Source organism: Lithobates pipiens, unplaced genomic scaffold, assembly GCF_037356315.1.
Source record: "Lithobates pipiens isolate NorthernLeopardFrog02 unplaced genomic scaffold, aLitPip1_a1.2 Scaffold_22, whole genome shotgun sequence".
In the NCBI taxonomy this organism is placed as follows: Eukaryota; Metazoa; Chordata; class Amphibia; order Anura; family Ranidae; genus Lithobates; species Lithobates pipiens.
Genome location: NW_027507784.1, coordinates 319,585,097 through 319,657,185, shown reverse-complemented (window position 1 = coordinate 319,657,185; position 72,089 = coordinate 319,585,097). Strand labels below are relative to the sequence as shown.

General features: G+C 46.3%; 1 long non-coding RNA gene across 1 annotated transcript; it reads right to left on the bottom strand.

Moving 5' to 3' along the window:
• Positions 1-17,722: 17,722 nt before the first annotated feature.
• LOC143925536 (uncharacterized) lies at positions 17,723-50,664 on the bottom strand. The gene is made up of 3 exons (XR_013262034.1): positions 50,554-50,664; positions 23,408-23,515; positions 17,723-18,193 (listed from the first exon to the last, which is right to left on the bottom strand). It is a non-coding gene; the product is annotated as an uncharacterized LOC143925536 (long non-coding RNA).
• Between the last annotated feature and the right edge of the window lie 21,425 nt (positions 50,665-72,089).

Genomic DNA, 72,089 nt, shown 5'->3' with positions numbered 1-72,089 from the left:
ATAAGAGTAGATTGTCCAAGTAATGGTGCAATCGAATACCTTTGACCACGATAGCCAGTAAGAGCTTGGAAAACACCCGAGGCGATGTTGTAAGCCCGAATGGGAGACATGTAAACTGAAGGTGCGTTTGATCCACTGCAAAACAAAGATACTTCTGAAAATCCCTTGCGATAGGAACATGAAAGTAAGCATCTTTCAGGTCTATGGAAATAAGCCAGTCGCCTGGTTGGATCGTCTGGTGTATTGTTAGCAATGTCTCCAACTTTTCTTTCCTTATAAATGAGTTCAGGTGTGGCAAGTCGATGACCTGCCTCCAAGAACCATTCTTTTTGAGGACCATGAAAAGGGGGGAGTAAATCCCTTGGAACCTTTCCTCGGCTGGAACCCGAATGGCGGCCCCTTGGGCCAACAGGGATTCTGTATAAGACAGAAGAATTTGTCTCTTTTCTTGTGAGTGTGGCAGAATTGTTGGAACAAACCGGTGTATGGGCGGGCTGCTGAAGACCCAGGAATGACCCACTGACACTGTTTTGATCGTCCAATAGTCCTTGACCGAGGCTGCCCAGATGTGCTAAAAGGAGTAAACGAGCCCCAACTTGCTCCGCCTGGACAGGCTCTATATCAAAAGGACTTGGAAGGGTCCCGTCCCATGGATGAAGCTGACTTTGAGGACTAGGGATGGCCGAACAGTTCGCCCGGCGGTCGTTTCGCGGCGAATTTCGGCTGTTCGCGGTCCGCCAGTTCGGCGGACTATTGGCGCCGTTCGCCCAGCGGACTTCCGTGTTTTTACTGTGTAAAGGAACTTTGACCTGATGACACATCCATCATGGGGTACAGGACAGCCAATTGAGATATGACAGCACATGGACACTTGGACATTCCCCCTAACTTATAAATACACCCGATCCGGCGGCCATTTTACATTCTTTCTTCTGTCACTATAGGGAAAGGTTGCTGTTTGGAGCAGGGAGAGATAAACCACTAGCTATTTGGTACACAAAAGTTCTTTTCAGGACTGGTATAGGTGTTAGGTGTATATACAGTGGTGTGAAAAAGTGTTTGCCCCCTTCCTCATTTCCTGTTCCTTTGCATGTTTGTCACACTTAAGTGTTTCGGAACATCAAACCAATTTAAACAATAGTCAAGGACAACACAAGTAAACACAAAATGCAATTTGTAAATGAAGGTGTTTATTATTAAAGGTGAAAAAAAATCCAAACCATCATGGCCCTGTGTGAAAAAGTGATTGCCCCCTAAACCTAATAACTGGTTGGGCCACCCTTAGCAGCAACAACTGCAACCAAGCGTTTGCGATAACGTGCAATGAGGCTTTTACAGCGTCCTGGAGGAATTTTGGCCCACTCATCTTTGCAGAATTGTCCTAATTCAGTTACATTAGAGCAGGCATGTCCAAAGTCCGGCCCGCGGGCCAATTGCGGCCCGCGGTCCGGTTTTGAACGGCCCGCCTGGTTGTTTAAACATATATATCTTTTGTGGCCCCCGGCGATCTCCCAGCGCCGGGGCCACAAAAGATGTATAGTCCGGCTGCCTCGGAGGGAGGAGGCGGGACGAGTGCCGTGCACACAGGAGGAGAACTTCCTGTTTACACAGCAGCTGTAATAGGAAGTCCCGTCTCTGCCATTGGACGACTGTGCTGTCCATCAAAGGAGGCGGGACTTTCTCTTAAAGAGGCCATTGTGTAAACAGGAGATTCTCTTGTAAGATGTCTTTGGAACTCGTCCTGCCCTCCATGGCTGCACTGATGGTAACGGTGGCTGCATTCCTGGCAATTGCAATTGTGGAGCTGCATTCCTGGCAATGGTGAGTGAATTACTAGCAATGGTGGCTGCATTCCTGGCAATGGTGGCTGCATTCCTGGCAATGGTGGGTGAAATTCCTGGTAATGGTGAGTGAATTCCTGGCAATGGTGAGTGAATTCCTGGCAATGGTGAGTGAATTCCTAGCAATGGTGGGTGAAATTCCTGGCAATGGTGGGTGAAATTCCTGGCAATGGTGGCTGCATTCCTAGCAATGGTGGCTGCATTTCTGGCATTGGTGGATGCATTCCCGGCAATGGTGGCAGCATTCCCGGCAATGGTGGCAGCATTCCCGGCAATGGTGGCAGCATTCCCGGCAATGGTGAGTGAATTCCTGGCAATGGTGGGTGCATTCCTGGCAATGGTGGGTGCATTCCTATCAATGGTGGGTGCATTCCTGGCAATGGTGCCTGCATTCCTGGCAATGGTGGCTGCATTCCTGGCAATGGTGGCTGCATTCCTGGCAATGGTGGCTGCATTCCCGGCAATGGTGGCTGCATTCCCGGCAATGGTGATTGAATCCCTGGCAATGGTGGCTGCATTCCCGGCAATGGTGGCTGCATTCCCGGCAATGGTGGCTGCATTCCCGGCAATGGTGAGTGAATTCTCTGGCAATGGTGGCTGCATTCCTGGCAATGGTGGCTGCATTCCCGGCAATGGTGGCTGCATTCCCGGCAATGGTGAGTGAATCCCTGGCAATGGCGGGTGAATCCCTGGCAATGGTGGCTGAATTCCCGGCAATGGTGGCAGCATTCCCTGCAATGGTGAGTGAATTCCCGGCAATGGTGGGTGAATTCCCGGCAATGGTGGGTGAATTCCCGGCAATGGTGGGTGAATTCCCTGGCAATGGTGGGTGAATTCCCTGGCAATGGTGGGTGAATTCCCTGGCAATGGTGGGTGAATTCCCTGGCAATGGTGGGTGAATTCCCTGGCAATGGTGGGTGCATCCCTGGCAATGGTGGCCGCTGCATTCCTAGCAATGGTGAGCGTTGCATTCCTAGCAATTGTGGGTCTGCAGATAGACACTGATCCTTGTTTTGCTTCACAGTTCTTTATTTAAAATTTTAAGTTTTTTTTTCCTGAAGTTTTCTTAAAGTGAAGGTGCGTGTTATACGTCAATAAATATGGTGTATCCAAATAATACACTTGAGCTCATCTATTCACCACACACAGCTACAAAGGCAAGAGAATTCTTGTTGGGCCATGTATTAGTGCTCGGATGGACACACTTAGACCGAATTTTAATGGTTCAAAGAATGTCAGGCAAAATGGTCGGCCCTCGCGCATGTTCAGTTCATCAAATCTGGCCCTCTTTGAAAAAAGTTTGGACATCCCTGCATTAGAGGGTTTTCGAGCATGAACGGCCTTTTTAAGGTCATACCACAACATCTCAATAGGATTCAGGTCAGGACTTTGGCTAGGCCACTCCAAAGTCTTCATTTTGTTTTTCTTCAGCCATTCGGTGGTGGACTTGCTGGTGTGTTTAGGATCATTGTCCTGCTGCAGAACCCAAGTTCGTTTCAGCTTGAGTACACGAACAGATGGTCGGACATTCTCCTTCAGGATCTCTTGGTAGACAGCAGAATTCATAGTTCCTTTTATCACGGCAAGTCTTCCAGGTCCTGAAGCAGCAAAACAGCCCCAGACCATCACACTACCACCACCATATTTTACTGTTGGTATAATGTTCTTTTTCTGAAATGCAGTGTTCCTTCTACGCCAGATATACTTGGACACACACCTTCCAAAGAGTTCCACTTTTGTCTCATCGGTCCACAGAATGTTGTCCCAAAAGTCTTGGGGATCATCAAGATGTGTTGTGGAGAAATTGAGACGAGCTTTGATGTTCTTTTTGCTCAGCAGTGGTTTTCTCCTTGGAACTCTGCCATGCAGGCCATTTTTGCCCAGTCTTTTCCTGATGGTGGAGGCATGAACGCTGACCTTAACTGAGGCAAGTGAGGCCTGCAGTTCCTTGGACGTTGTTGTGGGGTCTTTTGTGACCTCTTGGATGAGTCGTCGCTGCGCTCTTGGGGTAATTTTGGGCGGCCGGCCACTCCTGGGAAGGTTCACCACTGTTCCATGTCTTCGCCATTTGTGGATAATGGCTCTCACTGTGGTTCGCTGGATTCCCAAAGCTTTGGAAATGGCTTTATAACCCTTTCCAGACTGATAGATCTCAATTACTTTCTTTCTCAATTGTTCCTGAATTTCTTTGGGTCTCGGCATGATGTGTAGCTTTTAAGGATCTTCTGGTGGACCTTACTGTGTCAAGCAGCTCCTATTTAAGTGATGCCTTGATTGTGAACAGGTGTGGCAATAATCAGGCCTGGGTGTGGCTAGAGAAATTGAACTCAGGTGTGGACAACCACAGTTATAGTATGTTTTAACAAGGGGGGCAATCACTTTTTCACACAGGGCCATGATGGATTGGATTTTTTTTCACCTTTAATAATAAACACCTTCATTTACAAATTGCATTTTGTGTTTACTTGTGTTGTCCTTGACTATTGTTTAAATTGGTTTGATGTTCCGAAACACTTAAGTGTGACAAACATGCAAAGGAACAGGAAATGAGGAAGGGGGCAAACACTTTTTCACACCACTGTAGGTTTGCTGTGCTACTGATTGTTGCAGCAGCCTGAGTGTCTTTTGTCAGTTTAGAGAAAGGGACAGAGCGTTGTGTCTGCTGCTATTTTAGGGACAGCCAGATTAGTCATCATCATTAGCTGTTACTATCAGGTCCACAAAAGTGCTATTCGAGTGACCAGTAATTGTTCCAGTCTCCTCTGCTTTCCAGTTTGTATAGGGACAGGAAGGAAGCAGTGTGTCAGGCAGTGAGGGTCAGTTTAAACAGTTGCTGTTACTATTAGTTCCACAAAGGTTCTTTTCAGGACTGGTATCAGTGGTACGGTAATAGGCTTGTACACGTATAATATTCTTTCTTCCAAATATAGAAAGAATATTATACTTGACTGCTGCCCTTCTGCTGCAGTCTGCTAATCATTCACAACTCACTTGTTCCACAAAGCTCTTTATCAGGACTGGTAACTTGGTCTGTCTAGGGTGCTACAGTACATAGGGTTGAGTGAGGTACAGTCTGCCGTTCTGTAAGGACTGGTATCGGTCCACAATAGATAGGGTTGAGGTGCACCACTGCTGACCGCTGCCCTATACTGCAGCAGTCCTTCATTGGTATAGGGGCTGACGTACAGTCTGCTAATCAGTCACACACAACCTACTTGGTCCACAAAGGTCCTTATAAGGACTGGTAACTTGGTGAAGGGTGCTACAGTACATAGGGTTGAGTGAGGTACAGTCTGCCGTTCTGTAAGGACTGGTATCAGTCCACAATAGATAGGGTTGAGGTGCACCACTGCTGACCGCTGCCCTATACTGCAGCAGTCCTTCATTGGTATAGGGACTGACGTACAGTCTGCTAATCAGTCACACACAACCTACTTGGTCCACAAAGGTCCTTATAAGGACTGGTAACTTGGTGAAGGGTGCTACAGTACATAGGGTTGAGTGAGGTACAGTCTGCTGTTCTGTAAGGACTGGTAACTTGGTGAAGGGTGCTACAGTACATAGGGTTGAGTGAGTACATAGGGTTGCCGTTCTGTAAGGACTGGTATCGGTCCACAATAGATAGGGTTGAGGTGCACCACTGCTGACCGCTGCCCTATACTGCAGTAGTCCTTCATTGGTATAGGGACTGACGTACAGTCTGCTAATCAGTCACACACAACCTACTTGGTCCACAAAGATCCTTATAAGGACTGGTAACTTGGTGAAGGGTGCTACAGTACATAGGGTTGAGTGAGGTACAGTCTGCTGTTCTGTAAGGACCGCTATCGGTCCACAATAGATAGGGTTGAGGTGCACCACTGCTGACCGCTGCCCTATACTGCAGCAGTCCTTCATTGGTATAGGGACTGACGTACAGTCTGCTAATCAGTCACACACAACCTACTTGGTCCACAAAGGTCCTTATAAGGACTGGTAACTTGGTGAAGGGTGCTACAGTACATAGGGTTGAGTGAGGTACAGTCTGCCGTTCTGTAAGGACTGGTATCGGTCCACAATAGATAGGGTTGAGGTGCACCACTGCTGACCGCTGCCCTATACTGCAGCAGTCCTTCATTGGTATAGGGACTGACGTATAGTCTGCTAATCAGTCACACACAACCTACTTGGTCCACAAAGGTCCTTATAAGGACTGGTAACTTGGTGAAGGGTGCTACAGTACATAGGGTTGAGTGAGGTACAGTCTGCCATTCTGTAAGGACTGGTATCGGTCCACAATAGATAGGGTTGAGGTGCACCACTGCTGACCGCTGCCCTATACTGCAGCAGTCCTTCATTGGTATAGGGACTGACGTACAGTCTGCTAATCAGTCACACACAACCTACTTGGTCCACAAAGGTCCTTATAAGGACTGGTAACTTGGTGAAGGGTGCTACAGTACATAGGGTTGAGTGAGGTACAGTCTGCCATTCTGTAAGGACTGGTATCGGTCCACAATAGATAGGGTTGAGGTGCACTACTGCTGACCGCTGCCCTATACTGCAGCAGTCCTTCATTGGTATAGGGACTGACGTACAGTCTGCTAATCAGTCACACACAACCTACTTGGTCCACAAAGGTCCTTATAAGGACTGGTAACTTGGTGAAGGGTGCTACAGTACATAGGGTTGAGTGAGGCACAGTCTGCTGTTCTGTAAGGACCGGTATCTGTCCACAATACATAGGGTTGAGGTGCACCACTGCTGACCGCTGCCCTATACTGCAGCAGTCCTTCATCGGTATAGGGACTAAGAGTTTTGTCACAGGGTCATTTAAAAAATGACAGGCAGAGGAAGAGGCAGGCCCTTCCGCAGGGGTGGTAGGGGTAGGGCAGGAGCAACAGCCTTGAGCCAAAGTGGGAAGTTGCAGAAGGTGCGTTCAATTACTTTAAAGGACGCACCAGACTTGGTTGAGTGGCTCACTCAGCCTTACTCTTCTGCACCCTCCTCATCCTCTCGATCTGCACCCTCTTCTTCACTCTCTGCTATGTGCACCCCCAAAGACACTACCACCAACAACACCACCACTACCACCACCACATACCTTCCGCTTGAGTCACAGGAATTATTTTCCGATCCATATCAAGAGGACATTTCTGATGCGCAGCCACTCTTGGTATTGGATCAGGAAGAGGAGGTAGCAACAACCGCTACTCAGCAGTCTGACGACAGTACCCAGATCAGCCCAAGGAGGAGGTTGGTCCCCGGTGTTGCTGCCTACTTCGAGATCTCTACTTATAGCGGTGGGGAAGGTGACGTTGATGATGACGTGTCTAGTGATGTCACGTGGGTGCCCACAAGAGAGGAAGAGGAGGGGAGTTCAGAGGGAGATATGGACCAGCAGATAGGGAGGAGAAGCAGGACTAACTTACATTGCACAGGAGGGACAAAGCAGACTGCAAATGTATCAGGAGCGAGTCATCGACCATGTACGGTCACATCTGGCGCTCCCAGGACACCGGCACATGGCTCCGCAGTGTGGGCTTTTTTTAACGTGTCCGCTGCTGACAATAGCGTTGCCATCTGCAATCATTGCAGTCAACGCATTAGTCGCGGTAAGCCCAACACTCACCTAGGGACGACCGCCTTAAGAAGGCACATGGGCAGCCATCACCGAGCCGAGTGGGAGCAACGGAACACACAAAGCCACACTGCAGGCTCTCACCGTCCAGCCTCGTCTTCTACTTCTCCTTCTCCTCTCTCCTCACAATTGTCCTCCACTCCACCTTCCATCACGCCAAGCTCACATTTTTCTGCAAAAAGGCAGGCTTCCGTGGGCCTAATGTTCGAGCGTAAAAAAATGATGACGCCGGATAACCCTCTTGCCCATCGATTGACGGCTGGCTTGTCAGAACTCATAGCCCGCCAACTACTGCCATATAAACTGGTGGACTCGGAGGCCTTTCGCAAATTTGTGGCCATTGGAACACCACAATGGAAGGTCCCAGGAAGGAAGTATTTCTCAGAGAAGGGCATCCCAGAGCTATATGGCCATGTTCAGCGGCAAGTGAATGTATCTCTGGCACACAGTGTCGGTGCCAAGATACATCTGACCACAGACACGTGGTCTAGCAAACACGGGCAGGGAAGGTATATCACTTTTACTGCCCACTGGGTGAACCTTCTGACGGCAGTCAAGCATGCAACCCGTGGCACCCGTGTAGATTTGGTTTTACCGCCACGGATTGCATGCAGGCCTGACTCTTCTTCTCCTCCTCCTCCTACTCCATCCTCCTCCCTCTCCTCCTCAGCTGCCTTCTCCTTTTCCGCTGCTAGCGTCTCTTCCGCTGCACCGCCCAAGCTCCCCAGAACCTATTCCACATGCCAGGTGAGACGTTGCTATGCCGTGCTGCGTCTGTTGTGCCTGGAAGTCAAGGCCACACTGGCCCGGCACTCCTTTCAGCTTTGCGTTCACAGGCAGATCAGTGGCTAACACCGCTCAATTTGACAGTTGGTAAAGTGGTGTGTGACAACGGTGCCAATCTGCTTAGCGCATTGAAACAGGGCAAAATCACGCACGTGCCATGCATGGCACACGTCTTAAACTTGGTCGTGCAGCGATTCGTTGTCAAATACCCTGGGGTCCAGGACATCTTGCGGCAGGCAAGGAAAATCTTGGCCCATTTCAGAAGATCTTACACGGCCATGGCTCGCCTTGCTGATATTCAGCGGCGACACAATCTGCCGGTCAGACGTCTTATTTGCGATTGCCCGACGCGATGGAACTCAACCTTCTATATGCTTGATAGGCTGCTCCAGCAGAAACGTGCAGTTAACGTCTACCTGTATGAACTCTGCGGCAGAAATGGTTCTGGGGAGCTGGGGTTTTTTTCACCGCGCCAGTGGCTGCTCATGCGCGACGCATGCAGACTTCTGTGGCCATTTGAGGAGATCACCAAACTGGTCAGTCGCAGCCATGGCGCCATCAGTGACATGGTACCTTATGCCTTCTTTATGGAGCGTGCATTGCGTCGTGTCATTGATCAGGCTGTGGAGGAGCAGGAGCGGGAAGATGAGGAAGTCGCAATGCTGGATGAATTCCCAGGGGGGGCTACTCTATCTGAGACAAGTCAACAACAGGAGTCTGAAGAGGAGTCAGAGGAGGATGGTGCCAGGGCGGATGAGGAGGAGCAAGAAGAGCATGCTTTAAACCTTTCTGGGATCCCTGTTGTGCGTGGATGGGGAGAGGAAAATGAAGAGGACGACATTATCCTGGATGATGAGCAGGAGCCAGGCCACCACACCGCTTCCACTTTAGTGCAAATGGGGGCCTTCATGCTCCAGTGTTTTAATAGGGACCCGCGTATAAAAAGCATAAGGGTCAAGGACCAGTACTGGGTGGCAACGTACTTAGACCCCCGGTACAAACACAAAATGGCGGAAATGTTACCGCCGTCGCAGAGGGCTGTCAGAATGCAGCACTTCCAGGCCTTGCTTCGAGAAATGCTGCATTCTGCTTTTGCGTGCGCTGGCAGAGGAGCAATTCCCACTCCCAGAGAAGGAGTTGCGGGTACCAATCCAACAGCGCCTGCAAGAAGAGGCCGGTTTGAAGATGTGTTGGTGACTTCGGATATGAGGTCATTCTTTCAGCCGACCCATCGACAGGTGTCATCCGGATCAAGCATCAGGGAACGCCTAGACCGTCAGGTGTTCGACTACATTGGGTTAACGGCCGATGTGGACGCTCTGAGGAGTGATGAACCCCTGGACTACTGGGTGGGCAGGCTTGACCTCTGGCCAGAGCTTGCCCAATTTGCAATCGAACTGTTGGCTTGCCCCTCACCCAGTGTCCTGTCCGAAAGGACGTTCAGCGCAGCAGGGGGGATCGTGACCGATAAGCGTACTCGCCTAGCTCACGACAGTGTTAACTACCTCACATTTCTAAAAATGAATGAGGCATGGATCTCGGAGGAATTCAACACATGTGACCAGTAGACCATGTATATGTCTATAAACAATTTTTTTAATCAAGCACACAGACCTTCTTTCTTCATTTGGCTCACTTCCTTGTCCCAAAAAAGCACACCATACTATATGCCCCTACCCTCCTCTTTGAAGAGGTTGAGCGGTGTCATATTTCTACTGGGGCTGCTTATAAGGGGATCACACCATCCCTGTGCTGTGCTGACTTCCTCCTGGGGGTTCTTATTATGAGGGGATCACACCATCCCTGTCCTGTGCTGATTTACTCCTGGGCCTGCTTATTATGAGGGGATCACACCATCCCTGTGCTGTGCTGAGTTTCTCCTGGGCCTGCTTATTATGAGGGGATCACACCATCCCTGTGCTGTGCTGAGTTTCTCCTGGGCCTGCTTATTATGAGGGGATCACACCATCCCTGTGCTGTGCTGATTTTCTCCTGGGCCTGCTTATTATGAGGGGATCACACCATCCCTGTGCTGTGCTGACTTACTCCTGGGGGTTCTTATTATGAGGGGATCACACCATCCCTGTGCTGTGCTGACTTCCTCCTGGGGCTGCTTACGGTGCTGCTGTCAGTGCTGTATATCACGGTGCTGGTGTGAGTGCTTAATGTCACGCTGCTGATGTCAGTGCTCTCTATCACGGTGCTGCTGTCAGTGCTGTATATCACGGTGCGGGTGTGAGTGCTTAATGTCACGCTGCTGATGTCAGTGCTCTTTATCATGGTGCTGCTGTCGGTGCTGTATATCACGGTGCTGCTGTCGGTGCTGTATATCACGGTGCTGGTGTGAGTGCTTAATGTCACGCTTCTGATGTCAGTGCTCTCTATCACGGTGCTGCTGTCAGTGCTGTATATCACAGTGCTGATGTCAGTGCTGTATGTCACGCTTCTGATGTCAGTGCTCTCTATCACGGTGCTGCTGTCCGTGCTGTATATCACGGTGCTGATGTCAGTGCTGTATGTCACGCTTCTGATGTCAGTGCTCTCTATCACGGTGCTGCTGTCAGTGCTGTATATCACAGTGCTGGTGTGAGTTATTTATGTCACGCAGCTGATGTCAGTGCTCTCTATCACGGTGCTGCTGTCAGTGCTGTATATCACGGTGCTGGTGTGAGTGATTTATGTCACGCTGCTGATGTCAGTGCTCTCTATCACGGTGTTGCTGTCAATGCTGTATGTCACGGTGCTGGTGTTAATGCTTTATGTCATGCTGCTGATGTCAGTGCTCTCTATCATGGTGCTGTTGTCAGATGACTCTATCACGGTGCAGGTGTCATTGCTGTATGTCACGCTGCTGGTGATCATCTCCTGCACCCTCTTCTTTGCCTACCCTGGTCCCTGACCTTCCGTCTCCTCCATTGCCTTCATGCGCTCCACAGTCCTGAATTGTCAGAACAATTTCCCATATAAAAAAAGAATGCTTGTAGTTATCGATCCCAAATTCACCTCATACATGTATTATGTCATTGGTCATGTGGTGGGACTATGTTTGCCCAGCTAACTATCGGCCGCGTTCACGGTCCGCGTTCGCGAAACGTCCCGTCGGAAGTTCGTCCATCACTATTGAGGACTTCTGGCCAGAGGGCTGATTTCTCCTCCAGTTTTTTCTAAATTCGTGTCCAGGTCTGTAGCGACTGGCATCTCTCGCGCGCTCTGGATCCTGTCTATGTTGAAATCTTCTCTGGCCCAGAAGACGGCGATCCTGAGGTAAGAACCCCGACTTTCCACCTGTAGCAGGCGTAATAGCTGAATCCAGCTTGTTCCCAAAAAGGGAAGAACCCTCAAAGGGAATTCTGCACCACGCCTGTTTAGAGGCAGGATCAGCAACCCAGGGACGTAGCCACAAGGCACACTTAGCTGTAACGGAAGAAAGCATAACACATGCAACTAGGCGGATGATATCAAGGGATGCCTCCCCCAGGAAGGCCGAAGCAAGCCTCAGCTCATGTATTGGTGATCTCCTGACCAAATCTTCAGACCTACTGCCCAGGGCTGCGCCAACATCATCCGTCCAGGACTCCATTGCTTTGGACAATGCTGCCAGGGCTAAGGCTGGTTTACAAGCCATACCTGCTGTTATATAAATAAGTTTCAAGTCTGTATCAATCTTTCTTTCTAAGCCATCCTTGAAGGACACAGTACCTTCCAGAGGGAGTGTAACATGCCTCACTAACCTCATTAAGGCTGCGTCAATGAGAGGAGCCAACTCTAGATGTTTCACCTCATTACTCTTGAATGGGTACATTTTTGATATTTTAGAAATCAAGGAGTTTTTTTTTCCTCTCAACTTTACTCCGCTCATCCTTGATAATTTCGCTGAGTTCACCCAAGAAGGGGAAGTTTGAGTAAGTAAGATGTTTTTAAGATGTTTAAAATATTTCCTCTGTTTTAGAGGGAGCTTCTACAGGATCTTCCCATCTCAATGCATCCTTAACCGCTCTGACCAACTGCGGAACTAAGGAAAAATCAAAACCGGCACCAGGTTCCATCCCTTCTGTCTCTCTGTCAGAAGATCCGGTAAATGAGGGACTATGACGAGAGGGACCAGGAACCTCTGTATCCGACATTTCAGTGGCTAGAGCCATAACGGAGGGAGGGATAAAACGGTTTATCAGAATCTGCTTTACTCAGTGATTCCTGAACTACTCTCCTGGCCAGAGCTTCCACTTGCTGATCCCCAGCTCCTCTTTCCTTCATGGCTCTATCATAACATAGCTCGCAGAGGTATTTACCCTCTGGGACCTGAGCATTACATCCCCAGCAAGCTCTTTTCTCTGAGTGTCTGGCATTTCAGTGGGAATGGCAACCAGACTCAGACCTCTCTTTGCGGTGTCTGGATGGTGACCTAATATGTCTAGAACTTGACGCAGAATGGCGATGTTGTGACCTAGACTGGTCCGAATCTCTATGCGCTGACAACTGAGGCTCAGACCTAGAAGGGCTGGAAAGAGAACATGCAAAACAAAATCATCCTGATCCTAACCCAAGCAATACAGGCGGAATGAAAAACATAAAAGATTCCATCCTACCTGCGGCATAAGGGTTGGCCACTGGGGGGGCGGCGATACATCCATAGCGGCAGACTCAAACAGCTAGGTAGTAAAAACAAAAACAGTGCTTGCAGAGTACATAATACAGGGCAGGCATAGACTGACAATAGGAAAAAAGAGACCATACCTTGAGAATCAGGGAAGCAGACACCGGGAGCAGCTGCCTGAGCTCTAAAGCATCCCAATCAAATAGCTGTCTCTGACAGCTATTTGAATCTGCCGCCGAGTGATGACATCATTGCGCCCACCGCATACTTGCGCCAAGACTGACGCTGCTGTACAACGCCCGCGCACATGTGCGGCCGCTGCCATCTTGCCCCGACCGCGCCTGCGCAAACCAAGCCTCGGTCTCAATCGAGACTTGGCAGCTGCGCAGATCAAGGCAGGAAGCGGCGAGTTGGAACACAGAAGCATCCCAGCGCCATGACCAGGAAGACCCACATGACAGAACAGCACAAAAACACACAAAAACTGCTGCCATAGAGAGAGAAAATATGTATACATCACCAGTCACCGCACAACACATGATCCGACCTGGACTGGGAGCTTGAAGTACTCACTGTGCACCCGGGGCATCATAAATGGGGGGGCCTCCTGCTAATAGCAAGGACGTTTGGCCAAATTGCCGCTTGCCACCCAATGGCTGGTCAATAAGCTCTTCATGGCATTGCATAAAAATCACCCGTGCCCACCCTGCTAATAGGGTTGTCATCTGGTTGTATCCCAAAATCAGCTATGATTTTACAGCTGATTTTGGGAACAAACACTGGGTGAAACCTTTAGAGGACTGCATGGATTACTGGCTCTGGTGTATCTATAAAGGGGAACTCGCTTGCTAGAATCGGAGGTGTTTACATGGGTTGATACAACCAGATGATTTGCATTTGATTGTTTCCTGATATCAGGTTCACAAACACTAGATGATTGCAGGAGAGGCCATTCTTTACAGTGTGGTTACTGTGGCCATAGTATAACAAGATAAATAAAATTCCCCCTCTCCTTTGAGTTGGGGGTACTGATGTCCGCTCCCCTTGTCAACATCAGCTAATATGAATTGTGGCAGTCCTCTATGGGTGGGAGTCAGCCTGTGAGGTCCCTATTTGAGCTTACCTTTTTGTTTTACTAGTCATACAAATTTCTCGCTCCAGAAGAAGCGTGTTAAAACACGCGAAACATGTAGAGCTTTCTCCTTCTCAAGCAGTACACCTAATACCGCGAGTAGAATAATCATATTTTGAAGATTATGTATTAAATGTCTATTATCTATTTTCAAAAGTGAAAATGTGGAATGGCGGTTTATATTGTATATTATGGAGTATATGAGTTCTGCTGTGATTAAATGTTTTTTTTTTTAAATCTCTGTTGTTCAATACAATGGAAAATATGGTCTTAATAAAATGTTGATTTTTATTCCTATTTCATGAGTATTATTTTGCATATGGTGCCTAAAAAGTCCAGAAGCCCCACTTTTTGTCTTTTCTGTATATACTAATTTGGGACGTGGCACATTTAATATACTCCAATGTATCCACAGCACTATTCTGTGTGAGATACATACTATAACTAGAGTGATAGAAAGGAGTATCCCTGCGCTATCATAAATAAAATCTATTAAGCCTCAAATAGGGTTGCAGCCAAACACCGACAGAGGTATAAGCCCTACCACTGAAACATATAACAACAAATCAAATAAATGGTGCTGCGCTCCCTTAAATCAATAAACTAAATAATATTAATCCATAAAATGCTAACCAATAAATACATAAATTATCTGTGAATAAATTCTGATTCCCGTGATAAATCGTGATCAGTGATTAAAGTGACTAGTGCAACAAAGCATTCCAAACGAATATATATATATATATATATATGTAAAGAAATAAAAAACACATATATAAAATCGCATAGACCAAAGTAAAAATCGCATAAAATCACACAGTGAAAGTGATGAATGCCAATAAATAAATTATCTTACTCGGTGTAAATAGAAACACATAAAATCGCATGAATAGAAAAGAAATCGCATATACCCATACGGTGATAAATGCAAATAAATAAAGTATCACACAAGGTGTGTATAAAGCTTTCTACACACCTTGTGTGATACTTTATTTATTTGCATTTATCACCGTATGGGTATATGCGATTTCTTTTCTATTCATGCGATTTTATGTGTTTCTATTTACACCGAGTAAGATAATTTATTTATTGGCATTCATCACTTTCACTGTGTGATTTTATGCGATTTTTACTTTGGTCTATGCGATTTTATATATGTGGTTTTTATTTCTTTACATATATATATATATATATATATATATATATATATATATATATATATTCGTTTGGAATGCTTTGTTGCACTAGTCACTTTAATCACTGATCACGATTTATCACGGGAATCAGAATTTATTCACAGATAATTTATGTATTTATTGGTTAGCATTTTATGGATTAATATTATTTAGTTTATTGATTTAAGGGAGCGCAGCACCATTTATTTGATTTGTTGTTATACTTTAACTAGCATGAACAGCGATCTGTCATCTCCCCTACAAAGTCCCCTCCCCTCTTCAGTTAGAGCACACAGTAGGGAACACAATTAACCCCTTGATCGCCCCCTAGTGTTAACCCTTCCCCTGCCAGTGACATTTTTACAGTAAACAGTGCATTTTTATAGCACTGATCGCTGTATAAATGCCAATGGTCCCAAAAATGTGTCAAAATTGTTCGATGTGTCCGCCATAATGTCGCAGTCCTTTTTTAGGAGCAGTGATTTTAATGGTGCAACAATGAAAATGAAAAATTCCTATAAATATTGTGCCTTGGGGGCAGCCTTAATGTGCCTGTAAAGTGGCGCATTTGTAGCATATACAGAACATGCTACAGCAAAACTGACATTTCTAAAGAAAAAAATCCTATTTAACCACTTCACCCCCGGCAGGATTTACCTCTTAATGACCAGGCCATTTTTTGCGATATGGCACTGTCGCTTTAACTGACAATTGCGCAGTCGTGCAACGTTGTAACCAAACAAGATGTCCTTTTTTTTTTTTCCCACAAATAGAGCTTTCTTTTTGATCACCTCTGCAGTTTTTATTTTTTTGCACTATAAACAAAAAAGACTGACACTGAAAAAAAAAACCACAATATCTTTTACTTTCTGCTATCATACACATCCAAAAAAAATATAAAAAAACAAATGTATTCACCAATTTAGGCCAATATGTTTTCTTCTACATATTTTTTGGTAATAAAAAATCACAATAAGCGTATAGTGATTGTATTTGTGTAAAAGATATAGCGTCTACAAACTATGGGATAGATTTATGGACTTTTTTTTTTTTTTTACTGGTAATGGCGGCAAACTGTGATATTGCGGCGGACAAATCTGACCCCAAGTGACACTTTTTAGGGACCAGTGACATTGTTGCAGTGATTGGTGCTAAAAAAAAAATGTATACATGACACTGGCAGAGAAGGGGTTAACACTAGGACTAAGATGGACTTATGGGCCGTACACACGACAGGATTTTCCGACAACAAATGTTGGATGTTGGATGTGAGCTTGTTGTCAGGAAGCCCGACCGCGTGTATGCTCCATAGAACATTTGTTGTCGGAATTTCTGCCAACAAATGTTTGAGAGCAGATTTTGAGGGTGTGTACACAATTCTGACGCACAAAAGTCCAGGCATGCTCGAAATCAAGGAGAAGAGCCGCACTGGCTATTGAACTTTTATTTATTTTCCTTTTTTTTTTTTTTTTTTTTTTTGGCTCGTTGTACGTCACCACGTTCAGAATTTCTGACAACATTTGTGTGACCGTGTGTATGCAAGACAAATTTGAGCCAAAATCCTTTGTAAAAAAATTTATAAAAATCCACGGTTTTGTTGTCGGAAAATCCCATTGTGTATACATAGCCTTATGCCCCATACACACGGTCGGACATTCCGACCACAAAATCCGTCTGATTTTTTTTTTTTTTCTGAATGATTTTGGCCAAAACGTATCTAGCATACACACAGTCGCACAAAGTTGTCAGAAAATCTGATCGTTCAGAACGCGGTGACGTACAACAAGACTATAAAGAGGCCAATAGCTTTCATCTCATAATTTATTCTGAGCATGCGTGGCACTTTGTCTGTCTACACACGATCGGAATTTAAACAATCTGATTTTGCTGTCGGAAAATTTTAGATCTCAAACTTTGTGTGCCGAAAATTCCAATGGAAAACGTCCAAACGCCCGATGGAGCCCACACACGATTGGATTTTCTGACAACAAGATCCGATCGCACATTTTCCATCGGAAATTCAGACTGTGTGTACAGGGCATAAGACTGGGATGCCATATGTGTGTAAAGGCAGGCGTTCCAATACTTTTGAATACAAATGCACGCCACACTCTTCAGATATTTATTTGCAAAAAATTTCCTTCCATTTCACAATTATGTGCCACTTTGTGTTGGTCTATCACAAAAAATCACAATAAAATACAAATTACATTTTGATTGTAACATGACAAAATGTGGAAAATTTCAAGGGGTATGAATACTTTTCCAAGGCACTGTAAAATATATTTAAAAAAAGTCTAGCAAGGAGGGTGGGAGCCCATCATTATGGCCACAGCATAAACTGCAGTTAAGATGCAACTCATCAAGTCTACTGCTAATCCTTTAACAGGAATGTACAATCTTTATATATATATATATATATATATATATATATATATATATATATATATATATATATATATATATATATATATGTATGTATATATATATATATATGTATATATATATATATTTTTTTATTTTTTATTTTTTTTTTATTATTATTATTTATATGTAAAAAAAAAGTTAGCTTGAGATACAGTAATAATGTTATCAATCTGAATGTTTAAAAAATGTTGTTACATTTATTCTGAAATTGTATCTGTGCATGTGGTGGGCATCCATATTCATTCAAAATATATACAGTATTCAACTGTGGGCATACTGATTACAGATTGAATGTTTGCTCCCTCTAGTGGCTAATATACAATTTACAATATTTTTTACAAAACATATAAATAAGGGGAAGGCATATAAAAATGCAAACGTTATATCAAAAATAGGTTAATAATAGATCTCCCCCTGGTGTCTGACCTAAAAAATTTAATAACACAAAAATCTACTCACTAAAATAACACTTTCAATGTAATACTCTTACATAATACTGAAGTTAACTATTTACTACAAGCAGCAAAGCATAGTATTGAAAATGTCCAAATATTAGACAAAGCAGCTTCTTCTTTTCCCCCTGGCGTCAATTTCAGTTCGAATTTTTGTTGAAATCTCCTAAATTAGAAAAAAAAAAAAACTGAGCAAAGCATCCTTTTCATTATTGTTATTTTTTTATTTAAAGCTAAAACATTATGTTCTGTAAAGTTATATCACTGCACAAGTACTTCAGAGGATGGGGAAGACTGCAGCAAATGATTTTATGATAGTAGATGTAAATCCTAACTAAATTTGCTTATTTGCTAAAGCTTTGCTCTGAGTATCTGTGTATTTCATCAATGCATATGATGATGCACAATAACGTGTCATGACCCATGTAAATTCATCATGGTGTGCATCAACAGGTATCAATGGGTGACGATGTGCATTTTAAAATGTAAATAAAAAGGAATATAAGGTGTGTGTACAGCAGATAAAAATGAGTTCAGCAAAAAGTTTGTAAGTCCAATTGGAACACCGGGGCAATCTCTTGCCAATCTACTATATGCACCCAACTTGTTTGTTACTGTGCTTAGTTTGGTGCCCCCTGGTGTCTCTTCTTGGCCCTGCAGGTGACTGCACCAGCCTACCTATTGTTTGTCTGGACCCAGGTGCTCCGCTGTACAATCTTTAACACATTACATTGTATTGAAAAAGCTAGAAAATGTACATTATTGCAATATAAAACGTATCAGGGGATAAACACATAGGAGTCATGGGCGTCTGCAGAACTATTTTTGGGGTAGGGGGCATCATTTTGGGGTCACCCGTGCTCCGACCCTTTTCGACAATGACATGAAGGGAAGGCACTTAGTCATTATTATATAAAGTGCAGACATGCAAAGGTTTGAGAAATAATGAAATTGTTCAAATCACAATAATGCAGAATCAGTGGGAACCCTGAACTTGTCACTTGCCACCAGATGCAGTGTGTCACTTGCCACTAGGGGATGAGCCCAATGTTCGTGACGAATGTAAGTTCGACTCGAAGATCGGGTGTTCACCTGTTCCTATGGTGTTCACAGAAAAATATGAAAGCCGCGGAACACCGTTAAAGTCTATGGGACATTAACATGAAAAACCAAAAGTGCTCATTCTAAGTGCTTATATGCAACTTATTGGCATAAAAAATGGTTGGGGAACTGGGTCCTGCCCCAGGGGACATGTATCAATCCAAAAAAAAAAGTTTTAAAAGCTACAGTTTTTTCGGGAGCAGTGATTTTAATGCTTAAAGTGAAACAATAAAAATTAAATATTCCTTTAAATATCATGCCTGGGGGGTGTCTATAGTACGTCTGTAAAGTGGCGCGGTTTTCCCGTGTTTAAAACAATACCACAGCAAAATGACATTTTAAAGTAAAGGTAATTTAAAACTGATTGCAGCTGTAATGAATTGTTGGGTCTTGGCAATATAGATAAAACTCAGGCATGGGTTCCACCCTCCCAGTCCATTACCAGACCCTTTGGGTCTGGTATGAATATTAAGAGGATCCTGAACCAAACATTTTTTAAAATATTGCGTGAGGGTCCCCCCAAAATCTATACCAGGCCCATCAAGACTGGTATCGATATTAAGGTGAACCCTGCACCAATTTATTTAATTTTTTTAAATGGCGTAGGGGTCTCCCCCAAAATCCATACCAGACCATACCTTCTGTTAGGCTGCCATCTGCTGTACCTGGCCACAGTTGAGCCACGAACCACTGGAGGGCTCTGTAGCTGCCGTCCAGCCTTATCTCCTCCCGGACCAATCTCCCGAGCTCCGACTTGCACTCATCTAGCGGTCATTCCCTCAGGAACACCTTTTGTGCATGGTACTGTGTCCAGTACATCTCTGTGGAGGAGGGAAAGATCTTCCCTCGATGGTGCTGCTCGTGGCTTAACGTCTGTTGCCAGAGTTGCCGGTGGATCACATCCCCCCAATTGAGCAAGGTGTGGTCTGTCACTGGCCCCGATGTTGCTTCCACATGCCTTGCAGCCTCCTCCAGAACTCTGCTCTCATGCTGCCCGGTCCCCGTATTGCTCCTCGGTGGCTGACCGGATCTTGAATCCTGGGGTTTGGATGTCCCAGGCTGCAGGAGACATCCCACCGCTGCCAGTCAATTGTGATGGACCCCTGTAATCAAGATGAGTATGTCTGCCGTATCACTCCTCTGTCCGGTACCACACAATCCAATACCCTTTAGCTTTCCTATTAACTAGTAGTAGCTCAGTGTACGGTAAAACATCAGACAGTTTATTAGAACATAATACAGTCTTATATACAGCTAAAGAGGAGGTTCCTACCTCCTGATCATATTACTCTAACAATATACCTGTAACCAGAAACATAAATTGGGTGAAAGACTCTTAGAAGCTGTGACAAGTCACACTAGACTCATTTACATTACAGCAGACAACAGACAGGTGGCTGGAGTTGACATCAGCATCTCCTAACAGTATGTGTCCCAACATTATGAATCAGTCACTATTTCTAATATGGTATATACAGGGTTCCCAGATTCTGTTTGTCTTGGGGGGACATGGACTTGAATCTAAAGTAACACCACCTCAAGGGTCCCCAGGCATACAGCTCACAAAGAGCACCGTTCCCCCAAATGCCAGGCCCCATAGTCGCAAGGCTAGAATTCAGTCCTCTCCAAAAGTCTCTGTCCTGGCTAGGTCTGTCACATTTCTCCCCCTTTAAAAGTAAACAGGGGTCAGAAATAAGTAAAAAACAAAACAACATATAGAGTGCAGCAGTCAGAATGAGTGCCACGTTCACATCAGAGTCCTCTCTTACATCAAAGTCCCCAGCATTCACCTCTCTACATCACAGACCCCCTTTACATTAGTGTCCCCAGAGTGCCATCACTTTACACCAAAGTCCAGCAGAGTGCATTCTTAAACCAGAATTTTGCAGAGAGCCCCCCTTACATCAGAATCTGGTGGAGTACCCCTTTACATCAGAATCTTGTGGAATACCCCCTTAAATCGGAATCTGGCAAAGTGCCCCCTTACATCAGAATCTGGCAGAAAGCCCACTTACACCGGAATCTGGTGGAGGGGCCCTTACATCAGAGTTCAGCTTTCCCTTAGACTAGGTTCACACTTGTGCCCTCTGTGAGCCACAGTTTGCAGGAGGCTGGCAGCCCATTCATTTGAACGGGCTACTGTGCATCCTGAAAGCCCAGGAAATGGTCCCTGCACCTTTTCTGAAAACACGTCCTGCAAGCCGCAAGCACAGCTCGGTTCTCAGTGCAAGAAGCTGTGCTACGGTTTCCAGTGCATGGAGGTGCCATTATGATTATGGGATGAGGATGTCAAAGATGAACAAGGATGAGGATGTAATGATAAAGGCTGATCCAATGTAGACCTATGACAAAAGAGGGAACCACCAGAGTTTTATGTATGAAGAAGAAAAAAACAAAGACCTAGAAAAAGGGAAGCAGAGAAAAGGGGTGATTAAAAAAGGAAGGGGGAAAATAAAAGGAGTGGGAAGTTTGTGAGGGGTAGAGCAGAAAGAGGGTGGGAGATACTAGATGCCTCTAACATCCAGTGGAAGTGACGTCAAAGGGGGCTTTGCCCTCCTCAAAATAGGTAAACATGTTCCAAAAAGTCCAGGTTTTTGAGTACTCCTCCTGTCTATGTTGTGAAGAGAGCACCAGATCCTCCATCAGAGTCAGTTCCTTGACCTTTTTGAGCCAAAGTGCAGTGGATGATGGCTGAGGGCTTTTCCAGTTAAAAGAGAAACATGTTTGGTGGCATTGATGAGGTGGCGGAGTATTGGGTCCTCCAACATGACATAATTGCTAAATTTTTGGGTAATCCTCTGAACCTCTTTCCAGTAATTAGTGAAACCGACCTCTGTTAACAGTATGATTATAAGTACTAGTATTAGAGAACGGGCATCCCTCAACTAATTCCTCAAAAAGGAAATTGCCATACACTACCCACATGTCTTGTCCCTTCATAGGCCCCTCTAGTGACAACCTTGCCTATAACAGTGACCAAGACTATTTGGGGTGCAGTGTCTTTCAAAGAACAAGAGGACAATCGGGTGGCAATGTCTATTGAGCTCATTCCTTTAAACATGCCACCCAAATGACTATGATTGCAAAGGTTGGCACCACTGTCAAAGGATTAGCTCAACAGCGGAACTCCAGTAGTCTCAAGACTTTATTATCTGCACTGTGCAAAATGAAACTTATGCCAGACAGATTGACTGGGGGCTAAAATAGTGGTATCCGTTGATATCAGGCAGGGAGTGTTCTGCCTCCAGCAGGATATCCATTAAGTTGCTTTGTCTTTGTTTTATTTGCATTTATTGTTATTTATTTTTTTTTTTTTTTTGCCAAAGATCCGGTGAGCTTGTAACTTCAGGTTCGCTCAGTTACTTCTGCACTAAGATCCCAGGCGGGGTTTATCTCTTCTATGACCTGCAGAACACTCCCTTCTGTTATGGAGAGCTGGAAGTGTTCTGTAGTCAAAGCCTAAGGTGACAACTCTGCTGCTTCGTAGATTAAGGAAAATGGGTGTTGTCACTCTGGGACAGGAAGTTTTGTTACTGGTCAGATCACCAGATGAAAACCTTCCCAAACCTTCCCACTACAGGCTCCTTCAGACTCTTGCAAATAGAACATGTTTTACTCTGATGAGCTCTTAGCCCTGGTTTACACTACTGCTGCGTCACATGCCTGATTAAGGGGTCCTGCGTGGCTCCAAAACATTGCTATTTGCTGTATCAATGTGATCGCTGACTAAAAACTTTGGACCCATTCTGGAGATCCTTAGTGTGCTGGTTACATTTCTTGTTTTGCAACACAGAAAGTCGCAATATCAGATTTCACCACAAAATCTACAGTTTTGCAGAAACTAGAAACTGTTCAGCTTTAATAAATGTCCCCATTATCCTTCAGTTAAAGAAAACAAAATGGGTGCATCCTGGGAGCTAAGACTCCATCTTAGAGACAAGAGAGAAGGAACCAGCTATCAAAGCACATGCTAGATTGGAACTTGCATCTCTTTACATCTGATAATGGCAGAATCAGTCTAATTGTTCATTGTATTTTCTGTATATTTCATATACTGATTATATGTACTTCTTATCTGTTTTTCTTAAAGGTTTCACCCCACCCTGTTTTGTTACTAGAGCTTCAAGATTACACGCAATCTAGGTTATTGCAGAATAGGAGGGTTTAGCTGAATGTCGAGTTACACACAGGGAGGCATGTAGTGAGGACAGAACATTCCACTACCAAGAAATAGGAAGGCCTGATATGTCCCAGATTCAAGTGTTTGCTATAATATTACCTGTGGTGCTGTGTAGTAGGACTTGTTCTATTCTCGGAGACCGGATGTCAATGAAGTTGTCTTCTTCTTGTACTGGGAAGGGTAGTGATACCGGTTCATCCTGACCATCTGCAGGCATCAGAAAGAAAAAGAAAAATATAAAACAAACTGTAGAATCTTACATGTACAATGACTGGCAACATTACTGATTATTAGGTCTAAACGAAATAAATGGTCTTTCAGCACTGTTGATATACTGTATGTGTGAAATTATAAGAGAAGTTCTCTGTACAGACATCTTTTATTGTATTCTCCATTATACAACCCAGGGTGGCATCACTGTTCTTGTAAGTAATATACGTTTTTATTAGGATAGCATGCCAGTGGTGTTACAGGGAACGGGGACTTTCTTCCCATAAACCTCATCAAAATTAAATCAAAGCTGTTGCTAAAGAAAGGTTCAATTAAAACAACACCTTGTAAAATAAGAGGAATAATGCCAGTTCACTGAAACCTTGAAGGTATTGAGGATGAACACCTTTTGGATGTGGTCAATAATGTGGATGTAATTTCTTGGCGTATATCTTGTAGTGTGGCATAGTGATGGCCGAACAGTTCGCCCGGCGGTCGTTTCGCGGCGAATTTCGGCTGTTCGCGATTCGTCCGATCGGCGGACTATTGCCGCCGTTCGCCCGGCGGACTTCCGTGTTTTTACTGTGTAAAAAAACTTTGACCTGATGACACATCCATCATGGGGTACAGGACAGCCAATTGAGACATTACAGCACATGGACACTTGGACATTCCCCCTAACCTATAAATACACCCGATCCGGCCGTCATTTTACATCCTTTCTTCTGTCACTATAGGGAAAGGTTGCTGTGTGGAGTAGGGAGAGATAAATCGCTAGCTATTTGGTACACAAAAGTTCTTTTCAGGACTGGTATAGGTGTTAGGTGTATATAGGTTTGCTGTGCTACTGATTCTTGCAGCAGCCTGAGTGTCTTTTGTCAGTTTAGAGAAAGGGACAGAGCGCTGTGTCTGCTGCTATTTTAGGGACAGCCAGATTAGTCATCATCATCATCATCATCATCATTAGCTGTTACTATCAGGTCCACAAAAGTTCTATTCGTGTGACCAGTAATTGTTCCAGTCTCCTCTGTTTTGCCAGTTTGTATAGGGACAGGAAGGAAGCAGTGTGTCAGGCAGTGAGGGTCAGTTTAAAGAGTTGCTGTTACTATTAGTTCCACAAAGGTTCTTTTCAGGACTGGTATCAGTGGTACGGTAATAGGCTTGTACACGTATAATATTCTTTCTTCCAAATATAGAAAGAATATTATACTTGACTGCTGCCCTTCTGCTGCAGTCTGCTAATCATTCACAACTCACTTGTTCCACAAAGCTCTTTATCAGGACTGGTAACTTGGTCTGTCTAGGGTGCTACAGTACATAGGGTTGAGTGAGGTACAGTCTGCCGTTCTGTAAGGACTGGTATCGGTCCACAATAGATAGGGTTGAGGTGCACCACTGCTGACCGCTGCCCTATACTGCAGCAGTCCTTCATTGGTATAGGGACTGACGTACAGTCTGCTATTCAGTCACACACAACCTACTTGGTCCACAAAGGTCCTTATAAGGACTGGTAACTTGGTGAAGGGTGCTACAGTACATAGGGTTGAGTGAGGTACAGTCTGCTGTTCTGTAAGGACTGCTATCGGTCCACAATAGATAGGGTTGAGGTGCACCACTGCTGACTGCTGCCCTATACTGCAGCAGTCCTTCATTGGTATAGGGACTGACGTACAGTCTGCTAATCAGTCACACACAACCTACTTGGTCCACAAAGGTCCTTATAAGGACTGGTAACTTGCTGAAGGGTGCTACAGTACATAGGGTTGAGTGAGGTACAGTCTGCCGTTCTGTAAGGACTGGTATTGGTCCACAATAGATAGGGTTGACGTGCACCACTGCTGACCGCTGCCCTATACTGCAGCAGTCCTTCCTCGGTATAGGGACTAAGAGTTTTGTCACAGGGTGATTTAAAAAATGACAGGCAGAGGAAGAGGCAGGCCCTTCCGCAGGGGTAGTAGGGGTAGGGCAGGAGCAACAGCCTTGAGCCAAAGTGGGAAGTTGCAGAAGGTGCCTTCAATTACTTTAAAGGACGCACCAGACTTGGTTGAGTGGCTCACTCAGCCTTACTCTTCTGCACCCTCCTCATCCTCACGATCTGCACCCTCTTCTTCACTCTCTGCTATGTGCACCCCCAAAGACACTACCACCAACACCACCACCACCACCACATACCTTCCGCTTGAGTCACAGGAATTATTTTCCGATCCATATCAAGAGGACATTTCTGATGCGCAGCCACTCTTGGTATTGGATCAGGAAGAGGAGGTAGCAACAACCGCCACTCAGCAGTCTGACGACAGTACCCAGATCAGCCCAAGGAGGAGGTTGGTCCCCGGTGTTGCTGCCTACTCCGAGATCTCTACTTATAGCGGTGGGGAAGGTGACGTTGATGATGACGTGTCTAGTGATGTCACGTGGGTGCCCACAAGAGAGGAAGAGGAGGGGAGTTCAGAGGGAGATATGGACCAGCAGATAGGGAGGAGAAGCAGGACTAACTTACATTGCACAGGAGGGACAAAGCAGACTGCAAATGTATCAGGAGCGAGACATCGACCATGTACGGTCACATCTGGCGCTCCCTGGACACCGCCACATGGCTCCGCAGTGTGGGCTTTTTTTAACGTGTCCGCTGCTGACAATAGCGTTGCCATCTGCAATCTTTGCAGTCAACGCATTAGTCGCGGTAAGCCCAACACTCACCTAGGGACGACCGCCTTAAGAAGGCACATGGGCAGCCATCACCGAGCCGAGTGGGAGCAATGGAACACACAAAGCCACACTGCAGGCTCTCACCGTCCAGCCTCGTCTTCTACTTCTCCTTCTCCTCTCTCCTCACAATTGTCCTCCACTCCACCTTCCATCACACCAAGCTCACATTTTTCTGCAAAAAGGCAGGCTTCCGTGGGCCTAATGTTCGAGCATAAAAAAAATGATGACGCCGGATAACCCTCTTGCCCAACGATTGACGGCTGGCTTGTCAGAACTCATAGCCCGCCAACTACTGCCATATAAACTGGTGGACTCGGAGGCCTTTCGCAAATTTGTGGCCATTGGAACTCCACAATGGAAGGTCCCAGGAAGGAAGTATTTCTCAGAGAAGGGCATCCCAGAGCTATATGGCCATGTTCAGCGGCAAGTGAATGTATCTCTGGCACACAGTGTCGGTGCCAAGATACATCTGACCACAGACACGTGGTCTAGCAAACACGGGCAGGGAAGGTATATCACTTTTACTGCCCACTGGGTGAACCTTCTGACGGCCGTCAAGCATGTAACCCGTGGCACCCGCGTAGATTTGGTTTTACCGCCACGGATTGCATGCAGGCCTGACTCTTCTTCTCCTCCTCCTCCTACTCCATCCTCCTCCCTCTCCTCCTCAGCTGCCTCCTCCTTTTCCGCTGCTAGCGTCTCTTCCGCTGCACCGCCCAAGCTCCCCAGAACCTATTCCACATGCCAGGTGAGACGTTGCCATGCCGTGCTGCGTCTGTTGTGCCTGGAAGCCAAGAGCCACACTGGCCCGGCACTCCTTTCAGCTTTGCGTTCACAGGAAGATCAGTGGCTAACACCGCTCAATTTGACAGTTGGTAAAGTGGTGTGTGACAACGGTGCCAATCTGCTTAGCGCATTGAAACAGGGCAAAATCACGCACGTGCCATGCATGGCACACGTCTTAAACTTGGTCGTGCAGCGATTCCTTGTCAAATACCCTGGGGTCCAGGACATCTTGCAGCAGGCAAGGAAAATCTCGGCCCATTTCAGAAGATCTTATACGGCCATGGCTCGCCTTGCTGACATTCAGCGGCGACACCATCTGCTGGTCAGACGTCTTATTTGCGATTGCCCGACGCGATGGAACTCAACCTTCTATATGCTTGATAGGCTGCTCCAGCAGAAACGTGCAGTTAACATCTACCTGTATGAACTCTGCGAAAGAAACGGTTCTGGGGAGCTGGGGTTTTTTTCACCGCGCCAGTGGCTGCTCATGTGCGACGCATGCAAAATTCTGCAGCCATTTGAGGAGATCACCAAACTGGTCAGTCGCAGCCATGGCGCCATCAGTGACATGGTACCTTATGCCTTCTTTATGGAGCGTGCATTGCGTCGTGTCATTGATCAAGCTGTGAAGGAGCAGGAGCGGGAAGATGAGGAAGTCGCAATGCTGGATGAATTCCCAGGGGGGGCTACTCTATCTGAGACAAGTCAACAACAGGAGTCTGATGAGGAGTCAGAGGAGGATGGTGCCGGGGCGGATGAGACGGAGCAAGAAGAGCATGCTTTAAACCTTTCTGGGATCCCTGTTGTGCATGGATGGGGAGAGGAGAATGAAGAGGATGACATTATCCTGGATGATGAGCAGGAGCCAGGCCACCACACCGCTTCCACTTTAGTGCAAATGGGGGCCTTCATGCTCCAGTGTTTAAATAGGGACCCCCGTATAAAAAGCATAAGGGTCAAGGACCAGTACTGGGTGGCAACGTACTTAGACCCCGGTACAAACACAAAATGGCGGAAATGTTACCGCCGTCGCAGAGGGCTGTCAGAATGCAGCACTTCCAGGCCTTGCTTCGAGAAATGCTGCATTCTGCTTTTGCGAGCGCTGGCAGAGGAGCAATTCACACTCCCAGAGAAGGAGTTGCGGATACCAATTCAACAGCGCCTGCAAGAAGAGGCCGGTTTGAAGATGTGTTGGTGACTTCGGATATGAGGTCATTCTTTCAGCCGACCCATCGACAGGTGTAATCCGGATCCAGCATCAGGGAACGCCTAGACCGTCAGGTGTCTGACTACATCGGGTTAACAGCCGATGTGGACGCTCTGAGGAGTGATGAACCCCTGGACTACTGGGTGGGCAGGCTTGACCTCTGGCCAGAGCTTGCCCAATTTGCAATCGAACTGTTGGCTTGCCCCTCATCCAGTGTCCTGTCCGAAAGGACGTTCAGCGCAGCAGGGGGGATCGTGACCGATAAGCGTACTCGCCTAGCTCACGACAGTGTTAACTACCTCACATTTCTAAAAATGAATGAGGCATGGATCTCGGAGGAATTCAACACATGTGACCAGTAGACCATGTATATGTCTATAAACAAATTTTTTTAATCAAGCACACAGACCTTCTTTCTTCATTTGGCTCACTTCCTTGTCCCAAAAAAGTACACCGTACTATATGCCCCTACCCTCCTCTTTGAAGAGGTTGAGCGGTGTCATATTTCTACTGGGGCTGCTTATGAGGGGATCACACCATCCTTGTGCTGTGCTGACTTTCTCCTGGGGGTTCTTATTATGAGGGGATCACACCATCCCTGTCCTGTGCTGATTTACTCCTGGGCCTGCTTATTATGAGGGGATCACACCATCCCTGTCCTGTGCTGACTTACTCCTGGGGGTTCTTATTATGAGGGGATCACACCATCCCTGTGCTGTGCTTACTTTCTCCTGGGGGTTCTTATTATGAGGGGATCACACCATCCCTATGCTGTGCTGACTTCCTCCTGGGGGTTCTTATTATGAGGGGATCACACCATCCCTGTGCTGTGCTAACTTCCTCCTGGGGCTGCTTACGGTGCTGCTGTCAGTGCTGTATATCACGGTGCTGGTGTGAGTGCTTAATGTCACGCTGCTGCTGTCAGTGCTGTATATCACGGTGCTGATGTCAGTGCTTAATGTCACGCTTCTGATGTCAGTGCTCTCTATCACGGTGCTGCTGTCAGTGCTGTATATCAAGGTGCTGGTGTGAGTGCTTAATGTCACGCTGCTGATGTCAGTGCTGTATATCACGGTGCTGCTGTCAGTGCTGTATATCACGGTGCTGATGTCAGTGCTTAATGTCACGCTTCTGATGTCAGTGCTCTCTATCACGGTGCTGCTGTCAGTGCTGTATATCACGGTGCTGATGTCAGTGCTTAATGTCACGCTTCTGATGTCAGTGCTCTCTATCACGGTGCTGCTGTCAGTGCTGTATATCACGGTGCTGATGTCAGTGCTTAATGTCACGCTTCTGATGTCAGTGCTCTCTATCACAGTGCTGCTGTCAGTGCTGTATATCACGGTGCTGGTGTGAGTGCTTAATGTCACGCTGCTGCTGTCAGTGCTGTATATCACGGTGCTGCTGTCAGTGCTGTATATCACGGTGCTGATGTCAGTGCTTTATGTCACGCTGCTGATGTCAGTGCTCTCTATCACAGTGCTGTTGTCAGATGACTCTATCACGGTGCAGGTGTCATTGCTGTATGTCACGCTGCTGATGTCAGTGCTCTGTATCACGGTGCTGCTGTCAGATGACTCTATCACGGTGCAGGTGTCATTGCTGTATGTCACGCTGCTGGTGATCATCTCCTGCACCCTCTTCTTTGCCTACCCTGGTCCCTGACCTTCCGTCTCCTCCATTGTCTTCATGCGCTCCACAGTCCTAAATGGTCAGAACAATTTCCCGTATAAAAAAAGAATGCTTGTAGTTATCGATCCCAAATTCACCTCATACATGTATTATGTCATTGGCCATGTGGTGGGACTATGTTTGTCCAGCTAATAATTATTTTGTGGCTGAAAATTTGACCTGTAGGTTTGCGAAGTTCGCCTCCCATTGAAGTCAATGGGGCCCGCCGCGAACTTTCCGTTTCGCGAACTATCGGCCGCGTTTGCGGTCCGCGTTCGCGAAACGTCCCGTCGGAAGTTCGTCCATCACTAGTGTGGCACCTTTTTCCCCATGCTTTGCTATGTTTTAGACTAAATAGGGTCTGGGGGTACACTGAAGTGGTCTGATTTTGGCATAAGTGATAGAACAATTAAATGCGCTCATGCATTGTCGGTCAGTAGCAGTAATAACATTCCAGCACCCGGCACCCGTTGTCACGCTCTAAAACAGTGTCCAAAAAGATCCTGGACACCAGGCAACCAGTGGCAGCCCGTCCATAGAGGGCTCACAGGCGCCACCCACCCATCCATACATCCGACCCCCTGATCTACATATCAGGCTACCGGACTATGGATTCCAGTGCAGGGTGGGTGTTTTGAGCACGTGATTAGAGGCAGAAGTTCTAATAGGCTTCAAAAAAGGATGGGCTCGGGGTGCAGAGCACTGCGCTCTGAGCCCACCCAGTTGTATGATGATAGCGAATGAATTTTCGCTATTTTCACACTAAAGTTCCTCCTCGCATCAGCTTGCTGGGATGCTGCTCTGGATGTCACCCTGGACCCTGCAGTGACCTTATGGACCACAGACTTCACCATTACTATTACCATATGCCTGATTCTCACCTATACTGTGTGAGTAGCCACTTGGATTTTGTTCTTAAATAAATCGTTTGAGATATACTGCACTTAGTCTGGCGCACCTTGTCCTTCTTTTTACCTGTCTTCCAGAGTTTGCTTCAACTCCCAGGGGAGCTGCTGCTGGTGCCAAAAATCTACTTTCATCATTTGCTGGAACTTGTTGTTCACCAATCATTTTTAATAATCGCAATATCCAGATTGTAATTATTGATGCATTACATGTTTTGGTTTTTGCGCCATCTTTTCTTTTCCTGTTTGTTGCTTTTGAAGCCCCTTTCATGTGCTGCAGACTGACCATGTATTATTATTTTTAGGTTCTATGTTCCTGGTTTGTGTGTACATGTATGTGTACATTCATTCATAAATTTATATATTAATGTGTGCAATGCTATTTTAATTAGTTATTTTAATGGATCATTTCTATTAACTCATTTTTTTTAGTCCTTATCTTTTGATCCTTCATATCTTAGCCTTACCTATGTTTTTGAGACAAACATTATACCAGGAGATTATACACCAACATCTTTTACACTGGAGATGGATATCATAAATCAATTCGAAAAATGTAAACATGACTTGTTAGATGAACTATATACTATTTTTCCCCTAAACATTTTTTCTCCCACCCACCAGTCTCGTGCTTGGTTAGATGCTCAATATATAGCGGTACATGCACTAGAATGAAACACATTGAAGATCTTACCATCTCGGCTAATCAACAGTGGTGGGATAGTTTATTTTTATACCAATATTTTCAGTCCAAAATCTCCCCACGAGGACTTTGAGTCCTGAAGGGCTGTTCTTTTTTGGATGCAGACCTCCACACTGAATGGGAGTGGGTGGGCAAGTTCTGCACCCAAAGTTGGATCCAAATTTTAACAACGAGACAGTTGACACCAGATTCTTTGTCACAAAATTGAGAGTAATATTGCTGATCTACATTCTTCCTATCCACAGTTGACCAGGGAATTGTTAAAAACATTTAAAATGAAACACCAAAAAGAGCGAGGACTCTATGATTCAAACTAAATTAGGAAAATGCAGAAGAGACCTTGATGACCATACTTAAAAAAGAGTCTTTAACTGGAAAAGAAAATCCCCCCCCCCCACACTTATTCCACCAGTTCCCCATCCCATTCCCAAGACTCACCCTATTCCTCACAACATTCAGTCCACTAACCCCTCTTCCCATCTTCTGGACCCCCTTCCCCCTCAGCCTTCCACTACTATCAGATCACCCATACCATCACTCTCTGTAGAATAATTGTATTAATTTAATTTCATTAATTTAGCTTTATACTCACTTAGCTCAGCATAAGACAGATCTTGAAATAGTTAGGTGTGTGAACGTAATTTTTGAACCAGTTGTTCTCGATGTCCAGAGTTTATGACTTAAGGTCAGTAGGTCAGTGGTTTCACAGATAAGAATACACATAGAGTAATCTGTCATAGAATTGAGCAATAATTCTTGAAGAGATCTTTTATAAAGTAAATCATAGATTATCCATAATATACAGTCAGGTCCATAAATATTGGGACATGGACGCATTTCTAATATTTTTGGCACTATACACCACAATGGATTTGAAATGAAACATACAAGATGTGCTTTAACTGCAGACTTTAAGCTTTAATTTGAGGGTATTTACATCCAAATCAGGTGAATGGTATAGGAATTACAACAACTTGTATATGTGCCTCCAACTTTTTAGGGGCCAAAAGTAATGGGACAGATTAACAATCATCCATCAAACTTTCACTTTTTAATACTTGGTTGCAAATCCTTTGCAGTCAATTACAGCCTGAAGTCTGGAATGCATAAACATCATCAGACGCTGGGTTTCATCCCTGGTGATGCTCTGCCAGGCTTCTACTGCAACTGTCTTCAGTTCCTGCTTGTTCTTGGGGCATTTTCCTTCAGGCTGCCATCTGCTGTACCTGGCCACAGTTGAGCCGCGAACCACTGGAAGGCTCTGTAGCTGGTGTCCGGCCTTATCTCCTCCCGGACCAATCTCCCGAGCTCCGACTTGCACTCATCTAGCGGTCATTCCCTCAGGAACACCTCTCGTGCATGGTACTACATCCAGTACATCTCTGTGGAGGAGGGAAAGCTCTTCCCCCCGTTGGTGCTGCTCGTGGCTTAACGTCTCTTGCCAGAGTTGCCGGGGGATCACATCCCCCCCAAGTGTGCATGGTGTGGTCTGTCACTGGCCCCAATGTTGCTTCCGCATGCCTTGCAGCCTCCTCCAGAACTCTGCTCTCATGCTGGCCAGTCCCCGTATTGCTCCTCGGTGGCTGACCGGATCTTGAATCCTGGGGTTTGGATGTCCCAGGCTGCAGGAGACATCCCACCGCTGCCAGCCAATTGTGACGGAGCCCCGTACTCAAGATGAGCATGTCTGCCGTATCACTCCTCTGTCCGGTACCACACAATCCAATACCCTTTAGCTTTCCTATTAACTAGTTGTAGCTCAGTGTACGGTTAAACATCAGACAGTTTATTAGAACATAATACAGTCTTATATACAGTCAAAGAGGAGGTTCCTACCTCCTGCTCATATTACTCTAACAATATACCTGTAACCAGAAACATAAATTGGGTGAAAGACTCTTAGAAGCTGTGACAAGCCACACTAGACTCATTTACATTATAGCAGACAACAGACAGGTGGCTGGAGTTGACATCAGCTTCTCCTAACAGTGTCCCAACATTATGAATCAGTCACTATTTCTAATATGGTATATACAGGGTTCCCAGAGTTTGTGTGTCTTGGGGGGACATGGAATTGAATCCAAAGTAACACCACCTCAAGGGTCCCCAGGCATACAGCTCACAAAGAGCACCGTTCCCCCAAATGCCAGGCCCCATAGTCGCAAGGCTAGCATTCAGCCCTCTCCAAAAGTCTCTGTCCTGGCTAGGTCTGTCACATTTCTCCCCCATCAAAAGTCAACAGGGGTCAGAAATAAGTAAAAAACAAAACAACATATAGAGTACAGCAGCCAGAATGAGTGCCACGTTCACATCAGAGTCCTCTCTTACATCAAAGTCCCCAGCATTCACCCCTCTACATCACAGACCCCCTTTACATCAGTGTCCCCAGAGTGCCATCACTTTACACCAAAGTCCGGCAGAGTGCATCCTTAAACCAGAATCTTGCGGAGAGCCCCCCTTACATCAGAATCTGGTGGAGTACCCCTTTACATCAGAATCTTGTGGAATACCCCCTTAAATCGGCATCTGGCAAAGTGCCCCCTTACATCAGAATCTGGCAGAAAGCCCACTTACAACGGAATCTGGTGGAGGGGCCCTTACATCAGAGTTCAGCTTTCCCTTAGACTAGGTTCACACTTGTGCACTCTGTGAGCCACAGTTTGAACGAGGCTGGCAGCCCATTCATTTGAACGGGCTACTGTGCATCCTGAAAGCCCAGGAAATGGTCCCTGCACCTTTTCTGAAAACACGTCCTGCAAGCACAGCTCAGTTCTCAGTGCAAGAAGCTGTGCTACGGTTTCCAGTGCATGGAGGTGCCATTATGATTATGGAATGAGGATGTCAAAGATGCACAAGGATGAGGATGTAATGATAAAGGCTGATCAAATGTAGACCTATGACAAAAGAGGGAACCACCAGAGTTCATACAGGTAGATGTTAACTGCACGTTTCTGCTGGAGCAGCCTATCAAGCATATAGAAGGTTGAGTTCCATCGCGTCGGGCAATCGCAAATAAGACGTCTGACCGGCAGATGGTGTCGCCGCTGAATGTCAGCAAGGCGAGCCATGGCCGTGTAAGATCTTCTGAAATGGGCCGAGATTTTCCTTGCCTGCCGCAAGATGTCCTGGACCCCAGGGTATTTGACAAGGAATCGCTGCACGACCAAGTTTAAGACGTGTGTTATGCATGGCACGTGCGTGATTTTGCCCTGTTTCAATGCAGATTGGCACCGTTGTCACACACCACTTTACCAACTGTCAAATTGAGCGGTGTTAGCCACTGATCTGCCTGTGAACGCAAAGCTGAAAGGAGTGCCGGGCCAGTGTGGCTCTTGGCTTCCAGGCACAACAGACGCAGCACGGCATGGCAACGTCTCACCTGGCATGTGGAATAGGTTCTGGGGAGCTTGGGCGGTGCAGCGGAAGAGACGCTAGCAGCGGAAAAGGAGGAGGCAGCTGAGGAGGAGAGGGAGGAGGATGGAGTAGGAGGAGGAGGAGAAGAAGAGTCAGGCCTGCATGCAATCCGTGGTGGTAAAACCAAATCTACGTGGGTGCCACGGGTTACATGCTTGACGGCCGTCAGAAGGTTCACCCAGTGGGCAGTAAAAGTGATATACCTTCCCTGCCCGTGTTTGCTAGACCACGTGTCTGTGGTCAGATGTATCTTGGCACCGACACTGTGTGCCAGAGATACATTCACTTGCCGTTGAACATGGCCATATAGCTCTGGGATGCCCTTCTCTGAGAAATACTTCCTTCCTGGGACCTTCCATTGTGGAGTTCCAATGGCCACAAATTTGCGAAAGGCCTCTGAGTCCACCAGTTTATATGGCAGTAGTTGGTGGGCTATGAGTTCTGACAAGCCAGCCGTCAATCGTTGGGCAAGAGGGTTATCCGGCATCATCATTTTTTTACGCTCGAACATTAGGCCCACGGAAGCCTGCCTTTTTGCAGGAAAATGTGAGCTTGGCGTGATGGAAGGTGGAGTGGAGGACAATTGTGAGGAGAGAGGAGAAGGAGAAGTAGAAGACGAGGCTGGACGGTGAGAGCCTGCAGTGTGGCTTTGTGTGTTCCGTTGCTCCCACTCGGCTCGGTGATGGCTGCCCATGTGCCTTCTTAAGGCGGTCGTCCCTAGGTGAGTGTTGGGCTTACCGCGACTAATGCGTTGACTGCAAAGATTGCAGATGGCAACGCTATTGTCAGCAGCGGACACGTTAAAAAAAAGCCCACACTGCGGAGCCATGTGCCGGTGTCCTGGGAGCGCCAGATGTGACCGTACATGGTCGATGACTCGCTCCTGATACATTTGCAGTCTGCTTTGTCCCTCCTGTGCAATGTAAGTTAGTCCTGCTTCTCCTCCCTATCTGCTGGTCCATATCTCCTTCTGAACTCCCCTCCTCTTCCTCTCTTGTGGGCACCCACGTGACATCACTAGACACGTCATCATCAACGTCACCTTCCCCACCGCTATAAGTAGAGATCTCGGAGTAGGCAGCAACACCGAGGACCAACCTCCTCCTTGGGCTGATCTGGGTACTGTCGTCAGACTGCTGAGTAGCGGTTGTTGCTACCTCCTCTTCCTGATCCAATACCAAGAGTGGCTGCGCATCAGAAATGTCCTCTTGATATGGATCGGAAAATAATTCCTGTGACTCAAGCGGAAGGTATGTGGTGGTGGTGGTGGGGGTGTTGTTGGTGGTAGTGTCTTTGGGGGTGCACATAGCAGAGAGTGAAGAAGAGGGTGCAGATCGAGAGGATGAGGAGGGTGCAGAAGAGTAAGGCTGAGTGAGCCACTCAACCAAGTCTGGTGCGTCCTTTAAAGTAATTGAACGCACCTTCTGCAACTTCCCACTTTGGCTCAAGGCTGGTGCTCCTGCCCTACCCCTACCACCCCTGCGGAAGGGCCTGCCTCTTCCTCTGCCTGTCATTTTTTAAATGACCCTGTGACAAAACTCTTAGTCCCTATACCGATGAAGGACTGCTGCAGTATAGGGCAGCGGTCAGCAGTGGTGCACCTCAACCCTATGTATTGTGGACCGATAGCGGTCCTTACAGAACAGCAGACTGTACCGCACTCAACCCTATGTACTGTAACACCCTACACCAAGTTACCAGTCCTGATAAGGACCTTTGTGGACCAAGTAGGTTGTGTGTGACTGATTAGCAGACTGTACGTCAGTCCCTATACCAATGAAGGACTGCTGCAGTATAGGGCAGCGGTCAGCAGTGGTGCACCTCAACCCTATGTATTGTGGACCGATAGCGGTCCTTACAGAACAGCAGACTGTACCGCACTCAACCCTATGTACTGTAGCACCCTACACAGACCAAGTTACCAGTCCCGATAAAGAGCTTTGTGGAACAAGTGAGTTGTGAATGATTAGCAGATTGCAGCAGAAGGGCAGCAGTCAAGTATAATATTCTTTCTATATTTGGAAGAAAGAATATTATACGTGTACAAGCCTATTACCGTACCACTGATACCAGTCCTGAAAATAACTTTTGTGGAACTAATAGTAACAGCAACTCTTTAAACTGACCCTCACTGCCTGACACTGCTTCCTTCCTATCCCTATACAAACTGGCAAAACAGAGGACACTGGAACAATTACTGGTCACTCGAATAGCTCTTTTGTGGACCTGATAGTAACAGCTAATGATGATGATGATGATGATGATGACTAATCTGGCTGTCCCTAAAATAGCAGCAGACACAGCGCTCTGTCCCTTTCTCTAAACTGACAAAAGACACTCAGGCTGCTGCAAGAATCAGTAGCACAGCAAACCTATATACACCTAACACCTATACCATGACTAAGGGAGATGCCTATTTCGTGAGGCTCCCCAAAACAACACAATACCCCCTCTTATCGTAAATAGCTTATAAAATGACCAGACGACACATTCTCTTCTTTGGAGTCGAATGGCCATAGCAGCCTTCTTTTTATTATTATCAACATATGAAAATACAAAAATCTTATAGAAAACATAACTTAATGCATATAAATACATTTTACAACAAAAACATTATAAACCAAATATATAAATAACTCAGTATTACACATTTTTTGATCTAGAGGTCTTTGAAGGTAAATTATCATTTCCAACCAACTAGTTGTATCGGTACACCCATGAACAGGCCCCCGCCGCGTATTACGAAAGCTCGGGGACAAAAAACCATCAACTTCCTTCCAGATACAACCTTCTGCACCATCTTTACCATTTAAGGGAATGGACACCCATATCTCCATATGAGCCCAACTCCCCTAGACCTCCATTATTTTTTAGCACCACCTTCAAAGACCCCATAGACCTAATGCTGCTACGACAAAATAAAGCAACCATTTTATCATGCCCACCACCGTCAGGAAAAAGACCTCCCAATGGAAACAAAAAATGCCCCAAAACCAAATCCACCAGTACCCATAACCGCAATAAGGGGAGGGAGGGTGGGAAAAAGCTCCTTCTCATCCACTAAGATGGCGCCGACTGCTCGCGCGTGCGCGCAAGCTCCGCCCACCTCGACGCACGTCGCCGCCTACTCACCTTGCTTCCGCCGCCTCACGTCCGCCTCCCCTCGTCATGCCGGGCCCTCCCCCTAGTGCCTGTGTCCGGGCCGTTCCTTGACTAAGGGAGATGCCTATTTCGTGAGGCTCCCCAAAACAACACAATACCCCCTCTTATCGTAAATAGCTTATAAAATGACCAGACGACACATTCTCTTCTTTGGAGTCGAATGGCCATAGCAGCCTTCTTTTTATTATTATCAACATATGAAAATACAAAAATCTTATAGAAAACATAACTTAATGCATATAAATACATTTTACAACAAAAACATTATAAACCAAATATATAAATAACTCAGTATTACACATTTTTTGATCTAGAGGTCTTTGAAGGTAAATTATCATTTCCAACCAACTAGTTGTATCGGTACACCCATGAACAGGCCCCCCGCCGCGTATTACGAAAGCTCGGGGACAAAAAAACATCAACTTCCTTCCAGATACAACCTTCTGCACCATCTTTACCATTTAAGGGAATGGACACCCATATCTCCATATGAGCCCAACTCCCCTAGACCTCCATTATTTTTTAGCACCACCTTCAAAGACCCCATAGACCTAATGCCACAGCACGCGCGCGTGAAAACCTTACGTGCGTGTCGCCCTCCACATCCTAAACGCCCGCTGAATGCCATCCTGCAAACCCAGCTGCCAAAGATCAATCCCGATGGCATTCAGGTGTACCCCATCTGTACGCAAAAAACGCCAAGTCTCCTCCTCCAAATCCCGGTGACGAACCGCCAAACCCCCGTTCCCCACAAAGAACTTGGCCACCGCTTTGTTCACCTTAACCCTAGCTCTGTTTAGGCCCGCAACAGAGCGAGCCAAGCGCCAAGCTGTCCTGGCCACAATGTCAGACCATATAAAAATAGTGTCTGGAAAAGAAGATTGTAGCCGTAAGAGATCAAATTTGATGTCCCGCACCAACTTCCACGCGCAGCGCAAACCCAGATCATTACCCCCAACATGCAAAAGGACCACATCAGGGGGACGGTCCAACCGGGCGTACCGGTGCATTTCGGGCACCCCCCTGGACCACAACATACCCGGGACTCCCAACCAGCGCACCATGCCCTCCTCCCTGGACAAACCCAACAGCCTGCCATCTCTTCTGACATCTGCCCTCCTGGCACCCCAATAGACGTAAGAATGTCCCATGATCCAAACCAGGCAGGAGTCTGAATCTGCAAGAAAAAAGAAACACAGAAATAGGATGGGGGAGGGGGAGGGGGTCACGCGGCAGCTCCCACCCGCTACAACAGAAACAGGAAAGGAAGAGACAAAAGAAGGAAAAACAGGTGAAAATGCACAACCGGAAAGAACCTCCTACCCCCGTGCCCGACTGTACGTAAGAGTTCACAACAAATGGGGGCGTACATATAATTTAAACCACGCTGACTCCCAGCGACCGATTCTCTGAACCACCCTGTCATCCAGACCCCACCGAACCGCCTCTGTAGCCGCCCCGATACGGAACGAATGAGAAGAGTAATTTGCGGCCGGCAATCCCGCAGCCACCAAGCATTTCTTGAACACCGCTTGAAACTGAAATCGGGACACGGCGGAGCCATCCCCGTGCTGGAAGAAAACCCCCCCAACCGGAGGCCTGAGCCGACAAAATTCCCCCACAGCCGCCACCGGACACAAGGGAGAACCCGGAATCGACCTCAGCTCCACCCAGGCCCCCTTGCCTAATTGATCGGTCTTTGACCTCCTCAAGAACACCCTCAGCGTATCGTCACGCACCAACACGTCCCCCGCATCCAGACCACCTTCCCCCTTCTTGCTCCTACTCACCAGCTCGCCCACCCGAAAGGCCCCGAAAAAAGGCCAGTACAAAGACAGCCCGAAACAAAACCCTCTCAAACTGCGAGAAACAAACGACCCCCAACTGCGCCACCACATCCCCTAAAATCCGAAAAGAAACCGGGCGCCTCCTGTCAGCTGCCGTGCGACCCGAGCGATAGCCACGCATGGCGCGCCGGACCATGAACGCCTTAATAGCATCCCGCTGACCCGCCAACTGGAACATGAAGGCCAAAGCGGCCAATTTTTTGGACATATGGGATGCCGACACCCCACTTTCGAAATTCCTACCCACAAAATATAGCAGCACATGAACCCTGTCCTCATCTAGAGCACAATCCCCCACTTCCCGCATCAGGGCACCCCATTCCAGCCAAACCTTGCTGTACGCTCTCCAAGTAGCCTCGGAAACCGATCTGCGAATCAACATCTGGGCTGTGGCAACACGATGTCCCATAACCAATCCGGGCAAGGAATCCCGCTCACCTCCGCCTCCGGAGCCAGTTGACGAAATCTGTCCCACTGGAAACGAGACAACGCATCAGCCACTGAATTATCAACCCCCGGAACATGCACAGCAGTCACAAAACAATTAATGCATAAACACCTTAGAACCAAGTGTCGCAACAAGCGCACCACCGGAGGGGAGGAGGCCGTGTTATTATTGATGGCCTGCACCACCCCCATATTGTCACAATGAAAACGCACGCGGCGGTCCCGGAACTCCTCACCCCACAGCTCAACCGCCAGCACGATGGGAAACAATTCCAACACCGCCAAGTCGCGAGTTAAACCATCCACCCTCCAAGCCTCCGGCCACTCACCCGCACTCCACCGACCCTGATAAAAAGCCCCAAAGCCGCATGAACCGGCCGCATCGGTGAACAATTCCATATCAAAATTCTACACCACCTGCCCCAACCAGAGAGAGCGGCCATTATACGTCGCAAGGAAGGAGTCCCACACCCTCAAATCTGCCCTATGCTCCCGCCCCAACCGAACAAAATGATGCGGCGCCTTAACACCGGCCGTGGCCGCCGCCAAGCGCCTGCAAAAAACACGCCCCATTGGCATGATGCGGCAAGCAAAATTAAACTTCCCGAGAAGGGATTGCAAATCCCGCAGCTGCATTTTCTTCACCCTCACCGCCCCAGCAACCTCCAACTGCAGACCTTCCAGTTTGTCCAAAGGCAAACGGCACTCCATCCTCACGGTATCAATCACTATCCCCAAAAAACGCAGCTCTGTGGCCGGACCCTCAGTCTTATCGGGAGCCAACGGGACCCCAAAAACATCGAAAAGCTGCTGAACCGTCGCCAACAGGGAAGCACAGACCAGGCTATCCGCCGGCCCTATACACAAAAAATCATCCAAGTAATGGATGACAGATGGCAAGCCTGCGACATCCCGGACCGCCCATTCCAAAAACGAGCTGAACTGCTCGAACAAAGAACAAGAAATAGCGCACCCCATGGGCAAACATAGGTCAACAAAAAACTGACCCTGCCACCGACAACCCAACAAACGGCAGCAGTCGGGATGAACCGGCAAGAGGCGAAAGGCCGACTCAACATCCGTCTTCGCCAGCAACGCTCCCTTGCCAAAACGTTGGACCCAGGCGACCGCCGTGTCAAAAGAAGTATACGACACCGTGCAAAGGCCCGGATCAATGGAGTCATTGACCGACCCCCCGCACGGGTAAGACAAATGGTGAATGCGCCGAAATTTGTTCGGCTCCTTCTTCGGAACCACACCCAACGGTGAAATAACAAGATCAGGAAGCGGCGGCCGCTCAAAGGGGCCAGCCATACGCCCCAAAGCAACTTCTTTTAGCAACTTCTCAGTCACAATGCCAGCCTGTTCCCTTGCCGACCTCAAATTATCCGCCACCGGCGGGACCACCCGGAGTTGACAGTTCAACCGAAAACCTTCGGTAAACCCCAACTCCAGCAACTGTGCCGCAGCCCGATCAGGGTAGCGCCTTAGGAAGGGAACCATCCTTCCTACCCTCACTGGCGTCCTCCCTTTTTCCAGAATCACCCCCTCTCCCGCGACCCTGCTTGAAACACCTAGACTGCGGGTGGGAGCCCCCACAGGAGGAACACTCATGTCGGAATCGACACTTTGCCCCGAATTTGCAGGAACCTGTGTTAAACTGCCAGCAGAACCCCAGGCAATTGCCGGCCCCTTGTCCAGCAGCTGCCTGACCACCGCCCCCCCCCCTGAAAGGGAGACAACGCACTGCGCGGAGACGACATTAACTTCATCCACAAACTAATGTCCTTGTGATCCCATCGCAAGGACGGACGTACCGCCTTCCTCTGCCTGAATTGCTCATCATAGCGCAACCAAGCGGTACCCCCATAAACTCTCTGGGCCTCCCCGATGGAATCGAGATAGCAAAAAAGGGGGGAGCAGTTTTCCGGCGCCTTTTCACCGATAACACTCGCCAATATCGCAAACGCCTGCAGCCAATTAGCAAACGTACGCGGTATCAGACGGTAGCGCCGCTTCTCCTCTTCCTCCTTCTTGCTCTCGTCGGGCTTAACTTTATCCAAGTTAAACTTCTCCAAAGGCAATAAGGAGAAAATCTCGACATACTTCCCTTTCCAAATGCGGTCTTTCACCTCAGTCTTCAAGTGAGCGCCCAAAGGCCCCTCAAAACAGACGTAGACCTCGCATTTCGCGGCGTCCGCCAGGCGTACACCGTCGGCACCAACAACCGCTTTCCCACTCGCCGCGGCCTCCCCGACAGGCGCTGGTGTCACCGGCACAGCTGACGAGGACGCAGACGCAGCCCCCGGAGGGGCCACCCCTGCCGCCGCAGCGCCCACAGCGGCCCCAAGCGCCACAGCATGGCCTAACCCCGCCCCTTGCGCCGTGGAGGTGCGAGCAGCAGCCCACGCCGCCACCGGAGCAGCGTCCGCCGCCGGCCGCGCACCAGCCTCGCACCGCGCCAGGACCTCCCGCAGACCCGCCAGCAAAGTCTGTACCATCCCCCCATCAAGGGGCCCCGCAATCCCAGGGGATACGGCACTCAGACCAGGACCCGCCCCGCCAGTGCCCTCCCCCCGCACTACAGGTGCGCCCACATCCCGAAAACCACCCACAGAAACCCCCTTATCTAGTACAGGACAGGGAGAAGAGAGAGCAGAAGAAGAAACCTTACCTGGCTGTCGGTGCCCCAACGGACATCCAGCCGTACGTCCCGTTCCATGCGACATCTCCGGCACCTCGTCCTCGTCCCGCTCGACCAATTCGCCCTCCGACAAGCTGTCTTGGGAACTCCCGGCCTCCCTCGGATCCTCCTCCGCAGGCCACCGCTCTGGATCCTCAACGGCCGCCGGGCGCTCAGCAGTGACGACCTCACTGCGCGCCGTACTGAACCGCGCCACGCGCTCGGGATCAACGCCACGCTGAGCCCTAGGCCGGGCAGGTGAAGCCCGCCTGGCCGCATCTCTGGACCGGACCTCGGCTAGGTCCCTCCGACTGCGCGGCCGCGTCCCCTCAGGCCTCCTCCTCCCTCTCTCCGCCGGAATACAGGCCCTGGCCGTTCCGTGAGCGTGGCCATCACCCGCCGAGGCACCTCTCCCCCGCCGAGCCGCCCCCGGTCCAGGTCGGTGACCCGCCGAGGCAGCCGCCTCCCGTCCACCATCAGCCGCAGGATAAGGGGGTGCAGGCCCGTCTTCCTCAGATCCACCACGTGTCCGGCGCCTCTGGGGGGTCCCACCAGCCGCCGAGCAAGCCCCAGGATGCCTCCGCTTGGCCGGCGGGATCTGTAGGGCCTGATCCTGGCTCCCAACCCCATTCCTTACGCTGGCTGCCTCTGGGCTGTATCGCTCTGGAGGCCTGGACCTCCGAGCACGTGTCCTAGGCGGGGGAGGGGGGCCGGTGGGCACACTGGAAGAGGCCTGGCTGGGCGCCTGTAGCAGGCCGTCGACCGAGGCCTGCAGCCAGCCAGCACCCCGCGCCGCAGCCTCCTCCCTGAGCCTTAGAAAAAGTGCCTCGATGTCCCCCATGGTACCTGCCCACCGCCGCTGTCGCCACCGAGCTCCGAAATAAGGGGGGGGGAAGGGGGGCGAACACAGTCGAATGCGCCGGAGCTCCGCAAAAAGCTCCTTCTCATCCACTAAGATGGCGCCGACTGCTCGCGCGTGGGCGCAAGCTCCGCCCACCTCGACGCACATCGCCGCGTCACCGCCTACTCACCTTGCTTCCGCCGCCTCAGGTCCGCCTCCCCTCGTCATGCCGGGCCCTCCCCCTAGTGCCTGTGTCCGGGCCGTTCCTGTCCTGAAAAGAACTTTTGTGTACCAAATAGCTAGCGTTTTATCTCTCCCTACTCCACACAGCAACCTTTCCCTATAGTGACAGAAGAAAGAATGTAAAATGGCCGCCGGATCGGGTGTATTTATAGGTTAGGGGGAATGTCCAAGTGTCCATGTGCTGTCATGTCTCAATTGGCTGTCCTGTACCCCATGATGGATGTGTCATCATAGGTCAAAGTTCTTTTACACATTAAACACGTAAGTCCGCCGGGGCGAACGACGCCAATAGTCGAGTGAACGAGCGGACCGCGAACGGCCGAAATTCGCCGCGAAATGACTGCCGGGCGAACCGTTCGGCCATCACTATTCTCCATTATACAACCCATGGTGGCATCACTGTTCTTGTAAGTAATATACGTTTTTATTAGGATAGCATGCCAGTGGTGTTACAGGGAACGGGGACTTTCTTCCCATAAACCTCATCAAAATTAAATCAAAGCTGTTCCTAAAGAAAAGTTCAATTAAAACAACACCTTGTAAAATGAGAGGAATAATGCCAGTTCACTGAAACCTTGAAGGTATTGAGGATGAACACCTTCGGATGTGGTCAATAATGTGGATGTCATTTCTTGGCGTATATCTTGTAGTGTAGCACCCTTTTCCCCATGCTTTGCTATGTTTTAGACTAAATGGGGTCTGGGGGTACACTGAAGTGGTCAGTGGTCTGATTTGGACATAAGTGATAGAACAATTAAATGCCCTCATGCATTGTCGGTCAGTGGCAGTAAAAACGTTCCAGAACCTGGCACCCATTTTCACACTGCATTGTTGCCTAGAGTCCTGGATCCTGCAGGGCAACCCACAGAACACAAACACTGTAAAACAGTGTCCAAAAAGATCCTGGACACCAGGCAACCAGTGGCAGCCCGTCCATAGAGGGTGCACAGGCGCCACCCACCCATCCATGTGTCTGGCCCCCTGATCTACATATCAGGCTACCGGACTATGGATTCCAGTGCAGAGTGGGTGTTGTTTTGAAGCACGTGATTAGAGGCAGAAGTTCTAATAGGCTTCAAAAAAGGATGGGCTCGGGCTGCAGAGCATTGCGCTCTGAGCCCACCCAGTTGTATGATGATAGCGAATGAATTTTCGCTATTTTCACACTAAAGTTCCTCCTCGCATCAGCTTGCTGGGATGCTGCTCTGGATGTCACCCTGGACCCTGCAGTGACCTTATGGACCACGGACTTCACCAATACTATTACCATATGCCTGATTCTCACCTATACTGTGTGAGTAGCCACTTGGATTTTGTTCTTAAATAAATCGTTTGAGATATACTGCACTTAGTCTGGCACACCTTGTCCTTCTTTTTACCTGTCTTCCAGAGTTTGCTTCAACTCCCAGGGGAGCTGCTGCTGGTGCCAAAAATCTACTCCTTTCATCATTTGCTGGAACTTGTTGTTCACCAATAATTTTTAATAATCACAATATCCAGATTGTAATTATTGATGCATTACATGTTTTGGTTTTTGCGCCATCTTTTCTTTTCCTGTTTGTTGCTTTTGAAGCCCCTTTCATGTGCTGCAGACTGACCATGTATTATTATTTTTAGGTTCTATGTTCCTGGTTTGTGTGTACATGTATGTGTACATTCATTCATAAATTTATATATTAATGTGTGCAATGCTATTTTAATTAGTTATTTTAATGGATCATTTCTATTAACTAATTTTTTTAGTCCTTATCTTTTGATCCTTCATATCTTAGCCTTACCTATGTTTTTGAGACAAACATTATACGAGGAGATTATACACCAACATCTTTTACACTGGAGATGGATATCATAAATCAATTTGAAAAATGTAAACATGACTTGTTAGATGAACTATATACTATTTTTCCCCTAAACATTTTTTCTCCCACCCTCCAGTCTCGTGCTTGGTTAGATGCTCAATATATAGCGGTACATGCACTAGAATGAAACACATTGAAGATCTTACCATCTCGGCTAATCAACAGTGGTGGGATAGTTTATTTTTATACCAATATTTTCAGTCCAAAATCTCCCCACGAGGACTTTGAGTCCTGAAGGGCTGTTCTTTTTTGGATGCAGACCTCCACACTGAATGGGAGTGGGTGGGCAAGTTCTGCACCCAAAAATGGATCCAAATTTTAACAACGAGACAGTTGACACCAGATTCTTTGTCACAAAATTGAGAGTAATATTGCTGATCTACATTCTTCCTATCCACAGTTGACCATGGAATTGTTAAAAACATTTAAAATGAAACACCAAAAAGAGCGAGGACTCTATGATTCAAACTAAATTAGGAAAATGCAGAAGAGACTTTGATGACCATACTTACAAAAGAGTCTTTAACTGGAAAAGAAAATCCCCCCCCCCCCACACACTTATTCCACCAGTTCCCCATCCCATTCCCAAGACTCACCCTATTCCTCACAACATTCAGTCCACTAACCCCTCTTCCCATCTCCTGGCCCCCCTTCCCCCTCAGCCTTCCACTACTATCAGATCACCCATACCATCACTCTCTGTAGAATAATTGTATTAATTTAGCTTTATACTCACTTAGCTCAGCATAAGACAGATCTTGAAATAGTTAGGTGTGTGAACGTAATTTTTGTACCAGTTGTTCTCGATGTCCAGAGTTTATGACTTAAGGTCAGTAGGTCAGTGGTTTCACAGATAAGAATACACATAGAGTAATGTGTCATAGAATTGAGCAATAATTCTTGAAGAGATCTTTTATAAAGTAAATCATAGATTATCCATAATATACAGTCAGGTCCATAAATATTGGGACATGGACGCAATTCTAATATTTTTGGCACTATACACCACAATGGATTTGAAATGAAACATACAAGATGTGCTTTAACTGCAGACTTTAAGCTTTAATTTGAGGGTATTTACATCCAAATCAGGTGAATGGTATAGGAATTACAACATCTTGTATATGTGCCTCCAACTGTTTAAGGGACCAAAAGTAATGGGACAGATTAATAATCATCCATCAAACTTTCACTTTTTAATACTTGGTTGCAAATCCTTTGCAGTCAATTACAGCCTGAAGTCTGGAATGCATAAACATCATCAGACGCTGGGTTTCATCCCTGGTGATGCTCTGCCAGGCTTCTACTGCAACTATCTTCAGTTCCTGCTTGTTCTTGGGGCATTTTCCCTTCAGTTTTGTCTTCAATTTTAAATGGCGTAGGGGTCCCCCCCAAAAATCCATACCAGACCATACCTTCAGGCTGCCATCTGCTGTACCTGGCCACAGTTGAGCCGCGAACCACTGGAAGGCTCTGTAGCTGGTGTCCGGCCTTATCTCCTCCCGGACCAATCTCCCGAGCTCCGACTTGCACTCATCTAGCGGTCATTCCCTCAGGAACACCTCTCGTGCATGGTACTACATCCAGTACATCTCTGTGGAGGAGGGAAAGCTCTTCCCCCGATGGTGCTGCTCGTGGCTTAACGTCTCTTGCCAGAGTTGCCGGGGATCACATCCCCCCCAAGTGTGCATGGTGTGGTCTGTCACTGGCCCCAATGTTGCTTCAGCATGCCTTGCAGTCTCCTCCAGAACTCTGCTCTCATGCTGGCCGGTCCCCGTATTGCTCCTCGGTGGCTGACCGGATCTTGAATCCTGGGGTTTGGATGGCCCAGGCCCAGGCTGCAGGAGACATCCCACCGCTGCCAGCCAATTGTGACGGACCCCCGTACTCAAGATGAGCATGTCTGCCGTATCACTCCTCTGTCCGGTACCACACAATCCAATACCCTTTAGCTTTCCTATTAACTAGTTGTAGCTCAGTGTACGGTTAAACATCAGACAGTTTATTAGAACATAATACAGTCTTATATACAGTCAAAGAGGAGGTTCCTACCTCCTGCTCATATTACTCTAACAATATACCTGTAACCAGAAACATAAATTGGGTGAAAGACTCTTTAGAAGCTGTGACAAGCCACACTAGACTCATTTACATTATAGCAGACAACAGACAGGTGGCTAGAGTTGACATCAGCTTCTCCTAACAGTGTCCCAACATTATGAATCAGTCACTATTTCTAATATGGTATATACAGGGTTCCCAGAGTTTGTGTGTCTTGGGGGGACATGGACTTGAATCCAAAGTAACACCACCTCAAGGGTCCCCAGGCATACAGCTCACAAAGAGCACCGTTCCCCCAAATGCCAGGCCCCATAGTCGCAAGGCTAGCATTCAGCCCTCTCCAAAAATCTCTGTCCTGGCTAGGTCTGTCACATTTCTCCCCCATCAAAAGTCAACAGGGGTCAGAAATAAGTAAAAAACAAAACAACATATAGAGTGCAGCAGTCAGAATGAGTGCCACGTTCACATCAGAGTCCTCTCTTACATCAAAGTCCCCAGCATTCACCCCTCTACATCACAGACCCCCTTTACATCAGTGTCCCCAGAGTGCCATCACTTTACACCAAAGTCCGGCAGAGTGCATCCTTAAACCAGAATCTTGCGGAGAGCCCCCCTTACATCAGAATCTGGTGGAGTACCCCTTTACATCAGAATCTTGTGGAATACCCCCTTAAATCGGAATCTGGCAAAGTGCCCCCTTACATCAGAATCTGGCAGAAAGCCCACTTACAACGGAATCTGGTGGAGGGGCCCTTACATCAGAGTTCAGCTTTCCCTTAGACTAGGTTCACACTTGTGCACTCTGTGAGCCACAGTTTGAACGAGGCTGGCAGCCCATTCATTTGAATGGGCTACTGTGCATCCTGAAAGCCCAGGAAATGGTCCCTGCACCTTTTCTGAAAACACGTCCTGCAAGCACAGCTCGGTTCTCAATGCAAGAAGCTGTGCTACGGTTTCCAGTGCATGGAGGTGCCATTATGATTATGGGATGAGGATGTCAAAGATGCACAAGGATGAGGATGTAATGATAAAGGCTGATCAAATGTAGACCTATGACAAAAGAGGGAACCACCAGAGTTTTATGTATGAAGAAGAAAAAAACAAAGACCTAGAAAAAGGGAAGCAGAGAAAAGGGGTGATTAAAAAAGGAAGGGGGGAAATAAAAGGAGTGGGAAGTTTGTGAGGGGTAGAGCAGAAAGAGGGTGGGAGATACTAGATGCCTCTAACATCCAGTGGAAGTGACGTCAAAGGGGGCTTTGCCCTCCTCAAAATAGGTAAACATGTTCCAAAAAGTCCAGGTTTTTGAGTACTCCTCTTGTTTATGTTGTGAAGAGAGCACCAGATCCTCCATCAGAGTCAGTTCCTTGACCTTTTTGAGCCAAAGTGCAGTGGACGATGGCTTTTCCAGGTAAAAGAGAAACATGTTTGGCGGCATTGATGAGGTGGCGGAGTATTGGGTCCTCCAACATGACATAATTGGTAAATTTTTGGGAAATCCTCTGAACCTCTTTCCAGTAATTTGTGAAACCGACCTCTGTTAACAGTATGCTTATAAATACTAGTATTAGAGAACGGGCATCCGTCAACTAATTCCTCAAAAAGGGAATTGCCATACACTACCCACATGTCTTGTCCCTTCATAGGCCCCTCTAGTGACAACCTTGCCTATAACAGTGACCAAGACTATTTGGGGTGCAGTGTCTTTCAAAGATCAAAAGAGGACAATCGGGTGGCAATGTCTATTGAGCTCATTCCTTTAAACATGCCACCCAAATGTGCCACCCAAGTGACTATGATTGCAAAGGTTGGCACCACTGTCAAAGGATTAGCTCAACAGCGGAACTCCAGTAGTCTCAAGACTTTATTATCTGCACTGTGCAAAATGAAACTCATGTCAGACAGATTGACTGGGGGCCCAAATAGTGGTATCCGTTGATATCAGGCAGGGAGTGTTCTGCCTCCAGCAGGATATCCATTAAGTTGCTTTGTCTGCAATATCAGATTTCACCACAAAATCTACAGTTTTGCAGAAACTAGAAACTGTTCAGCTTTAATAAATGTTCCCATTATCCTTCAGTTAAAGAAAACAAAATGGGTGCATACTGGGAGCTAAGACTCCATCTTAGAGACTAGAGAGAAGGAACCAGCTATCAAAGCACATGCTAGATTGGAACTTGCATCTCTTTACATCTGATAATGGCAGCATCGCTGGTGAAAAGTACTTACTGCGATTCACAGTCTAATTGTTCATTGTATTTTCTGTATATTTCATATACTGATTATATGTAATTATCTGTTTTTCTTAAAGGTTTCACCCCACCCTGTTTTGTTACTAAAGCTTCAAGATTACACGCAATCTGGGTTATTGCAGAATAGGAGGGTTTAGCTGAATGTCGAGTTACACACAGGGAGGCATGTAGTGAGGACAGAACATTCCACTACCAAGAAATAGGAAGGCCTGATATGTCCCAGATTCAAGTGTTTGCTATAATATTACCTGTGGTGCTGTGTAGTAGGACTTGTTCTATTCTCGGAGACCGGATGTCAATGAAGTTGTCTTCTTCTTGTACTGGGAAGGGTAGTGATACCGGTTCATCCTGACCATCTGCAGGCATCAGAAAGAAAAATATAAAACAAACTGTAGAATCTTGCATGTACAATGACTGGCAACATTACTGATTGCTAGGTCTAAACGAAATAAATGGTCTTTCAGCACTGTTGATATACTGTATGTGTGAAATTATAAGAGAAGTTCTCTGTACAGACATCTTTTATTGTATTCTCCATTATACAACCCAGGGTGGCATCACTGTTCTTGTAAGTAATATACGTTTTTATTAGGATAGCATGCCAGTGGTGTTACAGGGAACGGGGACTTTCTTCCCATAAACCTCATCAAAATTAAATCAAAGCTGTTGCTAAAGAAAAGTTCAATTAAAACAACACCTTTTAAAATAAGAGGAATAATGCCAGTTCACTGAAACCTTGAAGGTATTGAGGATGAACACCTTCGGATGTGGTCAATAATGTGGATGTCATTTCTTGGCGTATATCTTGTAGTGTAGCAACCTTTTCCCCATGCTTTGCTATGTTTTAGACTAAATGGGGTCTGGGGGTACACTGAAGTGGTCAGTGGTCTGATTTGGGCATAAGTGATAGAACAATTAAATGCCCTCATGCATTGTCGGTCAGTGGCAGTATTAACGTTCCAGAACCTGGCACCCGTTTTCACGCTGCATTGTTGCCTAGAGTCCTGGATCCTGCAGGGCAACCCACAGAACACAAACACTGTAAAACAGTGTCCAAAAAGATCCTGGACACCAGGCAACCAGTGGCAGCCCGTCCATAGAGGGCGCACAGACGCCACCCACCCATCCATGTGTCTGGCCCCTTGATCTACATATCAGGCTACCGGACTATGGATTCCAGTGCAGGGTGGGTGTTGTTTTGAAGCACGTGATTAGAGGCAGAAGTTCTATTAGGCTTCAAAAAAGGATGGGCTCGGGGTGCAGAGCACTGCGCTCTGAGCCCACCCAGTTGTATGATGATAGCGAATGAATTTTCGCTATTTTCCCACTAAAGTTCCTCCTCGCATCAGCTTGCTGGGATGCTGCTCTGGATGTCACTCTGGACTCTGCAGTGACCTTATGGACCACAGACTTCACCATTACTATTACCATATGCCTGATTCTCACCTATACTGTGTGAGTAGCCACTTGGATTTTGTTCTTAAATAAATTGTTTGAGATATACTGCACTTAGTCTGGCGCACCTTGTCCTTCTTTTTACCTGTCTTCCTGAGTGTGCTTCAACTCCCAGGGGACCTGCTGCTGGTGCCAAAAATCTACTCCTTTCATCATTTGCTGGAACTTGTTGTTCACCAATCATTTTTAATAATCGCAATATCCAGATTGTAATTATTGATGCATTACATGTTTTGGTTTTTGCGCCATCTTTTCTTTTCCTGTTTGTTGCTTTCATGTGCTGCAGACTGACCATGTATTATTATTTTTAGGTTCTATGTTCATGGTTTGTGTGTACATGTATGTGTACATTCATTCAAAAAATTTATATATTAATGTGTGCAATGCTATTTTAATTAGTTATTTTAATGGATCATTTCTATTAACTCATTTTTTTAGTCCTTATCTTTTGATCCTTCATATCTTAGCCTTACCTATGTTTTTGAGACAAACATTATACCAGGAGATTATACACCAACATCTTTTACACTGGAGATTAGTGATGGCCGAGCGGTTCGCCCGGCAGTCGTTTTGCAGCGAATTTCAGCTGTTCGCGATTCGCCCGATCGGCGGACTATTGCCGCCGTTCGCCCGGCGGACTTCCGTGTTTACTGTGTAAAAGAACTTTGACCTATGATGACACATCCATCATGGGGTACAGGACAGCCAATTGAGACATTACAGCACATGGACACTTGGACATTCCCCCTAACTTATAAATAGACCCAATCCGGCGGCCATTTTACATTCTTTCTTCTGTCACTATAGGGAGAGATTGCTGTGTGGAGCAGGGAGAGATTGCAGTGACCCAAATCGCTAGCTATTTGGTACACAAAAGATATTTTCAGGACTGGTATAGGTGTTAGGTGTATATAGGTTTGCTGTGCTACTGATTGTTGTAGCAGCCTGAGCGTCTTTTGTCAGTTTAGAGAAAGGGACAGGACGGTGTGTCTGCTGTAGGGACAGTCAGTTTAGTCATTAGCTGTTACTATCAGGTCCACAAAAGTGCTATTCCAGTTATTGTTCCAGTAGCCTCTGTTTTGTCAGTTTATATAGGGACAGGCAGGAAGCAGTGTGTGAGGCAGTGAGGGTCAGTTTAATCAGTAGCTGTTACTATATTAGGTCCACAAAGGTTCTTTTCAGGACTGGTATCAGTGGTATGGTAATAGGCTTGTACACCTATAATATTCTTTCTTCCAAATATAGAAAGAATATTATACTTGACTGCTGCCCTTCTGCTGCAGTCTGCTAATCATTCACAACCTACTTGTTCCACAAAGGTCCTTTATAAGGACTGGTAATAACCTGGTGTAGGGTGCTATAGTACATAGGGTTGAGTGAGGTACAGTCTGCTATTCAATAAGGACTGGTATAGGTCCACAATACATAGGGTTGAGGTGCACTACTGCTGACCGCTGCCCTATACTTCAGCAGTCCTTCATCGGTATAGGGACTGACGTACAGTCTGCTAATCAGTCATAACCTTCTTGTTCCACAAAGGTCCTTTATAAGGACTGGTAATAACCTGGTGTAGGGTGCTATAGTACATAGGGTTGAGTGAGGTACAGTCTGCTATTCAATAAGGACTGGTATAGGTCCACAATACATAGGGTTGAGGTGCACTACTGCTGACCGCTGCCCTATACTTCAGCAGTCCTTCATCGGTATAGGGACTGACGTACAGTCTGCTAATCAGTCACAACCTTCTTGTTCCACAAAGGTCCTTTATAAGGACTGGTAATAACCTGGTGTAGGGTGCTATAGTACATAGGGTTGAGTGAGGTACAGTCTGCCATTCTATAAGGACTGGTATAGGTCCACAATACATAGGGTTGAGGTGCACTACTGCTGACCGCTGCCCTATACTCCAGCAGTCCTTCATCGGTATAGGGACTGACGTACAGTCTGCTAATCAGTCACAACCTACTTGTTCCACAAAGGTCCTTATAAGAACTGGTAACTTGGTCTGTCTAGGGTTCTACAGTACATAGGGTTGAGTGAGGTACAGTCTGCCATTCTATAAAGACTGGTATAGGTCCACAATACATAGGGTTGAGGTGCTTGAGCAGGCTTGAGCCAAAGTGGGAAGTTGCAGAAGGTGCGTTCAATTACTTTAAAGGACGCACCAGACTTGGTTGAGTGGCTCACTCAGCCTTACTCTTCTGCACCCTCCTCATCCTCTCGATCTGCACCCTCTTCTTCACTCTCTGCTATGTGCACCCCCAAAGACACTACCACCAACAACACCCCCACCACCACCACCACATACCTTCCGCTTGAGTCACAGGAATTATTTTCCGATCCATATCAAGAGGACATTTCTGATGCGCAGCCACTCTTGGTATTGGATCAGGAAGAGGAGGTAGCAACAACCGCTACTCAGCAGTCTGACGACAGTACCCAGATCAGCCCAAGGAGGAGGTTGGTCCCCGGTGTTGCTGCCTACTCCGAGATCTTTACTTATAGCGGTGGGGAAGGTGACGTTGATGATGACGTGTCTAGTGATGTCACGTGGGTGCCCACAAGAGAGGAAGAGGAGGGGAGTTCAGAGGGAGATATGGACCAGCAGATAGGGAGGAGAAGCAGGACTAACTTACATTGCACAGGAGGGACAAAGCAGACTGCAAATGTATCAGGAGCGAGTCATCGACCATGTAGGTCACATTTGGCGCTCCCAGGACACCGGCACATGGCTCCGCAGTGTGGGCTTTTTTTAACGTGTCCGCTGCTGACAATAGCGTTGCCATCTGCAATCTTTGCAGTCAACGCATTAGTCGCGGTAAGCCCAACTCTCACCTAGGGACGACCGCCTTAAGAAGGCACATGGGCAGCCATCACCGAGCCGAGTGGGAGCATTGGAACACACAAAGCCACACTGCAGGCTCTCACTGCCCAGCCTCGTCTTCTACTTCTCCTTCTCCTCTCTCCCCACAATTTTCCTCCACTCCACCTTCCATCACGCCAAGCTCACATTTTCCTGCAAAAAGGCAGGCTTCCGTGGGCCTAATGTTCGAGCGTAAAAAAATGATGACGCCAGATAACCCTCTTGCCCAACGATTGATGGCTGGCTTGTCAGAACTCATAGCCCGCCAACTACTGCCATATAAACTGGTGGACTCAGAGGCCTTTCGCAAATTTGTGGCCATTGGAACTCCACAATGGAAGGTCCCAGGAAGGAAGTATTTCTCAGAGAAGGGCATCCCAGAGCTATATGGCCATGTTCAGCGGCAAGTGAATGTATCTCTGGCACACAGTGTCGGTGCCAAGATACATCTGACCACAGACACGTGGTCTAGCAAACACGGGCAGGGAAGGTATATCACTTTTACTGCCCACTGGGTGAACCTTCTGACGGCCGTCAAGCATGTAACCCGTGGCACCCGCGTAGATTTGGTTTTACCGCCACGGATTGCATGCAGGTCTGACTCTTCTTCTCCTCCTCCTCCTACTCCATCCTCCTCCCTCTTCTCCTCAGCTGCCTCCTCCTTTTCCGCTGCTAGCGTCTCTTCCGCTGCACCGCCCAAGCTCCCCAGAACCTATTCCACATGCCAGGTGAGACGTTGCCATGCCGTGCTGCGTCTGTTGGGCCTGGAAGCCAAGAGCCACACTGGCCCGGCACTCCTTTCAGCTTTGCGTTCACAGGAAGATCAGTGGCTAACACCGCTCAATTTGACAGTTGGTAAAGTGGTGTGTGACAACGGTACCAATCTGCATTGAAACAGGGCAAAATCACGCACGTGCCATGCATGGCACACGTCTTAAACTTGGTCGTGCAGCGATTCCTTGTCAAATACCCTGGGGTCCAGGACATCTTGCGGCAGGCAAGGAAAATCTCGGCCCATTTCAGAAGATTTTACACGGCCATGGCTCGCCTTGCTGACATTCAGCAGCGACACCATCTGCCGGTCAGACGTCTTATTTGCGATTGCCTGACGCGATGGAACTCAACCTTCTATATGCTTGATAGGCTGCTCCAGCAGAAACGTGCAGTTAACATCTACCTGTATGAACTCTGCGAAAGAAATGGTTCTGGGGAGCTGGGGTTTTTTTCACCGCGCCAGTGGCTGCTCATGCGCGACGCATGCAGACTTCTGAGGCCATTTGAGGAGATCACCAAACTGGTCAGTCGCAGCCATGGCGCCATCAGTGACATGGTACCTTATGCCTTCTTTATGGAGCGTGCATTGCGTCGTGTCATTGATCAAGCTGTGGAGGAGCAGGAGCGGGAAGATGAGGAAGTCGCAATGCTGGATGAATTCCCAGGGGGGGCTACTCTATCTGAGACAAGTCAACAAAAGTTGATGAGGAGTCAGAGGAGGATGGTGCCGGGGCGGATGAGGAGGAGCAAGAAGAGCATGCTTTAAACCTTTCTGGGATCCCTGTTGTGCGTGGATGGGGAGAGGAGAATGAAGAGGACGACATTATCCTGGATGATGAGCAGGAGCCAGGCCACCACACCCCTTCCACTTTAGTGCAAATGGGGGCCTTCATGCTCCAGTGTTTTAATAGGGACCCCCGTATAAAAAGCATAAGGGTCAAGGACCAGTACTGGGTGGCAACGTACTTAGACCCCCGGTACAAACACAAAATGGCGGAAATGTTACCGCCGTCGCAGAGGGCTGTCAGAATGCAGCACTTCCAGGCCTTGCTTCGAGAAATGCTGCATTCTGCTTTTGCGTGCGCTGGCAGAGGAGCAATTCCCACTCCCAGAGAAGGATTTGCGGGTACCAATCCAACAGCGCCTGCAAGAAGAGGCCGGTTTGAAGATGTGTTGGTGACTTCGGATATGAGGTCATTCTTTCAGCCGACCCATCGACAGGTGTCATCCGGCTCCAGCATCAGGGAACGCCTAGACCATCAGGTGTCCGACTACATTGGGTTAACGGCCGATGTGGACGCTCTGAGGAGTGATGAGCCCCTGGACTACTGGGTGGGCAGGCTTGACCTCTGGCCAGAGCTTGCCCAATTTGCAATCGAACTGTTGGCTTGCCCCTCATCCAGTGTCCTGTCCGAAAGGACGTTCAGCGCAGCAGGGGGGATCGTGACCGATAAGCGTACTCGCCTAGCTCACGACAGTGTTAACTACCTCACATTTCTAAAAATGAATGAGGCATGGATCTCGGAGGAATTCAATACATGTGACCAGTAGACCATGTATATGTCTATAAACTATTTTTTTAATCAAGCACACAGACCTTCTTTCTTCATTTGGCTCACTTCCTTGTCCCAAAAAAGCACACCGTACTATATGCCCTACCCTCCTCTTTGAAGAGGTTGAGCGGTGTCATATTTCTACTGGGGCTGCTTATGAGGGGATCACACCATCCCTGTGCTGTGCTGACTTCCTCCTGGGGGTTCTTATTATGAGGGGATCACACCATCCCTGTCCTGTGCTGAGTTTCTCCTGGGCCTGCTTATTATGAGGGGATCACACCATCCCTGTGCTGTGCTGACTTCCTCCTGGGGGTTCTTATTATGAGGGGATCACACCATCCCTGTGCTGTGCTGGCTTCCTCCTGGGGGTTCTTATTATGAGGGGATCACACCATCCCTGTGCTGTGCTGAGTTTCTCCTGGGCCTGCTTATTATGAGGGGATCACACCATCCCTGTGCTGTGCTGACTTACTCCTGGGGGTTCTTATTATGAGGGGATCACACCATCCCTGTGCTGTGCTGACTTCCTCCTGGGGGTTCTTATTATAAGGGGATCACACCATCCCTGTGCTGTGCTGAGTTTCTCCTGGGCCTGCTTATTATGAGGGGAGCACACCATCCCTGTGCTGTGCTGACTTACTCCTGGGCCTGCTTATTATGGGGGGATCACACCATCCCTGTGCTGTGCTGACTTCCTCGTGGGGGTTCTTATTATGAGGGGATCACACCATCCCTGTGCTGTGCTGTGCTGACTTCCTCCTGGGGGTTCTTATTATGAGGGGATCACACCATCCCTGTGCTGTGCTGACTTCCTCCTGGGACTGCTTACGGTGCTGCTGTCAGTGCTGTATATCACAGTGCTGGTGTGAGTGCTTAATGTCACGCTGCTGATGTCAGTGCTCTCTGTCACGGTGCTGCTGTCAGTGCTGTATGTCACGCTTCTGATGTCAGTGCTCTCTATCACAGTGCTGCTGTCAGTGCTGTATATCACGGTGCTGATGTCAGTGCTGTATGTCACGCTTCTGATGTCAGTGCTCTCTATCACGGTGCTGCTGTCAGTGCTGTATATCACGGTGCTGATGTCAGTGCTGTATGTCACGCTTCTGATGTCAGTGCTCTCTATCACGGTGTTGCTGTCAATGCTGTATGTCACAGTGCTGGTGTTAATGCTTTATGTCACGCTGCTGATGTCAGTGCCCTCTATCACGGTGCTGTTGTCAGATGACTCTATCACGGTGCAGGTGTCATTGCTGTATGTCACGCTTCTGATGTCAGTGCTCTCTATCACGGTGCTGCTGTCAGTGCTGTATATCACGGTGCTGATGTGAGTGATTTATGTCACGCTGCTGATGTCAGTGCTCTCTATCACGGTGTTGCTGTCAATGCTGTATGTCACGGTGCTGGTGTTAATGCTTTATGTCACGCTGCTGATGTCAGTGCCCTCTATAACGGTGCTGTTGTCAGATGCCTCTATCACGTGCATGTGTCATTGCTGTATGTCACGCTGCTGGTGATCATATCCTGCACCCTCTTCTTTGCCTACCCTGGTCCCTGACCTTCCCTCTCCTCCATTGCCTTCATGCGCTCCACAGTCCTGAATTGTCAGAACAATTTCCCATATAAAAAAAGAATGCTTGTAGTTATCGATCCCAAATTCACCTCATACATGTTTTATGTCATTGGCCATGTGGTGGGACTATGTTTGCCCAGCTAATAATTATCTTGTGGCTGCAAATTTGACCTAAAGGTTTGCGAAGTTCGCCTCCCATTGAAGTCAATGGGGCCCGCCGCGAACGTTCGGTTTCGCGAACGGTCGGCCTCGTTCGCGGTCCGCGTTCGCGAAACGTCCCGTCGGAAGTTCGTCCATCACTAAATCTGAACACCATTTTGACACACGCAGCTTCTCACATGCAGAAAATGATTCCTCCACACACCTCAAAACTTGACAAAGGTGGACAAGTCATGATTAAAACCTTTTGAAAAAGCAGTCCATGGCAAAGTAATTGGGAAGGTCCTTTTGAGATTTTGGATACATTAGGTATAATGATACAAGTCTAAAGGTCTCTCAATTCTGTGAAAAATGCACGGAGACAACAAAATATATGGGTTCACACTGATCAGTGCAAATTGTTTATGCTAAGATAATAATACTGCCTTTCTTTTGCAGCTATGTTTTCACCTCTTTTATTATTTTATAAAGAAAATAAATTTACAGACCACAACAAAAGAGAAATTCAACATTCATAGGCTCGGCTTATAAAAATACAACCATCAGCTAATATAATTCAGAAGAGTCATTTTGGTTATATGGATTGGATAAATAATAGCTTGATTTATCATCATGCTAGTCCAAATTTTAATTATATGAGTGTTGCCTATCATTGAAAAATTATCCTATGAAATGGGATATTGCAAATGTTGTAGTTTTATCCTCTGAAAAAACTAAGTGTACTAATGGAAAATAGATTTCCGCCAGTCCTTTTCAAATTAATCATTTCCAATACAGACATCTCTTAAGAGAAGGACATTTTGTGATTATACTTCGGAAATTTAACATTTCTGAATGGAAAATTTCATCAAGGTATCCTCAATGTCAAGTGTATTTAGTTAATATGGAATTGGGTATTGATAAATGGTGTGGAACTAATGGTAAATATAACAGGCATAAACGCGGTATTGTAGAAGGAATTCTTGGAAGAATTGGTACTATTGAAAGTATTACCAATAGTATGGATATTAATATTAAAGTCTGATCTAGTAACAACAGGTTTAGTGGGAAGTAAAAGTATTAAAGTTCAGAGAAATTTAAACCAAATATTAGAAAATATGATAATGAAGACAGCAAAGGTTTATAGGCCCATCTATAGTTCATTTATAAAATATTACTTTAAATGTAATGAACAGTGAACAACATTCCCATGTAGCCAGGATATGTCTAGTGATATAGACAGAGTATTCTACCAATTTTAAAATAACAGCTCAAGCATTCCAAAGTTGAATAACTCCTCTAGGTATTTTACAAAGTTTACCCAATGAATATGTATTTGCAAAAAAATCGTACAGATTTATGGGTAAATGGGTAGGATGTAATCAGCATGAATGCTTTAGTACCTCAATGATTCCTATAGCTGGAAGAGAACAAATATTAGTTCCAATTACAGTCTTAGTATTACCAGTAAGTGATACTCAATAATTATATTATCAATTGGAGTTTACAGAGTTTGCTTTGGATAGTAATTATTCAGAACTAGAACAACTTGATCTATCTTCCTCTTTACATGTTCAATCAAAAAATAATCTGTTTGCCTAAGCAGGACAAAGGAATTTTTCCTTCTTGTTTCCATAATCCTTCATTATGTACAGCAAGAATAGAAAAAGTAAATACTTCCTTAGACTTAGTAAGTAACTTCAGTAGGAAAAGGGGAGGTTTGTTTTCAAGTTATGACTAGCACTGAAACAGTTAAAGCTTTTTTCCTATCCTGCACACAAACAGAAATCATGAGTCGAGGTTTGTATTGTATAGAAGGAGACCTTACAGGAACCAGTATTAATGGAGTTAGCGTAAATTTAACCAATATGCTTATGAGAAATGTGGCTGTTCTTCCTATACAATATAATATATCTCAAGTAGATGAATTCCCATGAAGGAATGGGCAGACATCATATAAAAGGGTAAGGGTTTATTATTTGCTTTATCTGAAGAACTTCAAAAAGTAGAGCTAATGTTTAAGCATGAACAGGGAAATCTACATGGTCTGAATTGTCAGCAAATTCATCAGTAATCACTGATGGAACAGTTCAGGTTCAGTTCAACGTTTAACCCTTTGGGTTGGAGAGTGTCCACAAGATAAATCCATCTTGTTTCACTTTTGGATATCTCTCTTACCATATTAGAACCCCTCCATGAAGGGCTTAATTTGTCTATCCCCCAAAACAAGAGACCAGAGGGTATTATGTTTGCACCTGAAATGAAGAGAAACACTGTGGTCTTTAAAAACAGTCAAAATAGTATAGATATGTTTGGACACACGTTTAGATAAAGTTCATTAACCCACAAGGGCCCTGTAACACGTACACAATGTGGGTGGAGTTGCAAGATATGAACTCTGTTATAGCAAACTCCCATCCGTTGAAGATCGATCTAAAAGTAGTCAATCCCTTCAGATGTGTATTTACCTGTCTGCACGCTTTACATCTACAACAGGCATGAAAGCCATTGCTATCCCAAAACATACTTTTTTTTGGGGGTCTAACATCTTATTAACAATGTTATCACCAAAATATGGGGATTTCCCATAAATTAACATGGGTTCTTTTGGTAATGCTTCAGCGAGCACTTTGTGTACCGCGTGTGTACTCCCGTGTGTACTCCCGTGTGTACTCCCGTGTACGAGCGGCCTGCGCGCCCCCTGAGGGGCGCACGCGGCACGCTCTGTGATCGGCGAGTCTATGAGACTCGCCTGATCACGGATCCGAGCAAGGGGTCGATCCCGACCCCTTATCACGTGATCAGCTGTCAGCCAATGAAAAAAAAGAGCCGATCACCGGCAGCTGTGATCGGGACATCAGTCCCGATCACGGCCAGCTTACCAGTGCCCACCTGCCCCCTGCCAGTGCCACCTCATGAATAAATAAGTGCCCCCATCAGTGCCACCCAGCAGTGCCCACAGTGCCACACATCAGTGCCCACAGTGCCACCCATCAGTGCCCACAGTGCCACCCATCAGTGCCCACAATCTGCCTCAACAAGGGTGCTGTACCCCAGTGCCACATATCCGTGCCCATCAGTGTCATCTACCAGTGCCCATCAGTGCCGCCCATCAGTGCCCAGCAGTGCCACCTATCAGAGCCACCTATCAGTGCCACCTATCAGTGCCCATCAGTCCCATTTATTAGTGGTACCTATCAGTGCCCCTTAGTGCCACCCATCCGTGCCATCTTATCTGTGCCCATCAGTGCCACCTTATCGTCAAACCTCTACTCAAGAAACCAAACCTGGACCCTCAGGATCCAAACAACTGTTGGCCAATTACAAGCCTCAACACCATTTCTAAGATCATGGAGAAAGCTGTAGTACATCAGCTACAACTTCACCTGGATACTCACAAACTCCTGGACCCGCTGCATTCAGGCTTCCGCCCGGGTCATGGAACAGAAACAGCTCTCCTCAAGATTTGGGATGACGCCCTTGAAGCAGCAGATGACGGAGAGCCGTGTCTTCTCGTACTGCTAGACCTAAGTGCAGCGTTTGATACAGTAGATCACATTACTCTACTCGACCGACTCACAGAAGTAGCCGGAGTCCAAGACATAGATCTCCAATGGTTCACGTCCTTCCTAGGAAATCGGTCACAGACAGTGAAACTAGGAAAATTCCTCTCCAAAACTCGGTCAGTCACCTGCGGAGTCCCTCAAGGCTCTCCTTTATCACCCGTTCTCTTCAACATTTACATTCGCCCACTCCTTCAAATCATCAGATGCTCAGATCTGCTTCCACTCTTATGCTGACGACACGCAACTTTATTTCCGGATCAATGGAAAAAAAGATCACCAACAACTTGAAAACTGCCTCAAATCAATAGAGGACTGGATGACCACTAACTCCCTCCAGCTGAACGAATCAAAGACACAGCTTCTTATCTTACACCCAAATCATAAGCCCACAACCAAAACCTCCTGGTCTCCACCAACCGTCTTTGGGCAGACTATCTCCCCAAAGACCAAAGCGAAGAGTCTCGGGGTTATTTTAGACGCACAAATGTCAATGGATGCGCAAATAGGAGCAGTAGTCAGTGGATCTCACCATCTGCTACGCATGCTTCGCAGACTCATCCCTTTTATCCCAAAGAATGACAAAGCAGTGGTAGTTGGAACAATCATTAATTCACGACTGGACTACGCAAACTCGCTTTACATAGGATTACCACAATATCAACTTGCGCGATTACAACTGATCCAAAACACGGCGGCAAGGCTGATAACAGGAAAAAAATCCTAGGAATCCATCTCTCCTTCGCTGAGGAGCTTACATTGGCTAACCGTAAAAAATCGGATCACATTCAAGACCCTTTGCCTCACCCACAAATGTGTGCATAGAGAAGCTCCGCAATACCTAATGGAGAAAATAAATCATTACACACCAAACCGCAGTCTTCGATCAGCCAACAAAAACCTCCTCCTCGTGCCCAAAGCCCGGTATAAATCCAAGGGGGATCGGAGATTCGCTGTCCAAGGGCCTCGGCTATGGAATGCTCTACCAATCAACATCCGCCTGGAAGAAAATCACCTGGCTTTTAGGAAAAAACTCAAGACCTTCCTCTTTTAGCAGATGATCAAGACTCGCCACAGCGCCTAGAGGCGATTCAGTTCGCATTGTGCGCTGTACAAGTATTTCATTCATTCATTCATCTGTGCCCATCAGTACTGCCTTATCTGTGCCTATCGTTGCCACCTTATCTGTGCCTATTAGTGTCGCCTTAACTATGCCTATCAGTCCCCACCAGTGCAGCCTATCAATGCCCACCAGTGCAGCCTATCAATAAATACCCAAATGTTAAACACAAAAGGGGCAGACTAGGTGGGCTACTTAATTTATTTATGAGAACTGCATTTTTATCTTTAAAATGGCTGGGCAATCTATTTAAAAAATACAGATTTGGAGACCTTTAATATTTAACTGTTACATTTTCACAATGGATAATAATTATTATTATTGTACAGTGACACTTTGGACAAAGTGTCATTCATGTGTAAATTTAGTTTTTTGCTTTAGAACGGTAATGGGGTTCTGACGGTTAATTATGTAGGTTAACTTTGACATCAGTTCGGCTGGGCTGTGTTAGAGTTCTCCCTGGTCACGTGTACAGTGAGGTGCACATGACAGGCCAGAACCAGGCCTGGTTGGACGTTTTGGGTATCAGCTTCCTCTGAGCCAATCAGTGGGTGTGCCGGGCCCCGCTGAGGAGTCTGGGGAGGGGTACTTAAGATGTCGAGGTCACGTGTTATGGGTGGTTCGTTCGTGATGCCCTAGCGGTCTGTTCCTGATTCTGGACGGGGTAGCCCTGCGAGGGGTCCCGGTCACAGGAGCGCTCGTCGCTCCGCAACATGCTTCGGTTGGTTAACCCCAATAACCTGCCTGATCTGGGGTAGGGATCCGTCCTTTCCTGAGTCTCGGAACCAGCTGGTCTGAGGCGCAGTAACTGAGGGAGGATTCAAGGCTTCAGGTGTGCTCTCGGCTTGGAAGGGCACCGAAGCTCATGCAAGTGACCGGGGAGGACTCTTCGGAGGAGGACCAACAAGCTAGCATCCTGAGAAGTGCCTGGTTACTGAGTTGTGAAGGACATTGACGAGTCCACGCTTTTTCCAGTACTGTCAGGGAGACAGAGCGTTCCAGGTGCTGAGGAAAAGGTTCCTGTTCACCTTCAGTTACAACTTGTTCAAGGTCAGAGATATCACAAGTTCTGAGTCAAAGCGCTGATTGCCATACTCTCTGGCTAGAGATTTGTTCAGCCTTAAAGTGCCCAGCTGCGAGTGGCTAATCTCTGGGTGGTACTAGAGACATGATGTTATATCTGCAGTTCAAGGTGCCTGAGTTTCTTCACCCTTGCCCTCTGTTCCCATACAAGACTGTATTGTTAGATGTTACCCCTGCAAATAAAAACATTTCAAAAGGGCTTTATTGGTGTCAGTGTCCAAAGTTGTTGGGTACCAACCCTGGGAACCCCTAGACGTGGAAGAACAGGCCAATCGGAGGTAACCGGTAAGCCCAAAATGTCAAGGCCATCCTGCCAAGGGTTATGGCCGCTACATTATACAGGATTTATATAGTGCCAACAGTTAGCACATCGTTTAACAAAATAAAGGCAGACATTGCAGTTACATTACAATTTGGTACAAGAGGAATCAGAGGGCCCTGCTCATTAGAGCATACAGTCTAAAAAGGAAGGATCAATTAATACAAAAGGTAATAGCTGTGGGGGATGAGCTGATCGAGGAAGTAAAACAGTTAGTTAGAAGCAGGATAGGCTTCTTTAAAGCGAAGGGTTTTCAGGGATCATCTAAAGATGGATATATTAGGGGACAGTCGGACAGATTGGCGTAGGGAGTTCCAAAGGATGGGAGAAGCTCTGGAGAAATCTTGAAGGAGGTGACAAGGGAGCTAGAGAGCAGGAGGTCTTGGGATGACCGAAGAGAGCGGCTTGGTTGGTATTTTGGGACTAGGTTAGTGATATAACTGGAGGCAGAGTTATGGATGGCTTTGTAAATTATTGTTAGTACTTTGAATTTTATTCTTTGGGTGAGTGGAAGCCAGTGGAGGGATTTGCAGAGAGGGGTGGAGGACACTGAATGGTTGGTAAGGTGGATGAGTCTTGCAGCAGCATTCATTATGGACTGAAGGGGGGATAGTCTATGTAAAGGTAATCCAATGAGGAGGGAGTTGCAGTAGTCGAGGTGAGAGATAACCAGGGAATGAATTAGAAGCTTGATGGTGTCATTAGTTAAAAGGGGCGTATTCTGGAAATGTTGCGGAGGCTAAGGCAGCATGATTTGGACAGGGATTGGATGTGGGCTTGAAAGGACACTTCAGAGTCTAAGGTTACCCCCATCACCCTGGGGACTGATGGAAGGGTCATTGATCTTGACAGAGAAGTCAGGGGAAGGGGCACGTGGGGGAGGAAATATTAAGAGCTCAGTTTTAGATAGATTCAGTTTGAAGAAATGGTTTTACATCCAGGCTGATATGTCTGGATAATGAAGACAGCTGTCTATTTGCTGCTCATGTGACAGATGCAAATGTTTCGCAGGATGGAGGCCGTACTCTTTATGGAAGGAAGTGTTTATTAATTTGTTTTGAGGATGGGTGACTTTGATAGCTGCCTAGAATCTGTAAATCTATAATTAGCCTTAAATTAGCTATGACAAGCATGAGAAATGAATTTATTAAATCAATAATAGTCGTGGTTCAATATACTTACATGACATAGCTGATAAAATGTGTTAAGATGTATGTATGTGGAATCGCCTGTAGGAAATAAGTAAGATAATAAAGACAAAGTTATTTAATGTATTGCATTTTATTAGCTATAAAAATAGCATTCCCATATACACTATATTGTCAAAAGTATTGGTATCGGTGGAAACTATATAAAAATCTATGACAGATATTTATATTTGTAGTAAATTGATAGATAGCAAAATAGTCCAGTGATGAAGAAAATAAATGAAATCTTCTGTGCAAGCAAAAAACACTGATAGTTGTGACCACCACCACACAAAATAAACTATGAGCTTACCAGAGGGCAAGCTGTACCATGCCTGTAGTAATACTCAGCGTCACCTCATCATACCGTGGTAGAAACTCGCTCTCTCTATATTTGAGACAGCCCGGGAAAGCGAACCTTAACAGGTAAACTAATCAGCCAACATTCGAGGTCCCAGGGAAATGAAAAGAAGACTCTCACCATAGCATAATTCCGTATGACATAGATTTAATAAAATTTGCACTTACATGTATAAAGTAATAAAAAAAAAAACATAAAAGAATACCGGCCGGCTTGCAATCGCCCGTCCACCCCTACGCTGTATCGCGATGACATCAGCACATCTGCCTCCCGCCGTATGTTTCGTCATAAAAATACTTATTCGCGTGGGGTTGATTGTTTGCAGCCCCCCGAAACTCAAAACCCACCAGCCGCCACTGCTCAGTAAAATAATAAATACAAAAGTAATGAAAAAAGTGTTCAAAAAAGGAGAGTGACACACAGAGAAAATACAGTACTCTTCCTCTTCTCCCAATAAAAACTGACTGCACTCATCAGTAGTACACTATATTACCAAATGTATTGGGACGCCTGCTTTTACACGCACATGAACTTTAATGGCATCCCAGTCTTAGTCCGTAGAGTTCAATATTGAGTTGGTCCACCCTTTGCAACTAGAACAGTTTAAACTCTTCTGGGAAGGCTGTCCACAAGGTTTATCCATATCTTTATGGGCCTTGCTTTGTGAACTGGTGTACAGTCATGTTGGAACAAGAAGTGGTCATCCCCAAACTGTTTCCACAAAGTTGGGAGCATGAAATTGTTCCAAAATATCTTGGTATGCTTACGCCTTAAGAGTTCCCTTCACTAGAACTAAGAGGCCAACCCCTGAAAATCAACCCCACACCATAATCCTCCCTCCACCAAATGATTTGGACCAGTGCACAAAGCAAGGTCCATAAAGACATGGATGAGCGAGTTTGGGGTGGAGGACCTTGACTGACCTGCACAGAGTTCTGACCTCAACCCAATAGAATACCTTTGGGATTAATTAGAGCAGAGACTGCGAGTCAGGCCTTCTTGTTCAACATCAGTGCCTGACTTCACAAATGTACGTGGATCCATGGAAGAATGGTCAAACATTCCCATAGGCACACTCCTAAACCTTGTGGACATCCTTCCCAGAAGAGTTGAAGCTGTTATAGCTGCAAAGGGTGGGCCAACTCAAAAATGAACCCTACAGACTAAGACTGGGATGCCATTAAAGTTCATGTGTGTGTAAAAGCAGGCGTCCCAATACATTTGGTAATATAGTGTACTACTGATGAGTGCAGTCAGTTTTTATTGGGAGAAGAGGAAGAGTACTGTATTTTTCCTGTGTGTCACTCTCCTTTTTTGTATTTATTATTTCTACTGAGCAGTGGCGGCTGGTGGGTTTTGAGTGTCATCGCGATACAGCGTAGGGGTGGACGGGCGATTGCAAGCCGGCCGGTATTCTTTTATGTTTTTTTTTTATTACTTTATACATGTACGTGCAAATTTTATTAAATCTATGTCATACGGAATTATGCTATGGTGAGTCTTCTTTTCATTTCCCTGGGACCTCGAATGTTGGCTGATTAGTTTACCTGTTGAGGTTCGCTTTCCCGGGCTGTCTCAAATATAGAGAGAGCGAGTTTCTACCACGGTATGATGAGGTGACGCTGAGTATTACTACAGGCATGGTATAGGTTGCCCTCTGGTAAGCGCATAATTTATTTTGTGTGGTGGTGGTGGTCACAACTATCATAACATATCATAACTATGTTTTTTGTTTGCACAGAAGATTTCATTTATTTTCTTCATCACTGGACTATTTTGCTATCTATCAATTTACTATAAATATCTGTCATAGATTTTTATATAGTTTCCACCGATTTTTTTTTTTTCCCAATATTATTTTTGATGGTTTGTTGTGAATTTCCTAAATATTATTATGGAATCTATTGATTTTTAGTTGGTGTCACACATTATCAGGATTGTCATTATACACTATTCAATTTATGGGCGCAGCTTTTCTTTTGTTTTTTTCTAATATATAATATTTATTTGTATATTACTTATGGTAATTAACCCCTTGCCCCCTGGCCAATTCTGACACTTCTCTCCTACATGTAATAATTATAACTGTTTTGCTAGAAAATTACTCAGAATCCCCAAATGTTATATATATTGTTTTAGCAGACACCCTAGGGCAGTGATGGCGAACCTTGGCACCCCAGATGTTTTGGAACTACATTTCCCATGATACTCAAATACACTGTAGAGTGCATGAGCATCATGGGAAATGTAGTTCCAAAACATCTGGGGTGCCGAGGTTTGCCATCACTGCCCTAGGGAATAAAAAGGCGGCTGTTGCAACTTTTAATGTATTTGTGCAGCAATTTTTCAAACGCCTTTTTTTAGGAAAAAAAATTAATCTAAAAAAAAAAAACACTAAAGATAACCCGATTTTTTTTTTTTTCAAATATATATTTTATTAGTTTTCAACAATGGGGCAAGGGCCCGTTTAACATACAGCGGTAGCATAAAAATGGAGGTCGCAGCCTCCAAGTCACACATCTTGACAGGATACCAAATACAGCATCTATTTCAACAGCACAAGAAAGAAAATATAACCCGGGTCTATATACTCCCGATGCTCAGTTCGTTGGTATATCCAAGGTCTAAACAATATAGGCCGACATAACGCTACCAGAAAAGAATGAAAGAAGAGAGAAAGGTGAGATGCAGGGGAAAAGGGGGAGGATCGAGAGAGAAGGGGGGGGGGGTGCGGAGGGACAGGGGGAGGCGTGTGACGGAGGTACATGTCCATGGGGACGGCACCTCCGTATACTGCCTAGCGTCTGTATAATCACAACAGCTCAAGGCGCAAGCAGGGACTTTCCTTCATCTGAAAGAATGAACATATTCCAGAGAGACCAGGTTTTCCTATAGGTGTCCTGTCTGTGTTGTGCTGTCAGCACCAAGTCCTCCATTTTTTTCATGTCTTCTACCCTCTTCAACCACATAGCTACGGTTGGAGGACAGTCCTGCTTCCAAAGTAGGGGGATACAGGACTTGGCAGCATTAGTCAAATGTCTCAGTATAGATCTCCTATATTTTCTGGGGGGCAGGGTGGATACATGGAGTAGAAAGAACGCCGGGTCATTGGGAATCAGCAGGTCCGTAAATTTTTGAGACACCGTGCGTACCGCAGTCCAGAAAGGCGTCAACTTAGGGCAGGACCAAAACATATGTAGCATGGACCCCCTTTCCTCATGGCACCGCCAGCAATGTGCCGATGTGTCTGGGCTACTCGGTGTAAGATACCACCGTGTCATGATTTTATAATTGGTCTCTTGAATTTTAGTGCACATCAACGTTTTAAGAGAGTGGTCAATTATATTTTGTTTCTGGACTGCAGTAAAGGTGCATTGAAGCTCTGCCTCCCACTTGTCCAAGCACGCCAGGCTCGGCGGGTGGGCTGGTGTATTCAGTGTCGAGTACATTGTAGAGAGGACCCGAGAAATTGGTTCCGTGCCCGTGAGGAATTCCTCGTATGAGGTCAGCGGTCGTGTGTAAGATTGGGGATCTGGGATGCTTTGAAGGAAATGGTGTATCTGTACTGCGTCCCAGAAGGAGAGCTGGAATGAGCCCGCGGGGTCGGTTAGCTCCATTAACAAAGGCCACCTACCTTGCCGCACAAATCGTGCAGCCGTAACACAGTCTGAATCCCTCAGCGTCCTAAAGCGTGTAAGTGAATTCCCAGGGGGGAACCGGTGGTTACCCAGAATCGGGGTCAATGGAGATGTTTTGGTAGTCAGGGAGTTCGGAAGTGTCGCCTGAAGACATTGCATCAGAGTGTTCCCTATCAAAGGATGCGATTTTATCTCTGGGGGGAGGGTGCCACCACACCATAGTGCAGATCGCAGGGGAATGTTTACCTGCTGTTGTTCTATCTGTACCCACAGTTTCAATTCTTGATGTCGTCCCCAGTCCACGACTCTGCCTAAGTGGATAGCTTGGTAGTATCTCCTAACATCGGGGAGCGCCAGTCCCCCATATCGTTTTGGAGCAGAAAGTTGGGCACGTGGTATGCGTGGCTAACCCGATTTTTTTGTATAATATAAAGAGATACCTAACATGTCACGCTTTAAAATTGTGCACACTCGTGGAATGGCACCAAACTTCAGTACTTAAAAATCTCCATAGGCGACGCTTTCAATTATTTTACAGATTACATGTTTAGAGTTACAGAGGAGGTCTAGTGCTAGAATTTTTTTTTTTTTAAATTATGATTGTTAATATAGATTTTTATCAGTACTGTATAGTTCTAAAATTTTGGCATTTTATGGTGTATACTATTTTATCAGATTTTTCATATATCTACACCTATTGATAGATCGAGTTGGCATCCATTTAATAATCAATGGTAATAATAATTTGGGGAGACAATAAATTTTCTAATTTTTATATATATTTTTTTATAATTTTGGGCTTCTATTTTTATGCGATACCTGTTAGAAGTTGTTATACAAAGTTTTTTAATAGAATTTTATATATATATATATATATTTTTTTTATATTTTCTGAGGATATTTTATATATATAACATGTTTGGATCATTGGATGAGTAGATTTGAAGTACAACCACTAGATGTCGCTCTATATATATTATTACATACAATTGTGTAGTTTTATCAGAACTCTTAAGTATCATTTTGTATTTCTTGGAATAGTAATATGTTTATAGTTTTAAATCTATGTAGCCAGTTATCGGTATTATTAAATGTTATTGGCGATTAGATTTTGTATATATATGCGGAGGCGCCGCCGTGGTTGCCATGACGACGGCGCTGACCGCATATAAGCTCCGTGAACACCATTCTCCCTTTGAAAAAGTCACGAGGTTGTGACGCAATGCGTCAGGGAAGGAGCTTAGGTGTTACACTCATCACTTCCGGTCGCGGCCGAGACCGGAAGTCCGGGTTCTGTTACGAATTCGCTGTCATCTGTTTTTATGTAAGTGAGGATATTTATCTATTAAAATTATTGTTTTTGGATACTACACATGAGAGCCCCCCCTTGTCTTTCTTCCATGCTCTATGTACCACCAACTGTAATTGGACCTATTTGAAGAAACTGGGGAAGGAATAACCGTTTATGTACAGTGGTATGCCATTGAGGCTGGACGGATAAAGATGGAATAGCATCTGGGTATATACAGTGCCTTTATGCTATTTATTTGAGGTGAGAGGCTGGGGGAAACTGGTGGTGCACAAGCTTGGCACTGAAGTTTTGCGGTGGACAGTCACGTATTGGAAGTCACTTTGTATTTTTTGCATGGACTTTGCTATATGGTCACCAATCATTTGCATGGACTTTATTTGAGGATCACTATTTATTATTGCATTTTTGCACATTATTGCCTATTCAGCATTTTTTTGTATTTTGTACTTTGGAATTATTTCACGCATGATTTTGGAATATTTATGCACTTTTATTATCATCAATTTTATTCTATATTAGATGCAACATATTTTATGGTTTAATATTGCACATTTTATCACTTTAGTGAGGTGGATTCACTTTTGCACTTTATATTTTGTAATTTATTTTATTATAGTGTAGTAATTTTTTAGGTAGCGCCGCAATTTATTTATTTTACATATTATTTCTTTGGTGTAGAGATCACTATTTTTTTGCTGGCCGCTTCCACACATTTATATATTTTTTATACATTTTTTATACATTTATTAATAGTCAGGTGGAGCGCATTAGTACCTTTCGTTTACTAGTGCTAGAATTATTGCTCTCGCTCTAACGACCACAGCATATGTAACCTGTGTGTATCT